The sequence below is a fragment of the Prionailurus viverrinus genome, chromosome X, assembly GCF_022837055.1.
Source record: "Prionailurus viverrinus isolate Anna chromosome X, UM_Priviv_1.0, whole genome shotgun sequence".
Classification (NCBI taxonomy): Eukaryota; Metazoa; Chordata; class Mammalia; order Carnivora; family Felidae; genus Prionailurus; species Prionailurus viverrinus.
Window position 1 is genome coordinate 16,941,109 of NC_062579.1, and position 72,089 is coordinate 17,013,197.

General features: G+C 38.8%; 2 protein-coding genes across 3 annotated transcripts; one reads left to right on the plus strand and one right to left on the minus strand.

Moving 5' to 3' along the window:
• Positions 1-853: 853 nt before the first annotated feature.
• On the minus strand, positions 854-37,174 carry KLHL15 (kelch like family member 15). 2 transcript variants are annotated; one of them, XM_047843846.1, is made up of 4 exons: positions 37,133-37,174; positions 36,331-36,530; positions 22,910-23,621; positions 854-5,963 (listed from the first exon to the last, which is right to left on the minus strand). In XM_047843846.1, exons 3-4 carry the CDS (start codon positions 23,612-23,614, stop codon positions 4,854-4,856), a joined length of 1,815 nt encoding a protein of 604 aa, XP_047699802.1. In that variant the 5' UTR covers positions 23,615-23,621; positions 36,331-36,530; positions 37,133-37,174; the 3' UTR covers positions 854-4,853. The 2 variants fall into 2 exon arrangements, with proteins under 2 accessions (XP_047699802.1, XP_047699803.1); XM_047843847.1 differs by lacking the exon at positions 37,133-37,174 and having other exon boundaries at positions 854-4,560; positions 4,872-5,963; positions 36,331-36,819.
• Positions 37,175-49,816: 12,642 nt separating this feature from the next.
• EIF2S3 (eukaryotic translation initiation factor 2 subunit gamma) lies at positions 49,817-67,923 on the plus strand. Its single transcript, XM_047844184.1, has 12 exons — positions 49,817-49,963; positions 50,496-50,559; positions 52,441-52,568; positions 52,656-52,777; positions 54,174-54,268; positions 55,566-55,724; positions 57,155-57,289; positions 58,317-58,411; positions 58,970-59,114; positions 60,536-60,705; positions 61,107-61,279; positions 67,502-67,923. The coding sequence occupies exons 1-12, from the start codon at positions 49,895-49,897 to the stop codon at positions 67,563-67,565; spliced, it is 1,419 nt and encodes a 472-aa protein (XP_047700140.1). The 5' UTR covers positions 49,817-49,894; the 3' UTR covers positions 67,566-67,923.
• Positions 67,924-72,089: the final 4,166 nt, after the last annotated feature.

Genomic DNA, 72,089 nt, shown 5'->3' on the forward strand with positions numbered 1-72,089 from the left:
CCTACTTGTGCACAAAAAGTACCACGCTTGATATGAGGGTACAAAGAGGAATACAAGAAGGTCCTTTCATCCAAGGGAACTATGATGTAGTCGTGGAGAAAGAATTATACCCACCTATTATACAAAATGAAATCAAGAGCTACAAATATGCTGAGTGTTGAAGAGGCAATTAATTCAATGGAAGAGAGAACACAGGTTTCAGGAAGGGAGGAGAGCATTGGAGTTGGGGTGGAAAGTGGATTTTGCAAGCAGGGAAGGGGAAAGGAGGCAGGTAATCAGAAGCTGGAAACTAACAAAGATCACAACAGAATGAAGTGGGCGAAGCAACAGAAAGAGGCTGGGAAGGTGGCTTGAGGCCAGGGCCCAGGGAATCCTTTCTCAGGCGTCCATTTTAAAGAAGGCACAGAGGAGGAGCCTATGGATATCCAAGCGCTTGTGACGCAGCAGCTTCATTTCTGCCTCGCCACTAAGTTCAGAAATAAATGCTAAAGGAAACCTAAAAATCACCACACTAAGGCTTATGGCTTGTAAATGCTCTTTCTCAATTCCGTATTTCCATTCTGCAAAACTCTGTGTTAGTGGAACTTTAATTACTTGGCTTCGTTATAAAATTTCCATTGCATGTAAGTGTAAATAATTTCACTCTAATGCACTCATTTGAATCTGTGACTGAAAGCAGTGGGAGAAATCACGTTTTTATGGTACTTCCTTGGCATGCTGAAGGGAAACAAAATGTATGCTGTTAATCAGGTCGTGAGTGACTTGGAAAGTGATGGGTTGCATAAAGATAGCAAATAATAAGAAATAAATAGATTTTAAAGATTAAAAATATTTTATTTAAACTTTTCTTCATAAACACTTTTAACATTTTTTTTCAATTTAAAAACAGAATGGATAGCATAAACATGTTTGAATAGATTATATTCACGGCTTGGGAAAAATTACCTGACAAAAATGTAAAGGCTTTCAAAACAGGTATAAAAGGCAAACCTTAAATTATTCTAAGATTTTTAAATCGGCCTTAGGATTATTTGACTACTGGCCCAAAATGTACCTAAAGGTCAAAATATTTTTCTATAGACAAAGTATGCCCAAGAGGTACAGGGCATATACAAGTTAGGTAGAAAATAACCTCTCCGACTATCTCACTGGAACATTCCTTCAGAAAGCAAACACCTAACCCTTACTGATATACTGATTAATAAGGTTTTTAATGTAGCTGTTCCCAAAGATGTAAAAAAAGAAAATCCCAGGTTATGAAGGGGGAACAAACCACGCTGAGGGCATTCTCTCAGCGTCGCCCGTGTACCAGTGAAGTCACACGGGTGTATGTACTGCAAGGGTAGGACTGCATGAGCTTACCTATTCTGGTCTGTGTCTATTGAATATTTGACTTTATAAACTCTCGATAAACTAATTTCTCAGGACTTTCATTTTGAAGATAAATCTCTTTTAGAAGATATTTATTCCCAAACCAACTCTAATCTGATTGAATAAACGTATGATCCCTAAAAATGTTGAGTACAAAAAAAAAAATCAAAAACGTATAGTAGGCAAACAAGAAAAATGGCACTGGCAGTTTTACTGCCATATAGCCCTCAGTTACAGCTAATTTACACTATTATCTATGTTGTGTTTTACTTCAGTCTAAAACTTTAAATTATGTATTCTCAAAAGAGCTAGTCTTTTCTGAGAGATAGCTTATAAACTGAAATATCAATTTATATTATAAACTGAAATGTTATGACCTACAACCACATATACATATATAAAAATAGTCCCACTGAACGTTTGACATGTTTAGGTTATGCAGCTCAAATAATTTGTTATAAAATATTTTAAAGCTTAGTTTCATGTAATTAAGACAAAACTCTCCATTTTTACCACTTCTCCCCACACAAATGTGTGTGTCCTTTACTATGACTCGAGCAGGCTTCCCAGAATGAGGTGTCCAAAGGTGCTGCTTTAGAAAAGATAAGTGAAGGGCTCAGTCAATATTTCACAAATTAGAGTAACACGCACACACAGAGCAGAGCAATGAGGACACAGAGAATGTTGTCTCAAGAAAAGCTAGTAATTCTATTAATTACGCTTTGCTTTTATAAAAACCAGTAGTACTTCTTCCAATACAAAACCTTCAATGTGAGAATCTTGAATTTTGTGAAATGGCTGTAGTGCAAGGATTTTCTTTAAGCAGATTAAAGTCAAAACTGAAATTCACGGTCAAAGATAGGGAACAGAACAAACATTTCTAATTAAGATGCAATTACTGAAGATCAGCTATTTTTGTCAAGTCTGGCGTTTAAAATGTAAAGTGAAAATTAACACACAAAGATCACAACAGTTACACTGTAGTTTCCAATTTCTTACTGAATTTTTAAAAACCACTACCTTGAGCACATACAATGTATCTAAACAAAAAATGGTTCCAAATGAAGCACACAAAAAATAAACGTGAAAAAAATTCTATGGAAAAATTTTCCATAGTTTAGTATAACAAAAATAAATCTCTTTCAGCAATGAAACCGTAATTTTAAAAGGGAATGTAGGTTAATCGTGGATTTAAAATAACCTATATTAGCACTACATATAAACGGATGAATTTTCTCATACATTCAGAACCCAAGCAATACCAACTATTCTTAAAGCTCAAAACTGACTACAGCTAACATCAGGTCAGACATGACTCACATGTGAAGCTGAACCCACAGTTAGTTCAAGTTAAGATTTCACAAATTTTCCAAAACATGAACTGTGATCTTGGTCTTGTGTCTTTAGAATGATAGACCAAGAATAGTCAACAGTTTGCCCAGATCTTACACTAACTAGGACTATGAAGTTATACCTAAGCAATTAACAAGAACCACCACTGGTGTGTAAAAGTGTAAAAGCCTGATAGGGGTACCCTGTCTCGGTCTTTTCCAGCAAAAGACAACAATGAGGAAAATAATGAAGACATTATCATTATTTTCTTTAAAGCAAGAAAGCACACAAAGCACTAAACCAACTAATATATTAGAAAAAGAATTAAATGGCTACTCTAATTCCTAGTTTTCAAAAATAAAATGATTAAAAAATGATTTTTAAAAGGTAGAAAAAGACTTTTACCCATATTACCATGGGAAACAAAATCATGACTTCACTCTTCCATTTTGTGTTCAGTGGTGGCAGCAGCAAAAAAAAAAAAAAAAAAAACAAAAAAAACAAAAAAACAAAAACGAAAACAAAAAATAAAAAACAAAAAACAAAACCAAAAAAGTGAAACTAGAAAATTTATACAACAGCCATAGAAGAAGGCATTGCAATATTGCACCAATATCCTAAGCTCTGGCAAGTTTTGCCAGTGTAGATCTAGTCTGTATCAGATATAGACTCTACTCAAGAGAAAATGGCATCAATTTGAATGATCCACTCCCTGGTTATTCTTGCTTAATTTTGTCAACTACATGTTTTTCCTTCGAGTTGAAAGACTTGAAAGGTGCACAGCTAATCCTACAACACTTTTATAAATGCTTTTAAACAGTTAACTTTGATGCATTCTGAATTTTGAGGTTACTATCCTTCATGCTAGTAGCTTTCAGTAAATAAAACAAAGGCTGAGGGCTTACATCCCCAGTGCCACTAAATATTTTGTACTAAATAAACAAGTAGATATAACCAGTAAGACTGTAATTCTATTTCTTACCTCTAAGTCAAAAATGAACTCAAATTTTCCACGAGATGCTACTTTCCATTCAACAACAGATGCAGCAGCCTTCTTGAATGTAAAGAACGGGAGTTGCACTTACTTTTAGGGGGCCTTTATTTAGGAGTCTGGTATTACCTAAATTCTCTTTAAAAGTGCTTGCACGCTGCAGGGCCAGGACTGCATATACCACTCCGATTCTCACTAAAAACAGGGTAACGTTAAACAGACTGCAAAGAAAAACATTTTCAAAAAGAAGACATACGTTGATAAGGAACACTAAACGTTTACTTTTGAAAATAAAATACAAAATGTTAGTTTTCAGAAATCCATACATGTTTCAGGAATACAAGGAGCTCAAATATTACTGAATCAGTATGGACTGAAGATAGGCTACTTTGATACCAAATGAGGACTCCAGTTATTTTAACTTTCTAAAAATGTTAGTACATGAAAAGACGTTACATCTAAAATTCAACAAGTATGGCAAACCGTGTGTGCAAGTGCACTAGCTTAAAAATATAGAATCCTAACCACGCATAAAAGGAGATGTGCCTTGTACGTTCCTAAGATGTACGCAAGTATGGGTATGCTTTCGCTAACACAATGCAGAGAAGAGAAGGCAGCTTAGAAATAGTGTTTTGAATATAAAAAAGTTAACTTTGTAGAAAATTTATATTTTTGCATTTTCAGCAAAAAGCCATGCAAAAAGGTCAAGAGTTTTAACGTAAATAATAAAACCAAAAGGTCGAACAGACTGAAATACACTGAAATAAATGTTCCAAAAGATTTCAGATTGAGATAGGAACCGAAATTACATCCAGTGACACTTATCAGGTCTTCTCTTAGAAGAGGCATGACTCCTACGCTGACATCTGAAAGAAATGTTTAAAGCATAAAATCAACTTCCCAGATAAGTGGATCACTCTATTAAACTGCTTCTGGAAGTAGTTTCAAGAGCTAGCGCTTCGAATTAACTTATTGCATGAGTTTGAGGCCACTAAAAAGAAAAAAAAAAGGATGCTAGCACAGAATGAATAATTTTTTACGATATTAGACCAATGGCTTTGATAGTAAAACTGGTGAGGTTTTTCTTTATGTTTTTTAATTAACTACTCTGTCACAAACAAATTTTTTGTTTGGCTTATTTAAAGGGAGAAAGATGTCATTAGTTGCAACGTCTGACCTCGTCCAGTATATATTCCGGAAAATGCAGGTTGCATACTTGTAAACCATCTAGCTTGCAGGGCATCCGCGGGTACTCGTCTTCCTTCCACTTGTTTTCTTCTGGATCAAAAGTGAGAATGGAATCGCTGTAATGACCATTGTAGCAAAGGCCTCCGAGAACCATTATCTGTTTGTCCAGCACAGTCACACCATGACCACTTCTGCCAATTGGCATGGATGCCAAAATGGTCCACTGATCAGTCTCTGGGTTGTACACTTCTGTGGAAGGGCATCCCTGAGACTCAAAAGAGGCTCTCAAGATCACACAGACGCCACCGAAGACATAAAGCTTGCCGTTGTAAGAAATCATCTTGTGAAAGCATCTTGCGTAATTCATTTTGCTCTTATTCTCCCAACAGTTGGTAACCACTTGAGTTCTCCTGGTCCGCTGTTCTATGGTCCCTTCTTTACTGGGGTCAAACACACACACCTGTTTGGAGGTGGAAGACGAGGTGATTCCACCGGTGATGAACAACTTGTTATTGAGCACTGTCCCTTCATGTCCGTATTTGTTAACTGGATAAGGATCCACAAATTCCCATTTATCATTGGTGATGTCATACCTCTCAGTTGAATAGAAAGTCTCATCTCTGGTTCTGCCTGCCACAGCGTAAATAAACTTTCCAATGACACCAACTGCAAACTCTGAACGTGGCACAGACATGTCTGCCATCCGGAGCCAAGAGTTTTGCCTGGGGTCATACCTGAACACTTTGGAAGAAGCATGGAATTCGCCATCCGGGCCCAGTTCTTCCCCGCCCAACAAGAACACAAAGTTATTGACGATAGCAAGGCAATCCGGGCGCAGAGGAACTTGTGGGCCCTCCAGTTCCCACCAGACTCTTGGTTTCTTTAAGAGAAGAATTTTACTGTTAACCATGCTATGTCCAATCATGCCTCGGAATACTGTAGTTTGGGGTTTGGCAGAACGGATGCGGCTTGACTTCATGTCCAACAAAGGCTGCTGGTGAACGTTCTGAAAGTAATTCAGTGCTTGGTCAACTTCATAGCGCAGCTGTCGGGAGTATCTATAAAATTCGGATGTCTTAACCTAAGAATACAAGTAAAAGAATTTAACCAAAAGAAAGAACATCAATGGCAAACAAGATATCAAAGCCAACTAAGATGATTAGTGTATGATTTGAGGCTTACTTTGCTAAAACTGTTTCTCCTGTTAAGATCACATACTATTTTTTAAGCAAAGTTTTATCATATTTGTTTTCATAATAATCTATGCACATCCCCAAGCCTTTTAATGTAAATATTTATTTTCCAGGCACAAGGCTACATTCCTCTAACAAAATGTACTAATCATTCATCTACTGTATGTCAGGCCCTGGGATACAAGTGGTGGCTATGAGGACAAACAGAGGTTTCACAGTAGAGGAAATCATGGCCATGGTTTTCTTAACCACAAGGAACACTGTAAGAACAGCCATGACTGAAAAACTTGGGCAATCAAGTTAGTGAGTTAGTAAAAATTTAAATATATACAAAATTCTCAAGTTTTTGATATAAAGAATTGGTTTGATATCATCAACTCCTACAATCATAACCCAGTTGACAAGGAAAGGTCAAGTTTTTTTCCTTTTTTAAAAAAAAAACATTTATTTATTTCTGAGAAAGAGAGGGCAAGGGGCAGAGAGACAGACAGACAGAGGATCCAAAGAGGGCTCTGCACTGACAGCAGAGAGCCCAATGCAGGGCTTGAGCTCACAAACATGAGATCATGACCTGAGCCAAAGTGAGATGCTCAACCAACTGAGTCACCTGGTGCCCCAACTGTTTTTTTCTTTTTATTGGAGCTGGAACTACCTCATTGTGATGATTATCAAGATCTTATGAAGCACTTTTAAGTACTGTGCTAAGTTCTATAGGGACATAAAAATGTTAAGATGGGGTCTCTTTCCTCAAAGAACTTAGAATCTGTGTCTGGGGAAATGAAAATAGATAACAGTTGCCAATAAGTAAATAAACGAGGCAGTTGACAGTTGGGAATGAGGGTGTAATATGGGAGTTCTGCGGAACTTAGGACATGGAACATACACCAAACTGGCCCAAAACACTCACGGGTTACCTCATGGAAGAGGTAGGAAGCTGGAATCCGTGAAGAAAAAGCTTGTATCCTAGTGACAAGAATGAGACAAGAGTCTTCAACTTCAAGGGGAAAATCAGCTATTGTAGACAGAAGATGGGCAGAAGAGCATGACTGATGTGAAGTAGAGACAGGGAGCAAAGGCGATGAATCGAACTGATCTGAGGATTTAGACTTGAGGCGCTCGTGAGAGCAGGATCACTAAGGGACTCTGGAGAGGCATTCCACTTCACTGGTGATCAATCTACACTGGTGGGAGGATGCTGAGGCGGAGATGTCTAGGAGTGTACAGGGAACCCAGCGTGGCTGTGTGGGAGGGAGCCAGAACTACACATAAATGTTTAGGAGCTTTCTTTCCTTCTCCTTTTTCCTTCCTCCTCCCTAGTTTTCTCATTCACGCCCCACCTTGGTCCAAAAAGTTTAAAACAGAAAGCACCGCAAATGTGTTTTTAAGTATTTTGTTAACTGCATTTCAATAGGATTGGCTTCCTTTGTGATCCCAAGCAGTTAATTTTATGGATTTAAAATCATTATTCTGAGAAGGGGTCCTTCGGTGGATTTAACCAGGCCAGCAGAGAATTCCTGGTCTTACTACATAAAAGAGAACAAACGGACGTCATTACTTCACTGGGGGCCTTATGTGCAACATCTCAAGCTAAATTATTCCTCCTGCGAGAGACTAATAATCATCCCTGTTTTCCTGATGAAAAAACTGAGGCTTAGAATCTTAAGTGACTTGCCCAAATTGTTTACATGACTAAAACCAGGAGAGCTGGGATCTGAACCTTGAACCAGGACAGTCTTGCTCCGAAGATCAATTTCCAGTAGGTTACAGCACAGCTTCCTTTAGTCTTTAGAAAACTCTTTAAATGACAAACTCAATTCTTAGAACACTTAACATATTTAATGAATTAGCCTAATGACCCTTCTCAAAGAAAAGATAATATAATGGTTCTTAAAGAATCAATCATATGGATCACAAATGACTGGGCATCCAACCCAATTCTTCCTAGCAAAATATTAAGTGTGGAAGAAATCACAGCAAATAATGAATAATTGTAAACAAGTAATTTCAATAAAGAGAGTAATATGATAAAAGTATGAGATGAACTCGCATTCTCTACTACTTTCACTTCACATATAGAAGAATAAAAAAAATGAAACGAGCCTCAATCTCTTATGAGAAACAATGGAAACCTGTAAAGCCATTTTCACGGAGTATTTATCAATGTGCAATGATGTTCACAATATATTCAGTTTTTAAAAAGCAATAGTAAACTGGTATCCCAATTAAAGAAGATTTTGTGTACGTTTGCTGTGTTAATAGTGATTGTCTCTAAAACTTCACAAACATCTTTGCATTCTTTGTTTTTAATGTATCATATTTATAAACAAGAAGAATCTTGCCATTAAAAAAAATGGGTCTCCTAAAACCATCAAAAATATATTTGCTTAGTAAAAATACGTATCTTTTCATTTTCCATTCATTTCTACTATGAATTGCCTAATAGTGTACCTCGCCCATTTTTCTCATCTTTTTCATATGTGCAAGACTAAAAGGCAATACCCTGGAAATCAACAAGAAACATAAACCTCAAATTAAGTATTTAAGTGCCTACTGTGCACAGCCAGTGGCCTGAGAGCTACACAGGTTTTGAAGTAACAGAATCCGGTCTAGCACTGTAATTAAGCACCACGTCAAGCAGCCTGGTATGACAACTAAGAATCCAATTTAGAAAATATCCGACTCACATTCAACAAGCTGTGGGATCTTGGGCAAGTAACTCAACATCCTTATAGCCGTTTCCTCATCTGTATCATTGAGATAACAATAGCATCTATGCCTCATAACCCTAAGGTAGGAGATAAGCATGATAATCCAAGTGAAAAAGACTTACTACGGTGCCTGTCATGTGGCAGTGTACAACAAATAATAGCAGTTATTAGCTATTATTACTCACCAGTGGACATCTGTGGAAGTGTCCGTCAGCTTAAGTCAATGCATCTGATGGTGTGTTTTTGGTCTGTGTAAAAATTCAGTCTTTTAGAAACGAGAGGAGTAATGAGTCAAACTTATCTGGTCCTAATCCTCCCCAGTAAAACCTGACTGGTAAGATGCAAAGAGAAGGAAGCTTTCCCAAGAGCAGCCATGTCACTTGGAGATGGAAAAAGGAAGGGGAACACTGCACATATTGGACAGGCAGATTTCAAGTGTTTTAAAGGAAAATTAGGACCAATTCCAAGATCGGAAACTGTGTAAAGAAGCTCAAGAAGGCTTGGAGGCTCTCAAAAGCATAATGCTGACTGCATAATTGCAAAACACACTGATGAGGGGAAGAAAAGGGGAAAGTATCTAAAAAATCTGATGTGCTGCACAGAGAGCTTTCTGGAATTCAGATGTTAAAAAACCACTTACAACAGATGGCCAAAAAAAAAAAACCCAAAAAAAAAAAAAAACAGGCACATAAAACAAGTATTACAAAGGGTGAGATGGAGCTGTAAGAATACTGTGAACAGTATTCTGTTCAGGATGAACTGTGACTTAGCAAAGTGCCAGGTATTGAATTAAGTGGCATCTTGGAGGTTAAAGTAAAAAGAAGTAGACGCAAAAGTGAAGCCCCTCCCGGATGGGGTGGTTAATGTAATATTAGCAAAGACAAATAGTCTTCTATTTTATTTCCATTCTCGGCTAACAATGTTTTATTCTGTCCAATCTGAAGATCAAACACAATGACGAAGAAACTTAAATCCAAGATGGCTAAAAAAAAAAAAAAAAGAAAAACTAGATAAGATATTGTCACTAAGTTCAAGTCATTTCATCTCAAGATCACATTCTGGGATCCTGAGAGGCTTCACATATAAGGTTGCTTAACTGCTTTCCATAATCTGTGCGGAATCATGAAGAATGGAAAACGACTAGAAGCCAGACTTCCAAACTAGACTAGTTAGCCAGAGGCTGATCCTGAATTGTTAAAAAGTACCACTTGCAAATAAGAAAGTGCTACACACTGGGAGGCAGCAGACTCACCAAATAATGCCAAAACTTGACATTTCCAGTTTAATGTCCGAGGATGTAACAGAACCGGTAGACAATGAGAGAACCTATGGCTTTGGCAAAGTAATCAGTAAGTCTAATCATAAAGAGAAGTACCAGGGATCCATGAATCACTTGCAATTGTAGCAATAATTGTGTTAATGCATTCCAGGGGTAAGGCTAGATGGTGGGAAGTCCACAGCTTTTATCAAATGCTCCAACGATCCAGGAACTCTAAATGTAAAGCTGTAACTGACTATCCTCAGTACAATGTGATAGAGCAGAGTCATATCATGGACCTAATTAAATTAGACAATCCCACCCTCTCCATCAGATGAAACCACAGCTCAGAGCGTTTAGTTCCATCGCTACAATTTAGACAATACAAAGTGGACCACAGTCTGAAGACAGCGAAGGGATCTAAACCATAGGAAGAATGGTAAAAGTGATCAGCAATGTTTACGTTCAAGAGAAGACTCAGGAGAAAGATGGCAACCATTTTCAGGACCAGTAAGTGGAAGTTTGGAGGAAGATTTTAGGCCAACAAAGAGAAAAGCTTTGTAATTAGACCTACCAAGATAATGGATGTCCATCACATTAGTAAAAGAGCACAGAAACCAGGAACTCAAATATCAATGACATCAGTTGGATAAACTGTGGTATGCAGACTTTACCATATGCAGTCATGAAGAGAATGAAGTTAATCCACATGCACTAACACAGATGTTCAAAGTGTCAAATGATAACTGAAGAATATATACAATATTCTCAAAAAATAAAAGTGGCCTGCTTTGAACAGCTGGTAGCGTATTCAGAGGAAAACATGTATACACATACAACATATGGTTACCAGTGAACTTTTGGGGGACTTGCCCCTTTTCAGGATCTATACAGGTCTGTATTTGGCTTTTTCACAAGGACTACAGTAAAAAGGGTATGGGTACATATTTGCCCCAAGTCAGGACTGTTTACCTCCGGAGTCAGTGAGCAATCCTGTCACTTCAGGTAGTCCATGTGTGACTGCCTGTCAGGAGTGCTGGAGAGGGTTCTGGTGTCACATGAGGACTAGGCACAATGGCCTGTGACAGCCCTCCACCTTCCAACCCCAGTCTCTTGCAAATCCCATCAACCTGAACCAGCTTAAGTGCTTCTTAAAGTCATTTTCCTGTCTGTTTCCTACCCAGTGTTTCGGTCCCTTTGTCCCCTTCTCCATTCATTCTATTGTGTTCCTTTGAAACCAGGGTTCCAAAGAGTTTAAACAGTTACTTCAACTCTATGTTAAAAGTCCTTATCATAGCCACATACCTTTATCCAGCTTGTTCTAACCGTAAGCCCCCAACAATGGAAGTTGTGCCTCTGAGATAGTTGGTTATACCATAAAATGTCTTCTAACCTAAGAAATTTAGCTCCTACTCTCTGCCACAGCTAGAAGTTCTAGATCTACCTTGCTCTTTTCCCAGAACTACAATTTTCCTCTACAACTACACAATATCAATAAACATAATTAGTTTCTTCTTTCATTATAGAAATGGGGAATTAATGCCTCTCTGATAATCCTGGACAAAGTAATTACAGATATACTCTGCTTTAAAACAAAAAGCATAGGGCTAAAACCTTCTATGTGAATGGAATCATTTAAATACATTAATGAAGAAAGCTATCAAAAAAGAAACATGTGGCTCATCTTTTCATAGAGAAAGCATTTCTCCCATCATTCGCTCACATAACAGTTTATCTCTAGATCAGTTACTTCCAAAAGAAAGATATGGGAAAAAAATGACATTTCTTTCATGTTCTGAAGAACTACTTTCCTTACCCTTTCACAGGATTAAAAAAGCGGTCTTGTTTTAACACTTAGAAAGAATATATTCATTATTGCTTTTCTTGATACTTAAAAATTTTATTATGAAAAACATTTTGTCTTATGCTGCATAAAAAATAAAAGTATGATACCTCCTAAAAACAGTGATCTGAAAATTTAAATTGGCCATTTCCTCTGATCTTTAGTTTCATGTAACTGTGTACACACATGCATGTACAGGAGAAAATGTGAGGTACTATTAATTCTGAATGAGGCTCCTGGAAATGTGTGTTAAGTGGAACACACAGGAGCTAGCCATTACCACTGGGCAAATATTCCAGGTTTCTCCCGTTGCTGTCAAAACGTTACATAATCCACTCATTCAATTTTTTAATTTTGAAGGTAATTCGTATAGATCATTCTTAATTTTAAGAATTAAAGTAAAACTGGGGCACCTGGGTGGCTCAGTTGGTTAAACGTCCGACTTCAGCTCAGGTCACGATCTCATGGTTTGGGAGTTCGAGCCCCACGTTGGGCTCTGTCCTGACAGCTCAGAGCCTGGAGCCTGCTTCAGATTCTGTGTCTCCCTCTCTCTACCCCTCCCCAGCTTGCACTCTGTCTCTCTCAAAAATAAATAAACACTAAAAAAATTTTTTTTAAGGAATTAAAGTGAAACTGGCAATATAACTAAAACAAGCATTTCTACAGAGCTTATTACTACATAACTTCACGTGATTAAAAATCTGCAATTTAAAAAAATCTACTAAAACTGGCTAGTCTGGGGTGCCTGAGTGGCTCAGCTGGTAGAGCATGTGACTCTTGATCTTGGGGTTTTAAGTCTGAGCACTACACTGGGTGTAGAGGTCACTTTAAAAAAAACTGGCTACAATCTAAAATTATTTTAGGACTTTAGCCAATTTAAGATATTAACAGCTATTTAATCTTTCAAAATGTTTTTAAATGCCCAATATACTTCTACTAAACCAAAACCAAACAAAAAAAACCACACACACACAAAAACCCCCACAAAAAACAAAAAAAACCCGTCTTTTATTAGCTTATCCATCAGTGGGGGCTGGAGGTGCCACTGGGGACTGAAAAAATCCCTGAACTAAAGATCCTAGGTCTTGGGCTTGATGCCGTCCCTAAGTCACTGTGTGACTATGGACAAGCCTCTAGTTTAGACATTTTCTCCTTACGATAGGAGTCAGTTGCATGAAGACACCTCTGGCCCTTCCTACATCCAAAAATGATACCCTAATTTTCAGAATGATGAGTATAAGGGATCATGTGGAAGGAAGACAGAGTCCTAGCTATCAGTTTTATCATCCCTTCTCTATGATCCAATCTGCTCAAAAGAAATATCCAGAAATAAAGCAGTTACTAAAACGAATTATACCTTTGGGAACCACAGCTACATCTAGTATTATTTTTGATATTCAGCAAAATGTGGAGCAGTCTTTATGTGCCATATTACAAAAGCATCCACCTTGGTATGAGAAGTCTATTTATAAATTCATGCTCAGAACTGAAGCTCATACTTATTTATGTTAAAATTACAAAAAGCTAGGTGCAAGATACCTTTAATTAATCCCTTTGTCCTGAAAAACTGAGTTAATGACCAAGGATAAAGCTATAAGAAACAAAAACCAGTTCCTGCTAAGTACAAATCCTCTCAGTAATACTGTAATTGCAGTCAAACACGAAACAGTAAAGACAAATTTTAGTAAGGATTTACCTATCCTCTCTTCTTCAAGCAGGCAACAATCTAAATTATCGAATAGAACTTCAAAAGCCAAGTGACCAGCATAAATGGGGGTGAGGGAGAAGACCCTCCTCAAGACAATAATCTAATAAGAGATTCAGCACAATTTGGTTAGTCCTCTATCCCTTCAACTTTCCTAGGATGAAAAATATGTAACTCAAAAAATAAATATGCTCAGAAAGTCTAATTTGCTTCCAATTCCAGTGCAGTAGTCATTGAACATCACTAGAAATTAAATAAGCGTGCACAAGCCTAAAAGGTAAAAATTTATGTAATTTCTAGAAAGCCTTAGGACCATCTTATTATCTGGTTATACTAATATTTAGATAGTACAACTGTATTCTACAATTCACAACTTAGGAGGACTTTTTCCTACTTATGAAATATTCTCAACTGTGTAAATGTTTTAATTTTATTGAAAAATATGCTAAAAGAGAAGGAAAGCCAAATAAAAGGTTTAATCCTACAATTAACTTCTGAATGAGCAAGGCTTACCTATGACTCATGTAACATTTTGAGTAAATATTAGAGAATTAAAAACTTTAAAGCCCACAATCTTAGTATTTGCTCTTGTTCCTTTCCTGCTTCTAACCTTGTCTCCATTTTCTTTTTTTTTTTTAAAACATTTTTTTTTTTAATTTTTTTTTTCAACGTTTATTTATTTTGGGGACAGAGAGAGACAGAGCATGAACGGGCAAGCGGCAGAGAGAGAGGGAGACACAGAATCGGAAACAGGCTCCAGGCTCTGAGCCATCAACCCAGAGCCTGACGCGGGGCTCGAACTCACGGACCGCGAGATCGTGACCTGGCTGAAGTCGGACGCCCAACCGACTGCGCCACCCAGGCGCCCCTCCATTTTCTGACTTCTCTGATCTTTTTTGATTTCGGCTTCTCATTTGGTTTCTCTCCCTCCTTGTTCCCTCGTTCATTAAAACATTTTTCTCCTTTTATAAGAAAACAGCTGTCTCTACTCCATGTCCTCCTTCCCTTTCACTCCACAGTTAATTTCCAATTCTAGACTTTTGTTTTCATCTCCCATTTATTTTACTTAAAAGGAAAATCAGCAAGTAAGACTAAATTTGTGAACTACCATTTTCAGTAGGTTCTGGCCTGCTTAATACACCCTCTACGGACAGTCTCTCTCCCACGGGATCTAACAGCAGTCAACACCCTGGATTACTGTACCCTCCACGAACCTGTAAACCTGGGATGAATCCAAGTCAAAGATAGAAAACAAGAGCACTCTACTTCTATATATAAAAGGCAGAAGAGTTGAGAGAAGAAAAACACCTTGGGTGATTTTGAAAGAACTGTGCATGTGTTAATTACAATCATCCAAGTCCACAGGGCTGGGGGAGGAGGGGCTGGTAAAAGAGATGGATGTAAAAAAGACATTAAGTGAATGGTGAAAGTCCGCTTAACCTATTGACCTAATTTCCAACAGAAAACCTGGTCATCTCCGTGCTTTCACTCCAAGGGGCAAGTGAGTTGATTGTTAAGCAATTTCAAGTTTATAGCTGTATAAGGACTATTTAATGTATCAAGGGGGTTTTAAACTTTTTCAAAAACAACTCAAACCCATTAAGAACTGTAACCAAATTTCACATTTGAAATCTAGGTTACTGTCTTTGTAAAAAATATTTGTACTGTCAAATACAGCACTGCTTGTGTTTCTCATGTACTTCCGTGAGGGTCAGAAGGAAATTTCTGTTCTTTCCTCTAGATTTGTCTGGCTATAGCTGAAGTCATTAGAAATAACTAAACTTTTTTTGAGTTTTCCGCTAAACTGTAATTAACACTACAGTTAATGGTCTTGTTGCTAGACAGAAATTTTGGATTGCTCAAGTGCTAGATCAGTCAAAACGTGTCACAGCTCCTAAGTAAAGGAATTCTAAAGGGTATACAGCACCTGCACTTTAAACAGATGCGTCCTTATCCATACAACGTCATTACAAGTGGTCTGTACCTCAATTAACCAAAATATCACACCATCCAAACAGGACATTAAGAGCAAGTGATTTCCTCATGTGTCATATAGTCCACTGTTAATGCTATCTAAATCAACTATGCTAATAGCGCAAATATTTGGAACACTTTGTGAAGACCAATTCTGAGAGCTACTAGTATTCTTAAGTGTCCAAGGTATACTTGGACGCTTAATTTGTGATCCTTGAATTCTATCCGTTTCAAGGTGAGTACAAGATCACTTATCCCCATTTTAAGATGTAGCTTTTAAAGCCACAAATTCTGTACTTTAAGTAAAAGATATTTTTTTAAAAAAGTATTGGAAAGCTCTTCTGAAGCATTTTTTATTCTGATCCTAGGATTACTTTTCACTAGTAATGAAGTTGTCTTTTTTCAGCAGACTATCAAAATTACCTCAAAGTTTTATTCTTATAACAAGCTTTCATAAAATGCAGATATGATTTGTTAAATCGAAATATATTCTCAGTAAAAGAGCTTTTTTCTCATTAAAACATAAACTTTGCTCTTTAAAAGTTACATACATCCAAATTTGGGGGGAAGATGATGAATTACATTTAATAGATCAGGAAAAAAGCACAGTAGGGAGTCTGAATATCATGAGCTAGTTTATAAAAACATTTGGAATAAAGCAGAATACATGTAAATAGTCTGCTTCCGTAGTAAACAGCCAATGAAAAATCAACTGTAAAAGCCTAATTATAAGCCAAACAAATTTGCTTTGTAAATCTTTATAGGATTTAAAATATTTTCTTTCCTTGTGAAAAATTGGAAGATTTTATGATTGATACAATTTCTAAGGGGATCATTGGTAAGCTCTTACCATATACATATTTATCATACTGACCCTGGGTTCAAAATGTTAAAATATCACTGTACTGAAGAATCAACCAACATATGGGTATTTTAATGAATAATTTAACAATTTTGCTGAAAAGATCTTTCCCATACAAAAAAGTCAAGTATAATATGCACTTTGCTAAATATAGATTTGCCTCATACAATGTTTTCAGTAAGGCAGTAATTGTTTTTTAAAAACCAAAGGACCAAAGAAAGCAAAGTGTAAACTATTTAAATCTTCACATCACTGAAATTCCAAATGACAAATGCTAAGTCTTATCTCTGTTAAAGATGCAAAGACCCTCAGAGCTAGTAAAAAAAACATGCCGCAGACATTTGTAGGAGTAAAAACTGAAACTGAAGTCTAGTTTTAAAATTGAGAATCCACTACAGATAAAAGGGATCATAAGAACTCTTCAACAACTATGTTAAAAGGACAAGATTCTGATATTTTCAGCTTTCTTATACACTGCCATCCCCAGAATTGTGCTTTCACATCTGAAGGTTTTCCCACACCCTGTACTTTTTTCAGTGCCATTACACTTCTCAGGCTGTTATTTTGTTGATGCAAACACGTTGGAATTTTCATGACTCTAGACAGCAACTTCTAAATGACCCCAGCTGGGCCACAGAGACAAGTGCATGCTTCTGCACCTCAGGGGCCTCTCCCTCCCTGCTCCAGCAGCTGTAATAGGAAGCCCTTGGAGTGGGAAGCAAGCAGACCTGGGTTTCACTCAGTCATTCATCATGGGATAAGATTCCTAACCTTTCTGAGCCTGTTTTCTTATCTATAAAATGGAGATAACCTATAGATTCTACCCACGCGGAGAGCGCTTAGCGCACGCGCGACCTGACACACATAAGGTGTTCAAATAAGGAGAATCACTGCTTCTAAGGAATTCCAGGACGAAATTTGGAAGTCTTGATCTCTTTGGTGATGCTCCCACAGAGTACACAGTACAAAAGTTTTCAGCTGGGGAGAAAATCCAGTAGAGGACTAAGGGGAAAGATATTGTAGAAGAATAAACCTAAAGATTTCAGCATAGCTACGGAGCATGATTCAGGTCCCTGGAATGAAGGAGGGCTATTCCTTGGGGAGAGGCAGAACATCCCCTTTCCACACTAGGAAGCCTCTGCTCAGATCTGTTTGTTACTTCCAAAGGAAGACATAAAATCTCCACAGGTTCCTTTCACCAAGCTTTGCTCACTAGCTTTTAATTTTCGTGAGGCCAGGGTAAGGATCCTGACAAAAAGATGCTATACTCAAGTTGTCTTCATCAGCCACTCTACAGAATAGTTCGGTAGGTAAGTTCATTTAATACTAAACTGTACAGAACATTTCTAATGGTTGAGAAACCAGGAGAAGGGTTTAATATGTGAGAAAAGCTGCTTATTGTATGCAGATTCAGGGTTTCTAATGAACAACTCACTCCCTGGACTTCTAGAGCAGCGCTGTGCAACAGAAAGAGCCACAAATGTGAGCCAATGATTAATTTTACATTTTCTGTACATTTAAAAAAGTAAAAAACATTGGGGCACCTGGGTGGCTCAGTCAGTTAAGCATCTGACTTTGGTTCAGGTCAGGATCTCACAGCTTGTGGGTTCAAGCCCCGCATCAGGCTGTGTACTGACAGCTCAGAGCCTGGAACCTGCTTCAGATTCTGTGTCTCCATCTCTCTCTGCCCCTTCCCTGCTCTCTCTCTCAAAAATAAACAAACAAAAAAAAAGTAAAAAACATTTAATAATGTATTTTATTTAGCCCAATATATCCAAAATATCATTTCAAATTGTAATCAATATAAAAATTAGTAACGGGTCATTTACATCCTATGTCATCTTAATTTTTGAAATCTCCATTCAGATTTGCCACATTTCAAGTATTCAATAGCCGCAAGCAGTGGCCATATTGAACAGCGCAGTTCTAGAGTCATAGATATACACTAAAATTTTTATCAGTAAGAGTAATCTTTTGACACTTCAGCTAGTTTTAATCCCAGTAAATTGAATGGAAAGGTTTTAAATTTTTTTAAAAGGGAGATTTTATAGCAACACTACTGACAAAAGCCAAAGTATGGAAAGAGTCCAAATGTCCATCGACGAATGAATGGATAAAGATGTGGTATACATATACAATGGAATATAACTCAGTGATCAAAAAGAATGAAATCTTGCCATTTGCAACGATATGGATGGAACTAGAGTGTATTATGCTAAGCGAATTAAGTCAGAGACAGATGATTTCACTCATGTGGAATTTAAGGTACAAAACAGATGAACGTAAGGGAAGCAAAAATAAGATCAAAACAGAGAGGGAGAAAAACCCTAAGAGACTCTTAAATACAAAGAACAATTTTGCTGGCAGGGTGTTGGGTAGGGGGAATGGGCTAAATGGGTGATGGGCATTAAGGAGGACACATGATGGAATCAGCACTGGGTGTTATGTGTAAGTGATCAATCACTAAATTCTATTCCCGAAATCGTTATTACACTATGTTAACTTAGATTTAAATTTTTTTAAAAGGAGGGAAATTTCATCAATCTAAAAGAAATCTAATGGAATAGTGTGAATAAAATTTGTGACTATTTTAGTCAGAGGATTGGGCTACCTGACCTCCTAATATATATATAAAAAAAAAAAAGAAAGGTAAATTCTAAGTTTGATCAGAGTTACTAAGTAGTTTTTTCCAAGACTTCTTCAGCATTACAACAAGATTTTCCTGCAACCGTTACTGAAAAATCACAACACTGAAAAGGAGATGTGTTAACAGGGACACATAAAGAAAAGAGGAAATATAAGTTAACACTAACACAAAGAAATAAGATGATAAATCCACAATGTGGGATACACTAAGGCAATCAGTGATCTGATCTTTCTTTTTAAAAAGTAGGGGACTGGGGCGCCTGGGTGGCTCAGTCAGTGAAGCATCCAACTTCGGCTCGGGTCATGATCTCAGTTTGTCAGTTCAAGCCCCGCATCAGGCTCTGTGCTGACAGCTCAGAGTCTGGAGCCTGCTTCGGATTCTGTGTCTCCTCTCTCTGCCCTTCCCCCACTTGTGCTCTGTCTCTCTCTCTCTCTCTCAAAAATAAATAAATGTAAAAAAAAAAAGTGGGGGACTGTTTTAGGTTAAGATTAGACATACATGAAAACCAAAAGCAATGCATAAATAATGACTGGATTCTAGGGCATTTTGAGAAAAGGGAAGATTTGAATATGGACTAGCTATTAGATGATATTAAGGTCTTATTGTTAATTTACCTAGATGGAATGGCAATGAACTTGGGTAGGATAAAGTCCTTATTCGTACAAGAGGCATGTAAGTTTTTAGGGATAAGGCATTATGATGTTTGCAACTTATTTTTGAAGGTTCAGCAAAGAAAAAACCTAGACAAATATGGTAAAATGTTAACAGTTCTTGAATCTAGATGACAGCTAGACATCCATTATACTATTCTTCCAACTTTTTCTGTGTTTGAACATCCTCATCATAAGGAGAAATTCTAGATGAAAAGAGAGACATAACAATCAAATATGCTGTATGAACCTTGATTAAATCCTTAAAAAGTAGCTAAAAAAGACATTTGGGGGAGAAGTGAGAAAACCAGAAAACGAAGTGGATATTACATGACATTAAGGAATGATTGTTAACTTCAATAATGGTATGTATTATGATTATGTAGGAGAATTTCCTTACTCTTGGGAGATCAGCTGCTTGCTCCAGTAGTTAGGGATGAAGTGTCATAGTATCTACAACTTTCTTTGAAATGGTTTCACATACCTAAAGCCAATGTGGCAAGATGATAAAAATATTGACCTACAGGATGTTTATGGGTGATCATTTCACTATTCTTTCGGCCCTTTTTATTTTTTAGAGAAAGAGAGAGAGGGAGCTAGTGGAGGAGAGAGGCAGAGGGAGAGACACAGACAGACAGGCAGAGACAGAGGGAGACAAAGGGAGGAGTGGGGGGATTTTAAGCAGGCTCCACACTCAGTTCAGGGCTGGATCCCATAACCCTGGGATCATGACTTGAGCCAAAATCAAGAATCAGACGCTCAAATGACAAAGTCACCCAGGTGCCCCTCAGACTTTTTTTTTATGTTTAGAAAGTCTCATAATAAGTGTTTAAAAATTTAAAGCTAAAAATAAGAAGTGCGTATCAATATTCCACTTTTCTAAATTTCGGCAAATAGGATAAAACCACAAATCAAAACTGCCTACGCTTTTCCCCATGTAGATTCTCATACTAAAAAAGGACCAGCGCAGATGTAACACGTCTTTATTTCTGTGCCCTTTCTGGCACCATGCATATATAATGGATATTAAAATGGCTTTGTGTGAGACCTGCAGCATACTATGGAAAAATAGATGGGCCCTATTTTCAAGGGAGCTCAAAATAGTATGGTATAAAATAGTTCAAATTCTTATTTCCCAACCCAATTTTCCATTTTAGTTTGGTTTATAAAGTTTTATTTCTAGAGATAAGCTCTCAAAAATTTGCCTAACTTAAAAAAAAAAATTGCCTAACTTAGTGGTTCTCAAAATCTAGATAGCCATACAGGCCTACTGAAACAAATATAACACTGTATGTTAACTCTACTGGAATTAAAATAAAATAGAAAGCCACAGATTCCTTTGATAAACATTAACTCTCATATCGCAAAGGTAAGAATCACGGACACCTACCTTCTAATTATCTCACCAATATTGTTAAAATAAAAGTGAAAGACTTACACTATATAACAAAGAACTGTAAGATTTCTTTGTGGCCAGGGCTTTATGAAGTTTTCCTAAGAAATTAACTCAAGTAGGAAGCCCTAACATTTTTATTCTGATGAGATGCTGCATACCTGGCCAATGGTTAATAACCACCTCTTATACTACATAAGCAAACAACATCCATCAGAAGGTACAAGTAATGTTTCATATAGTTTACAAAACTACCTGACGGTATTAACTTTCATTTCAGCCAATCACTATTGACCATCTTGAGCTGGTGATTAGAATATAAAAAGGCTCTGCTCTAGCACTTAAAAATCACTTACTGCTAAAAATTATCCATCATATTGCACCACGAGAGGAAAATTTTATTTTCTTGTTCACCAGTACTTCCATCTGGACTAAAGTTGGGAGGGTTTTTGTTTCTTTTAGTAGTGGGAAAGCATTTGCATTTAATGTATAAAGACAAAACAGGATTCCCCCAGGGAAAGAGAGCAATAAAAACAATAGTAAGGAAAAAAAAATCGAATCAGACACAAATGATTTATATAGTTGATGTTGGGACTGGTTATTACCCAACAAAAAGTGATTAAGAAATGTATTCTTAGCTTCAATTATTTCTGTTAGATCAGTACATTTTGAGAATAAAGATAAAATCCCATAAAATTGAATTCTCTATTAAAAGTGTAAGTTAATGACATTTCACAACATTTCGGGGTGGGGGGGGGAAACATGCCAGGCTGCTGAGTGTTATTTGAAGGCGCAAATTTGTTTATTTTTCAAATGGTGCAAACAACCCTCCTTTGCAAATATTATGTTTTTATTGTCAGGCCTGGTAACTAAATCTGAGTAACTATTTAACATGAAGGGTGTCGACCAAAGCTTTAAGTGCGCTTTCTAGAAAGAAGATGCAAGAGGGTAAACAGACCCCCAGAGGTAACCATGTGATTAGAAACCAATTAAGTTCAGCAATTACTGAAACCGCTTTCTCTCCTTTCCGCAAGAAAGGATCACAAGTGAGACTCTGACATAAAAATGAAATATGCTTACATGCAAAAAGGGCAAGGCTGTTTTGAAGAAAGACTATTTTTAAGAGAGAACTGTTACATGGTAAAATGTGCACAGGGATGTTTGATCAATGTAGATAGATGACTGATGGCCTATTTAGTTAGAAATGCCAAAACAATGGTTTTAGACATAAACATGTTTTCATAGTTAAATTTAGTTAGTATTCACAGTGAAATGGGAAAAACAGAACTACTGAAGAGCAGGGAAGAAAATCAACTAGGTATGGGTAGGGAAGAATCACCACTAGGGCCTACTGGTTTTCAAGAGCTATTTTATGTTTACCCACTACGTTTTAGAGGAATACCAAAGTGCATTAATGCGCGTCATTCAGAACTACAAAACTCCTCTCAACTCTAATTTCAGCATGTATCACTTAAATTAATTTTTAAAAACAGAGCTAGCCTGATGCAGTTCAGATGTAATTACTTTGTGAAAAGAAAGAAGAGCTAAAGCAAACCTGAAATATTTTGCATTACGTAATTATGCTTCAACTTAAAACAAACTACTCTACTACCTACCTGGTTCATCTTTCACCCACAATATGTGTTTTTAAAAACCTAAATGCACAAGCTACAACAAATCAGACTTCTTACACATAAACTATTCTTATAAACTATTCATTCTCTTTTTAGCTCCTGACCAAGCCTGGGAATGTCACCTATATGAGTCCTATCTATTGCTTTCAAATGCACTAACCTTCTCAAAAACACTGGATGGGGTCATCAAACAAAACCTGATGTTCTGTATGATGGTATCGGTATGTCTCCAGCGTCTTCTATCATGCCGCAGCCAAGACTGCACAGCCTCGTACAGCTCTATCTCTGGGAACCTGCTCAGATGATCATTATCCAAATAAGACATGAGCTTCTCAAAGCTAAGATAAGACAGGAAGTCAGGCCTGGACATGAGTGGCACAAAGTTGTCTAGCAGAAAGGCGTCCAACTTCTCCCTGACTCCCTCGATGTTAACACCAAAATCATCTAAGAGTCTCATAATTTCTGCACAATTTTCTAAGCAGATTTTGGCTAACAGAAAAGAGCAGCAGAACTTCACCACTTCTATAAGTTGAACATACATGGCAGCCTGAAGGATCTCATGAACAGTATTCATACTCAGTTCTATAGTTCCATAGTACATAAATTGAAGCACGTGGCTGAAACCAGTAGCAGTTAAACCTTTTAAATGAATTTTGTCCTGATCTCGCTCCCTCATGTCTGCAGTAAACATAATTCTGAAGTAATCACTCTGGGTGGCCAAGAGTGCTTTATGGGCCTGGAACTGATGATCTTCAATAACCAGAGTGACATCAAGAAGCAATCCCTCCTCATACAGTGCTCTGAACCCAGCAGAGACACTGGTGTCATGGATGGAGGAACAGAATCCTTCCACGTCCCCTGCCATGAATCACCTGGAAGAAAGGTAATCAAAGAAAACTGTGTTAATCATTTCCATGCATTCTGAAGACATTATTAACTTAAGAGCTTAAACAATTTTTCATAATCATCTCAATTCCACTGCCTAAATCATAAATGTACAAGCCCTTTGGGAGAAGACAACCTAAAGGTTTGCAGGATAATGTTTTGGCTTCCCTACCTGGGGAAAAATATATCTAAATGATCACATATCTATCAAACAATGGTAAATTGTTAACTTACAAACAATATATGCCTATCCCACTGATTTTACACCGTTCACCAAATATATTTCAATATGTTCCCAGATTTTCAACACAAAAAAGAATTTCTCAGCCAAACGCTAAATTATGAGAAAAAACAACAAGAAAGAAACCAAACCAAAAAGTACCACAGTTGACCTTGAACACTCTTAGAAACTTACCCAAAGGAAATAATGAGAGAAATACGCCAAATTGTACACACACAAGATTTTCTTTCTAGCCTTACTTACAATAAAAAAAAACTGGAAAGTATTCAAAAGCCCAACAAGAGATTATTAAATAAATATGGTGCATGCAGTTCTATAATGGATAGCTTTAACAACTAAAAATGATGGCAGCAATATACCTACTCTGACAAAGGATATTTATTAGGTACTGTTATGTGAAAAAACAAAAAAGCGCACAACTACAGTTTACTTGGTGCATTTTTCAAAATTAAATACACACATGTATGTTTAGATGAGAAAAAATCTGGAGGAATATATACCAAAACGATGTCCCTGGGTAATGGGATTTCAAGAAATGTTGAAGTTTACCTTTTCTTTTTTACTTACCTCATTAACCTTATCCTAAAAAAACAATGATCACACATTGCTTATATATTTAAATATAAATATATAATTTTTAAAGGGAATTAAACCACATTTTTGCATATCCGAGAAATGAAGCCGAGACAGTGGACTGATAATTACATCTCCGAAGCAGAATCAACTAATTCAGTCTATTAGACTGTTTATGAAGCAAAGCAATTTTCTCCTTTTCACACAAGCACCCTCCCTCATACCCTGCCCGCCAGCCATCTATCCTCTCCTCTCCACCTCACACAGCTTGGGGCCTCCTCCGTTCCCGAATTCCCTCCCTACCCTTTCCACTGTGCCCTGTGGAATCTTGCTTCAGTGAAAACAAACTCCCCCACAGCCTCCTGCTGGTCACAAAGTTTCTGCCCCCCCCCCCCCCCCCCCCGCAGTCTGATTTAAATATGAAAACATACTCCTCTATAGCTTATAAACCTACTTTCTAAGGCTCCTTTTTAGCTTTCTACTGTCCTTTTTCTAAAACACGGCCTTTTGCTCAGATAAAAATTCATCTTCTATTGCTTCTTGTCACTTGTCACATACACACATCCAGATCGATCACTCTCTCATGCACGTTTGCCAACAACTTTGGCACCTGGCTAAGACTCATGTTCTCCACCTCTTCAATGTTCACATAAGACCACTCATCCAAAACCTGAAGAGTCAAATTTCCCTGACCACCTCAACTGCTTCGGCCTCCCTCTTTACTCCATTTTAAAATCTTATTCCTGTACCTGCTAGATGTCAACACAATCCATAGCTGGTCCCCATCTAAAATCTTAACTGTCAACTCTTCACTCTGCTTAATCTTCGCCTCCCTTTTCACTTGGTCTATCGTTTCCAAACTTTACCTGTATCCTTCTCCAGCTTAGATCTTCTGGTGTTGGACACAATCTCCCAAGTTCTTTCCTTTCCAATCTCCCCACTCTATTACCAAAACCTCCTCCTTTACTTGCTAAAAGAGTACTTCTGTGTGCCAGGCATTATGTTAGGCATGGGGGAATGTGCCTTTCAGGAATCCCCTCTGCACCCTGGATTCGGAAGAAGCCTCTGATACTGAGAGTGAAAGGCATCTTCTGTGGACATGCTAACAGCTCTACTTATCCAATCTTGTGAGCAGACTATCACCGTATTTTTGTTTCATCAATGTTATCTGTGACACCCCATATTTAACTTCTTGATGTATTAACCCATTGATTCAGTAGTTACCTCCGTCTGAAGTCATCTTAAAAAAAAAAAAAAAACACCTTTGTTAATCAGCAAGACAAAAGTCTGAAAGAATAATATGCCAAAATGTTATCTCGGGATGGCAGAGTATCAAGAAGTTCTAATTTTTTCCCTTTTGCTGACCTGTGTTTTCTAATCTATCTGCAGCAAAAGTATATGATTGTTTTGAAAATTCATTTTTAAAAATATTAAGAAAAACTAATTGCCAAGTCCAATGGTTATAGACTAGTCCCTATTTTGCAGAATCCTTCCGCAACATGACTTACTCCCTTGGCTCAGTTTCATGAAATTACTTCCCTGATTCTCTTCCTATTCCTGGGCTGTTTATTTCTCAATCTCCTCCCTGGCCTCATTTTTCTTGAGCTGTTCCTTAAACACTGGTGTTCCCCAGAATTCTGTTCTCGGACCTTTTCTCTTTTCATCTTAACACCGTATCTCCTTCAAAGATCTCATCTAAACCCATGGTTTCTTCTAACACCTACCTTTACCAAAACCTTGACTATCTCTGTCCAAATAGTGAATGGATGCTAAACATTTCTTCTTGTGTCCCACTGGGATCTCAAAAACATCATGTCTAAAAGTAATCATAATATGACCTTCTCCCAACCAGTTCTTTCTTCCATATATTCCTCATCTTACCAAGAGGCAGTCTAGGTGACTCTCTCACTCAATTTGTCCCTAACTTACCTGCAAGTCTTACTGATTAAATTATATATATACAATCACTTACCTAAGACAGCAAAGTATGCACACAGTGAAATTACTATCAAGTTTTTTATTAGTATTCCATTGTTCCAAAAGCTATATTTTCACTTTGAAGGCAGAACACAAGAGGTTTGTCTATCATGTGGAAAACAGATATAAAATAATTTAGATGCTACAAGTAATTCTTCACAAAACAACTTTACTAACACATTCAAGATTAAAGTAAGATATGAGGGGTTTTTTCCTGAATTATTTTTAAATGTAAAATTAATGAGCTTAGAATCTTCCAAGTGATATGAGGCATACATACACAAATGCGCACTGGGAACAAAAGGAACATCACACGGCGTGGTATCTGAATAATCAAACATTATGCTTAATAGTGGACTACCCACATCACACTAATGACCAGTTTTCAAAATAAGTGGAACTTAAAAATATAATAAATTAGATGAGATGAAATGTCTGATATTTCATTATCTTTCTCAGGATCATTATGGACACCAATTATCACTGTGACTTGTCAAGATACTGGTCACATTTAATGGAGATTTAGTAATAGAAGACTCGACCTCAGGGTTTGTATACGTGAGAGTAGACTGCTTTGTGTTTTATTCATCTATTATTTTGACAATGCCTAGAATACCATATATTTCACTTCCTGTCAAAGTAACACTCTCTATTCAACAGTTATCACTATCTGATAAGGTCTCCAACAACTATTATTCACCTTTCTGGAAAAGGTTTCATCTGAAGGAAATTTTTAAAAGGAGATACTATGCTGCAGTAAACATAGAGGGGCATATATCTTTTTGAATTCATGTTTTCGTCTTTGAGTAAATACCAAGAAGTGGAATAACTGGGTCATATGGTAATTCTATTTTTAATTATTTGAGGAACCTCCATACTGCTTTCCACAGTGACTGTACTAATCTGTAGTAACCAAGATATGGAAGCAACCCAAGTGTCCACTGATCGATAAGCGGATAAAGAACACGTGTATGTGTATGTACATACATACACATACTATAGAAAATTACTCAGCCATTAAAAAAAGAATGAGATCTTGCCATCTGCAACAACATGGGACGGGCCTAGAGGGTATACTGCTAAGTGAAATAAGTCAAAGACAAATACCGTATGATTTCACGCATATGTAGAACTTAAAAAACAAATGAACAAGGAAAAAAAGACAAAAAACAGACTCTTAATACAGAGAACAAACTGGTGATTGCCAGAAGGGGAGGTGGCAGGGGGAATGGGTGAAAATAAAGAGAATTAAGAGTACACTTCTCCTGATGAGCACTGAGAAATGCATAAAATTGTTGAATCATTATACTGTACACATGAAACATAAGACTGTTAATTATACTTGAATTTTAAAAAGTACAATTGAAAAAGTTTTTTAACATTTATTATTGAGAGACAGAGACAGAGTGTGAGCGGGGGGCGGGGGGGGGGCAGAAGGAGACACAGAATCTGAAGCAGGTTCCAGGCTCCAAGCTATCAGCACAGAGCCTGACGCAGGGCTCGAACTCACAAACCCCGGGATCATGACCTGAGCTGAAGTTGGATGCTTAACCGACTGAGCCACCCAGGCGCCCCTAAAAAGTACAGTTTTTTAAAATAAAAATAAAAGGAGAAACTATGATTTCTCAAAAAAAAAAAAAAGCAATCTAGGTTCCAGATACTTACTATGGTAGAAACATCATAGGGCAAAGAAGAAAAAAAAAAAAGGAGAATGATTGGTAAACTGTGAGTCAAAAGACCCTAAAAAATGTAAGGACAGCACCCATACTCCTCTGGGATCCAGCACACCAAGGGGGACTCCAAGCAGGCAGGCTTCACTCTGTGATCCTGTCCAGTCACATACGGTCAGACTGGGGTGGGAAATATGAATCAAGAGGAACACTCTCTTGTCAAGAATTTAGAAAAAGGAAAAAGAGAGAGACGTGCACTGACTGTGTATGACTGGAACTGGAACATGTCAAAGAGCAGCTGTAGGCACCAACTTCTGCCTGCCATGTGGGCCGAATATCAGAGAAAGCCAGTGAACTGAGAAAGAAGGATAAAGCCAAGACAAGAGGACAGGGAGTGCTCCCTAACACCTTCATTTTTCTAGTTTCTAGGCTCAGCTCTATTCCTGCCCTTGGGTTCTAAGAGAAATCCTTCCATGCTTGGAACAAATTCCTATTTTACTACTATAGGTGTGTTTTCCCTTCACATAACCATGGTACCTAACTAATATGGTTTTAGAACAGAAACTGCTATACTTTAAGTTACTCAAACCTTCTTGGTCTTATCTCTGCATCTGTAAAATTGAGAACATTCACCATGATGACCTCAAAATTTTTAGTCAGAAAATTTCTCATTTATTCTCCTACTTTTTATAAGACTTTACAGAGGTATAATGCACTTACGTAGGTGTGCAGGCTAAATAACCTGTAGCTATTTTTCAAGCCTTAGCAATGCATTTGTGAAGTTTACTTGATCTAAATTGATTTCTAAAACTAATTTGTGATAGCTGGGACTTATCAGTAACTTCTTTTCTACATGAAAAAGTTTGGTGCATCTATCAATAAGACTAATAACTAATAGCTTTAGAGCAACAGCAGTATTTTATATTTTTATAAGGAGAAAACAATAAAATACTCTGTGATTAACTGACCAACATTTAATCTCTAAATGGAAATAGTTGAGTTAAAAGCACAGGTGCGGAGTCATATGCCTGTTTTGAATCCTGGTTCTAACTTCTTCCTAGCTTTGAGACCTTGGGGCAAGATATTGAGCCTCTCTGTGCTCTAATGTCCTCACTTGTAAAAAGCAGGCACCAGTATCAACAGAACCTTCCTCACAGGTTGCTGTGAGGACTGCATGAGTTAATACACGTACAGACTTAGTTAATACATGTAAAGACAGTATATGGCCCTGAAGTACACCATAATGTTAGGGCTCATTATTAGGCCCCTTCAGTTGGTGCTAGTGGAACCAAGAGAGTCAAACGGCCACTTTAAAAGTCCAGTTGCCTCAGGGAGCCTAGGTGGCTCACTCAGTAGAGCATGCGACTGGATCTCTGGGTTGTGAGTTCAAGTCCCACAGAGCACGTAGAGATCACAAACAAACAAACAAACAAACAAGTCCAGCTGTCTCTAGAGAACCCTTCTCCCTAGCAACAGCATTTCCTTAGAACCCCAACCTGTCTTATCAGTGAAGTCTCTTAGGAGCCAGGCCAACTCTAACTTGATAAAGAAACTAAGGTCTATGGGTGAAATTTTTCAAGGTCATACAACTAGTTAGAAATAGGGTTAAAACTAGAATTTAATTTACAAAAAAAATGTGTTTTGTTAGAGCAAAACTTTTGAAATTAGAGTGCTTTCTAGTACTCACCACCTGCAGGACCTGGCGAAATGTAGTTAACTTCCTGACCTCAGTTTCCATTCATACATTAGGAATTATCATCACCACCACCTTATTATTGAATTGGGGTAGTGATTAAATAAAGTCACTTCAATGCCTAGCCCAGAGCAAGGCATCCATCAGAGGTCAATCAATGATGGCTTCCACTGTTCAGCTGTTGCCTAATGCTCCTTTACCATCCAAAAAACAAACAAACAAACAAACAAAAAAAACCCATAGGAACTTGGTACCTCTCAAAATCACCTCTACAGACCCCACATCTCCCTAAAGTTTATTAAAATGAAAATTCCTAAGAGATCAGGAGATCTCTTACTGGTAGTCAAAACACTGGACTTCATTTTACAATGGCATTATTTTCTACTTTTTCTCAACACACAAGTATAATTTTCTAGCTTTTATGGGCTTTTCAAGTTTTTCTGCCCTAACCAGGGTAGCTACTCTCTATATCTGTGCTGTTCAATATATAAGCCACTAGCCATGGGGCTATAGAGCACTTGAAATGTAGCTCATCCAAATTGAGATGTGCTCTCAGTATAAAATGAATGCCAGATTTTTGAAGATTTAGTACAAGAAAACCCTGTAAATTATCTCTTTACACAATTTTTTGTACTAATCACGTTGAAATAATACTTTAGATATAATGGGTTAAATAAAATACACTAAAAGTAACCTCACCTGTTTTTTACTTTTATTTTTTTTTTTAATTTTTTTTTTTTCAACGTTTATTTTATTTTTGGGACAGAGAGAGACAGAGCATGAACGGGGGAGGGGCAGAGAGAGAGGGAGACACAGAATCGGAAACAGGCTCCAGGCTCTGAGCCATCAGCCCAGAGCCTGACGCGGGGCTTGAACTCACGGACCGCGAGATCGTGACCTGGCTGAAGTCGGACGCTTAACCGACTGCGCCACCCAGGCGCCCCTGTTTTTTACTTTTAAAAAAAACTGTGGCTGTAAAAAATTTTAAATTACATGTGTCTTGTGTTATATTCTATTGGGCAGCACAGAGCTACAACATCCATGTTTAAGGCATCAAACAACCAAACTTACAAAGGAACATGTGAAACAAAACCAACTTGTTCACAATCCATACCCTGGAAGCTACAAAGAAAAGAAAAAAAAGTGAGGCTTAAGATAAAAACACAAAACACCCATGTAAGCAAATAAAAAAAATAATACCTACAAAGAGAAAATTATAAGGATACAAAAAAAACCACACAAAATCTTATGCATAAGAATTTGCTTTAAAATTATAGCAATTCATGGAATAAATAGTTTTAAGAATGAATCTCTGTAAAACTAAACTCAAATAAGGACTATAAATCAATGAGGTCTGGCGAAAAAAATTCATTAAGGGGCTTTGAGAAGAGGTATTTACTGACTTACAAGATGTTCCATGCACAGAAACTCTGTATCCTCACTTTTCAAAACAGATCATCAGATTAAAGGAAATCATGGTTTATAAACTCACATGTGTATATATATGTGTATATATATATATATATATATATATATATATTCTACACTTGGCCTTCAGAATTTCAAATGGCAGGTTTTTTTTTTTTTCAAAAGGGGAACCAACTTAAAACTAAATGACAAGACATAATTACTTCACTAGGAAAAAAATACTGAAGAGTTTGTCTTGTTTCATAAACTTGGCACTGATTAAAGAGAAACCTTCGTATTTTCTACACCTAAGAATGATTAGTATAGTGATTTTCAAAGTACAGTCCAGGGATAAATGAGGTCCTAGTCCCCTAAAAGAAATCCACCAAGTCAAAACTATTTTCAGAGTCATAATTTTAAAAGTTGTTTGTCTTTTCCAGAACTTTCATTCTCTGTTTTCCAGAGGCTACACGTGTGATATGGTAACAGACTGAATGCAGAAGCCGATAGGAAGCCCACTGTCTTTCATTAAGTCAGACATTAATCAGATCTGCAAAATGATGCCACTCTTCTCACCAAGTTTAGTATGGTTTTGGAAGACAGTTAATTTTCATTAAAAAAATGTTATTCAGATTAACCTGTAATGGGTTTTTTAAATAAACTGTATGTACAAAGATTTTTTTAAATTTCCCTGTTTTAATTTCTATTTTGGTAAATATAAATAGATACAACCCACATTAACAGAAGCTCTTAAGGGTCCTCCAAATATTTAAGAGAATAATGAGGTCCTGAGACCAAAAGGTTTGAGTGCTCCTGACGGTATAAGAGATCGATGACAACACACACATGCACAAAACATATTCTTCCTACCTCTGCCCTGGAAGACTATTACTGCTATTTATATCACAGAAATTTTTAACAGTTCAAACTCTCTAGTGACCAGTAAAGAAAGAAGTCTGATGGGGGTAAAATTGGACAGGAAATTAAACGCAAAGAAATTAAATGCTTCCTTCTCAGTTAGAAGGCTGCCATTCCAATCTCAAGGCAAAATTTTAGGCAATTAAATAGAAGGTATTTCAAAATCAACCTCCATGTTTATGCCTTAAGCAATAATTTACTGCTTTCACGTTCCTCCCAAAGCTCCTTGAAAATTCATACAAAATCTTAAGTCATTCGGAACAAAAGCTAGATTCTCAAAGCTTGATACACTTGTTTTCAACGAAAAATTTAAATTATTTCATACTACCTTCTTCCTCAAACTGGTGGCTTACCAAAGCTGATGCCTAATGCAGAAAATCCCATACTCGCACACTGAAAAGAAAATGCAAGGCTTACTACAGACAAAAATAGAATCATGGAGTTTCTCACAATTTCTGTTAACTTATAAAAAAGAAATTTTAAGTTCAGCAATCTCAAAGTGGTTAACTTCTCAATCTAAAAGGCAAGAAAAATGTAAAAACATCCTATATTAGCAGTCATTTTATTCTTGGATACACTATTCAAATTGAGAGACAACTCGGTTTAATATGGGAGGCAAGGCAACATAACTTTAATTTACTTAATACTGGAAATTCTTTCTTATCTATCTAAATGTTCTTACAACTCAGTACCAAACTGCAAATGACCATTTAACTGAGCTTTTAGGAAGGCTCTGGGTCCTCCAGCCAGGTTGGCACCTATTATCCAAATTACTTCACTTTTCAGGTATGTTTAGCATTTAATCATTCTATACCACCAGAAAACTTATAAGAAAAAAAAAAAACCACTCCTGCTTCAATGCTATTTTTTCATCAGAAGATTTTCATTTAATGCTCTGCCTATTTCTCACTACAAGCAGTAGTAGTCCAAGAGTGATGTCATGGAAAACAGCTTCCCTAGCCTTTAGAGATTGGATCCAGTGAGAATTCTAGGAAAAGCCTCTACTGGGGAATAAAACTCCAAATCTTCTAAGTTATATCCTAACAAGAAAACATCAATATTATAGTGTTAACATTTTAGTTCTCTACAAGAATTATACAAACAAACTAAATCTTTTGGAAGGGATCTTGATGTCCTGATACAGATTTCCTGCAAATCTTTAAATGATGTAGAATCATTAACTAAATTCAATGATTTTATCAGAGACAAAGAATAAATTTTCTATCTGTTCTTATTTGCTTCAATGATTCAGCCAGATGAGCTTTAAAGGCCTTATATTAAAAACAGAGTATCTGAGGAAATACCCCCCCTTTTCTAATTTCTTCCAAAGTTAAAATTTCTAATTCTGAAAAGGCCTTCCACTTTTCTACCAGCGGCAATACAACACATACCCACAGCAAAAATGAACCACAAGAGCCCCTCCAATGATTCTTAAAATAGCAATAATAGTATTATCTCCTATTATTCTCCCCCTTGTACCCCTTGCCCCAGATACACTGGCCTCCTTTGCTATTTCCTGAAAACCAGCCATACACCCATCCTAAGACTTCTACACTTGCTGTTCCCTCTACCTGGATCACTATATCTCCAGATATATAGGGCTCCCTTCAGGCCTTTATTCCAGTGTCATCTCAGCGAGGCCTTCCCCAAACCCCATCTTTAAAATTAAAGACAAACAAACAAAAAAACAAAACCCACTGCCAGAAATCCTCACTTTACTTTTCTGCTTAATTTTTCTCTATAGTATATTAAAATTGCGATAGAGCCTCTCTTCCTTGTTTAGTTTACTGTTTGGGTTGTTTTTCTTTTTTCTGGTTTTGCTTTGACTGTTGTATCCCTCACAACCTAGAAATAACAGCGCTTGGCACATAATAAGTGCTTAATAAATATCTGTTGGATGAACAGATAAATTTATCCGTTCATTTACCACATAACAATCCATGTTCTGTAACCACCCCTGATTTAAAAATGAGAAAAATCAAAGCTCACAGAGGTTAAGAAACCTGCCCGAGGCCCTGATCCTTAAGCGGTGGAGTTGGGGTCCGTCCCACTTCAGAGCCTCTATGTTTAATCAGTATCCTACAAGGCTTCACCATTGACTCTTAATTTCTTTTCAATAAAAAACCCCACACAAACTACTGCATGCCAGTTCAGAGAAAATATACGCTAATAAATTAATCCAACCTCTCAAACTAAATATTAATTCTCCTTACAGTTAACGTTATTTACTCTTAAAATATTTACAAAGTGAAGGGCAAGCTGACAGCAGACCAGCTAATTTTTGGGACGCAAGTGAAATGAAAATTCGGGCCCCCTTATCCAAAAGCTGGAAAAAAGTGTCGTTAAAGGTACTAAAATAAAAAGTTTTCTCCTTTCTTCTGAGGTATCTCTCGACTTATTGGTGTTTTTTTATTTGCTGTTTAACGCGTTCTAAGTAAAGAAAAATTAAAAATTTAAATTAGCATGAGTTTCATCATTCACCTTTATATTGTACAATGCCAGTTTTATGTGCAGATTATTACACCAACTTCGGGGCCCTTCTGAACACCCATGAAGGCCAAGCCAGCCCTGGTTCCAAGATTTTTGCCCCAGATAACCCAAATCAAGGCAGAGAGAAGGTCAAACCTTGAAATTCCCAATAAAGCAATGATTTACCAAAATTTTTTCTTTAGGACAAACGAGAAGTCCGATGTATAAAAGCCTAGCACATTACAAGAGGCTCTACCACCTAATTTAATCCTACCCACTTATATTACTCAATCTTTTTACAAAACACAAAAGCATACTCTAAAAAACAACCGGGATTAGATTATAAAATAAAAAGTCTCAGAAAACCATTTGTTGGCTAAAAATAACAATATACTAAGAAAAATGCTTCTCTTTCACTTTTTGTGGACCATTTTTAAGCCAAAACATACTACATGGTACATTTTTGATGTACCCAGTAAGAATTATTCCATACTGATCTGTTTTTACACATATGTATTATAAAATCTGACAAATAAGTCCAAACCACAAATATTTACTATTCTATTATTTCTCCCAAGTTAAATCAGCAATAGAGCACAAATTAACACCCTTTACCACTGAAAAACTGGTTTTAAGCACCTACTAAGTGTTGTGATGACTTAAAAAGAAAATTAAATTACACAAATACTAGTACATTGCCAAAAAGTTGAAAAATTCTACACATTTCTAGATCTGTTAAGAATTACAGAAATCTGAATGCATTTGTGAGCTCTTCAAAAATAATTTTCAAATTAGTAGAGATATCCAGGCATCCTGTTCCCTAGATATGAAAAACAGCATTAAAATTAAAGAATATACCTTAAAAGCATTTTCTAAGTTACAATTTAATCAGATCAACAAAAATAAATGTAAATTCGGAAAACACAGAAGACTAAACACAAAGTGTTAAATAAATATTCCGAGTAAGAAAACGGGCATAAGCGGCCTAGAAAAATGAAAAGCAAAGCACTACAGTAACGTTAAATTTGAATTAAAGAATACCGTTATTTAAATAAGCAGTTAGCATTTCGTAGGAAGAAGGCCAAGCAACGTGACTATTATATATCTGGTCGATTCACAGCACTGCTTTGCTATTCCGTACTTATTGCTTACTCTTATAATACAGAAAAAAAAAAAAAAAAAGAGGCAGCAACAGTTAGCCACTACAACGTTAACCACTCTGGCAAGGGTTACTTAAAAAATTGCTTTGCATTTTTACAACACTTTACAGCTATAGGTTATTTTCATATATATGACCTCATATAGTCCTCACTACCCTGTGATGTGGCTATTACCGACTAGATTTCATAGATAAGAAACCGAGGATCGGTAAGCGATTTTCTCAGCGTCACCCAGTCGAACCCAGACCTTCTGATTCCACGTTTTATGCCTCGCATTTCGCATACTTCTATTCCAGGCATAAACAGAATTTTTAAAGGGAAGGAACGGGTTAGGGAGAAAATAATCATGGTACCTGCAGCTGTGTGCTGCAAAAAATGGCTGAATTATGCTTCTTCCTTCTCCCCCCCTCCCTGAAAAAAATTAGATTTCAAACAATTTAAGTAAACTCAAAGACAAATTAGTTCCCGGCGTCTACCAAATGTTTGACTCGGGTCTGTGCAGAAAAGGCTACCAAATCGGTGCCGAGCGCGGGGACGCGGACGAAGCCCGGGCTCCTGCAGGCCGGAGGGCCAGGGGCGGCTACGCACCTCGGGGGTCTGTCCAGCCTCTAGTGGACGGCAGTCTGCATCAGGAAGAAGCGGGCCGGCGGGCCAGGCGGTGGGCGGTCGGGCCCCGGGATGGCACTCGGCAGGCTCCTCGAACCTCTACAAGGGGCCGCTCCCGGGCCGGGCCGGGGCGCTCCGGCGGGGGGCGAGTCTGCGCGCCTGCGGCCCCCTCGGAACCAGTCCTGGGAAAGAAGACAGCGCTGAGTCGCGAGTCGAGACAGTCGGGCTCGGCACAAGGCGCAAGGCGGCGCGGCGTCGGGGCCGGGCCCGGCCTTGCCAACGCCAGGGGCCTCGCGGCGCCCGGCGGGGCTCGGCTGGAGGGCCGACGCGGGGCCACGGGCGGGGAAAGGGGCTGGGGGGCTGCGGGCAGCGGCAGAAGCACGGGTGGCAGCGGCAGAAGCACGGGTGGCAGCGGCGTCGACGACGGCGACTCCGGGCTTCTGCCCCGAAGCCCGCCGAGCCTCAGGATCACCCACGCCGGGGGTGGAGGAAGGCGGGAAAGGGGCGGGCAAGGGGCGGAGCGTGCGGGGCCACGAGCCAGGGGCCGCTCCGGGCCGCGCGCCCCCTGCGGGCCGCGGGAGCCGCCCGGGGCCGGCCCAGGGAGGCGGGGCCCGCCGGCAGGGGGCTCCATGCGCCGTCGTCGCAACGCGGAAGCCTGCCACGCGGGTAGGGAGGTCGAAGGGTGGGAAGGCAACAGTTGGAAAGCAGGCCTCGGAGGCGCCCTCGTCCCCCATCGGCGCCTCGAGGGGGCCCGCGCGCGGGCCACGGCCCGGAGGGTGTTTACCTTCCCCCTGGTCGAGCGCCAATGCCGCCATCTTTCAGCCAGCGCGCGTCACTTCCGGCGCCGGGGGAGCGGGAGCGGGTGTGGGAGCGGGGTGGGGGCAGGGCTGTCCCACGCCCGCGGGGCCCCACGTTCAAGCCGGCCACGCCGGCGGGCCCCACCGAGAGAATAAGGAGGCCGGGCGCTGCACTGCGGCCTCGGCTCGACGCGGTTTCCCTCGTGGCGTCGCCGTCGGGGCTGGGAACGCCGGGTGGTGCTTATCCCCTCGCAGCGGTCTCGCTTAGTCTGCATGAGCGGTGGTCTCAAGCTACTGCGGGTGCGCCCACCCTCGACAAAGTTGAGGGTTGGGGCGCCCGAAAAATGTCTTTTTGCATCTTGAATACCACGGTGGGGGTGGGGGCGTCTGCGACGACGTGGAGGAAGCCTTGCCCTACCTACCTGTTTTATAAAATTGACTACTTCTGCGCCAAATGACATCATTTTTGTAAAGCAACTTGCAGGGGATTATTGCGTCATAGTTCCACTTGGCTTATTGCACAGCAATTACTCTTTCGGGAATGCATTTCCCAGAGGTGGGAAAATTCATAGAAAACGGCATGTCTGCCCCACAGAAATGTCGGATCTAAAAACGCTGTTCTATTTGCGTCAAAATAAGATGGCAAGAACGAACATTCAGAGAGCAGTGATTTTTGGGGTGGTTGTTCTTTTTAAATAAATCAGCTGTAGAATTTGAGCTAATGTTTTTTAAATATATCGCCTTACTTGATTTAAGAATGTAGAACCATACTAAAGCCTGTTTTGTAAATTTATGATTGTGAAACCTCTTTGTGAGAAAAATGTAAATGACAGAAATACACAGCTGGAGGCCAGTGGTTCTACAACTAACCTTAAATTAAGTCATCCAGTGCCCATTTCTAGTCTAAAACTGAGGATCTCCTACCCTAACCCCCCTCCACCCCCCGCCGCCATTTTCTCTCTACACCAATATCCCCATGAATTTACAGTGAGGTGTGTGGCTAAAAGCGATCATTATCTCTTTCTAGCAAACTTGAACATGTCATGTTTCCCAAGAGGCCAAGATAGCACACGGTGTACTTTTTTGCTGAAGTAGACTAGTTCGTGGGAAAAAATAGAGAATCACCTGAATCCTAAGGAAATAGGGAAATAAGCTTACTTTTTCTGATTTAAACTATAAAACAAGCTTTAAAAAACTGTAAGCCATAAAATGTACTTTAAAATGACATACATTCAACTTTGAACATTTGCGTTTTCATAGATTATTCTTGAACGTTTAAAATGGGTGAATTTTGATTCTTGTGTATTAGCCAACAAACATACATTTTGAGGTATACATAGTGTAGCACTGACCTGTACAGAGAGAGACTTACGTTCTTGATTCAAGCAGGAATTGAAATGTGTCTGTGTTGTGTGTAGCTGGTATATATACCTACAGTGAGTAATGTCATGAACCACTGTGATCATTACACCCCTTATGGCATGACGTGGCCTCATATATGACATTCCGTTACATCCAAAACGTCTTTTTAAAAAATACTGTTTCTGTGTGCTGTGTCTTTTCACCAATCTTTATATTTACTATGTAGAGTCCATTCCTCAAAAAAAAAAAAAAAAGTTATATGTGATCTATGATACCTCCCTCACTTTCATTTAAGAAAAAAAAGGGTATAGATGGGTCTAGTGCTGTAAGGAGCATTCTGCTTCTCTGACACCAAGCAAAGTAAAACCACATCATTTATACTAACTCCTCTAGGTAATTCCTGTATTCAATTACTTTTCCCACCAATTACTGGAAAGTAATGGGAGCTCCCAAATACCTTGAGGGCATCTTTTCACACTGGTAGAGTCCCACTGGGGAAAGGGAGGCTGTCTTTTCCTAGCCCTCTAACATAAGTATTACAGGATACTCCTCAAATCTGCTACCTTCCAGTCTGAAATGTCCCGAGGCATGTTAGAGGCTTCGGTCTAAGAATGGTGGTAGAGTTGGAAGGAAGTTCCAAGGAAGGGGGTTGTGAGGATTTAGGATACTCTATAACCTTTCCTTGCCCGCTTTTTTTGGTTTGTTTGTTTTGTTTTTGTTTTTGGCTTTTCAGAAGCCTAGCGTCTGTGATAAGGTAGTCACTTTTCATGTAACTAGCTCCCACTTTAATCTCTGGGAATCAAAGAGTTGTATTTTCAGTGAACTCTAATAAAGTTACATATGCATTCCCTTTCCTCTTGAAAACTGTTTGAGCAGGCGCTTTATAGCTGTTGATGGTTTTTAAGGCATCTTGTTGGGGTCCAGTCCATCTCAGTCCCTCAGGATGCACCAGCATCCTCCCAAATCAGTACCAACTTCCGCTGGTACACACCAAGACCTGTACACTGACACATTCCAACAGGTTGGTAGCTGTTGTCCTAAATATTTTTTTTCTGGTCCCTATTGCAGACAGAACCTTCAAAATGCAATCTGAGCAGTGCCTGGGTGATTCGGTCGGAAAAGCACGCTACTCTTGATCTTGGGGTTGTGGGTTCGAGCCTCATATTGGGTATAGAGATTACTACAATAATAATATTTTTCTAAAGTTTATTTCTTTTGAGAAAGAGAGCGTGCACATGCAAGCCAGGGAGGGGCAGAGAGAGAGAACCCCAAGCCCAACTCCAGGCTCGATCTCACCATCTGAGAGATCGCAACCTGAGCCAAAATCAAGAGTCAGACGCTTAACTGACTGAGCCACCCAGGTGCTCCTAAGCTTTTTTTTTTTTTTAATGCAATCTGAGAGTCCCCAAATTTTCCAGCCTTTCAACTTTGTTTTTACAACCCAGTAGAATAACTTGAGACTTTATGTTGCATGAGTGACAGGAAATCCGTGTCTTCGTGAATGTTGGAGGCTTCCTTGCTAATGCCTACATACCTTGGTTGTTGCTGGTCACCTGTTGCTTGGAATGGCTCCTCATAGGTTCTGTCCTATTATCTATCTCTAGCTTTCTGGTCTGTCATCACATCTCCACGTTTCTCCAGCTCTTTCTGTGTACTTCCTGCCTCACAAACTTGACTCTCCCTCCAATTCTCTAGCAAAGCAAAAACCTAAAGCCATCACAAGGAAACTTCAGTCGCTTTAAATAGGACATGACTTCTAGAGATCCCTAAACAGGGATGTCTTCTCTCGCCATCTGTAAGTCAGAATTGTAATCATTAGGTGAGAACCCTCTCCTAAGCATATCAAAGGGTTTGTCCTGGGGCGCCTGGGTAGCTCAGTTGGTCCGACTTCAGCTAAGGTCATGAACTCACGGCATGTGGTTTCGAGCCCCATGTCTGGCTCTGTGCTGACAGCTCGGAGCCAGGAGCCTGCTTCGTATTCTGTGTCTCCCTCTCTCTCTGCCCCTCCCCTGCTCATGCTCTCTCTGTCAAAAATAAATAAACATTAAAAAAAAAAAAAAGAGGAGTCCCTGGATGGCTCATTTGGCTAAGTGTCTGACTTCAGTTCAGGTCATGATCTCACAGTCCGTGGGTTCGAGCCCCACATTGGGTTTTGTGCTGACAGCTCAGAGCCTGAAGCCTGCTTTGGGTTCCGTGTCTCCCTCTCTCTCTGCCCCTCTCCTGCTCGTGCTCTGTCTCTCAAAAATAAATAAGCATTTGAAAAAAGTGTAAATTGATTATAATCGACTTTAAAAAAAGAAAAAAAAAGGGCTTGTCCCATCTCCTCTCTTCCCCAATCTCATGAGTCCTTAAATCCACGCCTTGGGCTCAGCTAGGAGAGTATCAGGTCCCTAAACGTCCAAAAGGAATGTGGGCACACACACAAAAAACCCCTCAAAAGGGCACTTCCCCCATGAGACAGTGTATCTGAAATATAGTAAAACCGGGGTGCCTGGGTGGTCCAATTGATTAAGCGTCTGACTTCAGCCTAGGTCATGATCTTGCGTTCCCGAGTTCCAGCCCCGCATCGGGCTCTGTGCTGACAGCTCAGATCCTGGAGCCTGCTTCAGATTCTGTGTCTCCCTCTCTCTCTCTGCCCCTCCTTTGCTCATACTCTGTATCTCTCTCTCAAAAATAAACATTAAAAAATTTTAGAAAAAAAAGAAATACAGTAAAACCTTGGTTTGTGAGCATAATCCTTCTGGGAAACATGCTTATAATCCAAAGCACTTGTGTATCAAAGTGAATTTCAAGAACCATTGGCTCAGTTGTGATTATGTGACGTTTGGCATCACGTACTACTCATATTGCAAGACATCACTCCTTGTAAGTAACTTGTTTTGCGAGTGTTCCACAGGATGAGCAAACATTTCTCTTTTTTAATAGCTTTTATTTATTTAAAAAATTTTTAATATGTATTTATTTTTGAGAGAGAGAGAGAAAGACAGAGCGTGAGTGGGGGAGGGGCAGAGAGCGATGGAGACACAGAATCCGAAACAGGTTCCAGGCTCTGAGCTGTCAGCACAGAGCCCCACGCGGGGCTGGAACTCAGGAGCGGTGAGATCATGACCTGAGTTGAAGTCGGATGCTCAACCGACTGAGCCACCCAGGCGCTCCCACAAGCAAACATTTCTAATAAATTTTAACTTGATAAGCGAGCAATGTCTTGCAATACAAGTAGTACATGATGCCAAATGTCACAAGATCACAACTGAGCCAATGTTATCTCTCTCTCTCTCTCTCTCTCTCTCTCTCTCTCTCTCTCTCACTGCGGGATTGTGGATGATCATCTCCCATGCTCGGATGCAGTGTTTGGTGTTTGGCCACGGTGTCTGGCAGAAATCAGTAATTTTTCAGAACGTTGGAAGGTGCCCACAACTGGCACTAGGTGTTTTCTGTCACTTCAAAGCACTGATGGACAGTCCTTTGCTTTTCCAGACAAGAGTAAGCCTAAGAATGCTTTGCTTCATTCTAGGTCAGGCTTCCTGCAGAGAGGGACCCTTTCCTCTGCTGCCTTATCACCAGTTGCATTAAATACAGTCTATGACAAGTTAATTCACATTGTACTGTACTCAACATCTGTTAGTGACAGTGAAAGTCATCCTACACAATAACCCTCCTCTCTCTTGTTGCCCTCACACCAGCCACGAAAGTTTTCAAAGATAAGTGCAGGTTAATTTGTTTTTCTTTATATTTTGTGTTTTCTTGGGGCGCCTGGGTGACTCAGTTGGTTAAGCATCTGACTTCGACTCAGGTCATGATCTCACGGTTTGTGAGTTCAACCCCTGCGTCAGGCTCTGTGCTGATAGCTCAGAGCCTGGAGCCTGCTTCAGATTCTGTGTCTCCCTTGCTCTCTGCCCCTCCCCTGCTCGCAGTCTGTGTGTCTCTCTCTAAAAAATAAGTAAACATTAAAAAATTCTTTATTTTGCATTTTCTTTATTATTTTGTATTGTATTACAGGATTGTAATCATTTTAAATGAATATTTTTGGGTTGTGGAATGAATCATCTGAATTTCCATTATTTGTTAGGAGGAAATTTGCTTTGATATACAAGTGCTTTGGATTATAAGCATGTTTCCGGAACGGGTTATGGTTGCAAACTAAGGTTTTACTGTATTTATGTTTTGTTATTTCACCAATGTGGGGGAGTTACCTCAATGAAAATGAATTGATAACCTGGCTTATGTCTGTATGGCCAAGAGGACTCAACAATATGATTCTGGAACCAAATGCTTCTTCATATTTCACTTCCATCCTTAAAGCCCTAGCAAGCAATTCTCTGCTGGCAGTTGTGAGAATAACTGTTTTGTGCTTGTGGCCAGCTAACAAGTGTTTAAAAACATTCAGGTTTGGTCTCAGAGTCCCCAGTACATGGTGACAGGTTTAGACAACATGGGGTGCTATGTGAGTCAGCACAAAGGTAGGGGGGTGTAATTCGGGCTTGAGAAAGTCTAACAAGTCTCAGAGGCAGTAATTTCTTTCTTTAAAAAATTTTTTTAAATGTTTATTTTTTAGAGAGAGAGAGACAGACAGAGTGTGACTGGGGGAGGGGCAGAGAGAGAGGGAGACACAGAATCCGAAGCAGGCTCCAGGCTCCGAGCTGTCAGCACAGAACCTGACATGAGGCTCGAACCCACGAACCATGAGATCATGACCTGAGCTGAAGTCAGACGCTTAACCGACTGAGCCACCCAGGTGCCCCGAGGCAGTAATTTCTAAATTCAGGGCAAAGGGAAGAATAGAGGGGAAAGGGAAGAGAGTAAAGGATCCCCCACAGCGCAGGGCGTTCCAGGCCTAGAAGAGACAGCAAGGCAGCTTTATTTAGAGAACCGCTGATAATTCTGTAGGATGACAGCATAGTACACAAGAAGGGGAGAGGGAAAAGAAGAACCACCAAGGCTGCTGCGTATAGACCGAGGCAGTAAAGGCTTCTCCCCTCCTGTGTGGCCTCTCACGCCATGCTTTTTCCACTGTACCATGCTGTCATACTGATGAACATATTAAATGATCTTGCATTTTTACTCCTACTTAATTCCGTAAATTATTTGCTATAGTAATCTAATAGTAATCTAATTTATCCTAATCTACTCTGCTAATTTACTTATTCATGCCATCGGTATGTATGAACACCTACTGTGTGTCACGTTCTGTTCTAAGCATTGGGGAATCTGTCAGAGACCAAAACATATAAAAAGCCTTGCCATCTCAAAGATTACATAAATCAGATAGTAAACAAAATAAATAAGCAAATTTTGTGGCCTATTAGAATGTGATGAGCGCTATGGGAAATAACAGAGCAGGGTAAAAGATAAGTAAGAGTGTTCCAGTTTTAACTGGGATAATCAACGCAGGAGGTTGCTTTTGAGCTTTGACTTGAAGGAGGTGAAGGACCAGACTGTGTAAAGCTTTTTAGACCATTGTAAGGCCTTGGCCTTTGAGAAATTGGGAACCATTGGCAGCTCTTGAGAAGAGGAGCACTACCACTAACACTAAGGCTGCTCGTGTAAATGATAGAATTCAGGCCTAAATGTAACGGACAACATGGTAACTATAGTTAACACTACTGTATGGGATATTTGAAAGTTGCTAAGAGATTAAAATCCTAAAAGTTCTCATCACAAGGAAAAACGTTTTTTTCCTCTTCTATCTGTACGAGATGATGGATGTTAACTTATTGTAATCGTTTCACAATATATTTAAGTCAAGTCATTACGCTGTATGCCTGAAACTTCTACAGTGCTGTGTGTCAGTAACATTGGAAGAAAAGAAAACCACTGGAAATATAATATGCACGCACAAATAAATAAAAAGTTAGGCTATTAAACAATTAAAGTGGATGAACATGTAAGCAGGGACCTGGGGTAAGGAGACTCATCTAACAATGAAATAGAAGCTAAAGGAGACACTGTGGGAAGTGGCAAGACTCAGCAAATATTCTGAAGGTAGAGCCAACTGGATTTCCTGGATGTAGCGATAAAGGAAAGAGAGGAGATGAGGAAGTCGCCTAGGTTTCCATCCCGAGTGACTGGAAGGATGGAATTGGCATTTCCTGACATGGGGAAGACCTCAAGAGGAGCAGGTTTGAAATGAGTGGGCGTGAAAAGAGAAGGGGGCACACCAAGGGCTGGGAGCCGTCCAGAGAACAGGGAGCAGGTGTAGGAGACCGGAGTATGGTATGCTACAAGCTGGAGAGACTAGTAGAAGTTGCTCAATGTTCACCATCAATAAAAGGTGCAGTGAACATTGCCATTTTGTTTTCTTTTAATTTTTTTAATGTTTATTTTTGAGAGAGACCGTGAGTGTGGGAGGGGCAGAGAGAGAGAGAGAGAGAGAGAGAGAGAGAGAGAGACAGGGGATCTGAAGCGGGCTCTGTGCTGACAGCAGAGAGTCCCATGTGATGTGGGACTCGAACTCATGACCTGTGATATCATGACCTGAGCTGAAGTCAGACGCCTAACCAACTGAACCACGCAGGTGGCCCGAATGTTGCTGTTTTAACTGAATATATTTACCTTGAAATACAGTGTAGACAATGTCCCCTTGAAAATGAAAATGTCAGGGGTGCCTGGATGGTTCAGTCCGTTAAACTTCAGACTCTTGGTTTTGGCTCAGGTCAGGACCTCAGGGTTCAAGAGGTCAAGCCCAGAGTCGGGTTCTGCACTGACAGCGCGGAGCCAGCTTGGGATGCTCTCTCCCTCTCTCTCTCTGCCCCTCCCCTGCTCGTTCGCTCTCTCTCTCTAAATAAACTTTAAAAATTTTTTAAATGAAAATGTCAAAAAGAACAAGTGTTTAAAAAGTTCATCATTTTTGTGCTCCTTCTGAAATAATGAAAAATAACCCTATGCTTCGGAAGCCTCAACATTGCAAGCCACATTTTCATGAAGTGTTTATGGGATTACCAAGGGGCTGAAAGAAGTAGAACTAGGACTGGGCCCTGGGGCATACCAATAGTAGGGAGTCATCCAGGAAAAGATGGAGAACTGTCAAGGAGCCTGAGGAGTAGCAAGCGAGATAAGGGTAAAAGAGTGTGGTATGGCAAGCCAGATAGAAAAGTATTTATTGTAAGTTGTTTTAATTCCACTATCTATAAAAGATTAAATGAATGTCATCATTTTAATGAAATTTATCTACTTGGGAACACAATGTAGACAATGCCTCCTTGTAAATGAAAATGCTAGAAAGAACAAATTCCCTCCAAAGTTAATCATTTTTATGTTCTTTATGAGCCAATGAAAAGCAATACTATAGAAGCCTCAAGGTACAAGCCACATATTCATAAGCACAGCATTTCAGTAGATGTGCGCACACACACATACACACACACACATCCTAAGTGTGAGCGCCAGAGTTGAGGTGAGCGGGAGCCATGAAGAGCTGCTACATGGTGTTTGCGCAATGAAAGAAGTGAAAAAAACCCGCCTTCAGTAATTACTGTTGCCAGAAGCACAGCTTTAGGGTTTGAGTGTGGTTAAGGATAGAGACGGGATTGAAGCCAGGCTCTGAGGTTATTTATTGGTTCTAAAACGAAGTTCTTAAAAAAAGAAAAAAAAACAGTAATCGCACAGCTCTCTCCGGACAAACTGTCTTTGTCGATACAGGGCAGAGAGGGACTTTAGGTAAGTCAGTTCGGGCCGCCACAGTGCAGGGCGGTGGGAGCTGAAGGAGAAGCTGGGAAAGCATTACGTGAGCAACAGGGCTCAGGCCGAAGCACGGCTGAGCTTCATGCTTCCCAGGGACTTGAGAAGAGAGCAGCACTGTTTGGGTGAGGGGCATTAATTTAATGCTAAGTATAGGTGAGGCAGGATAGCCCTGTGATATTGAAGTCTCAATATCGTCAAGATGGTGAGTCTCCCTAAATTGGTCTACATATTCAAAGCAATCCATATCGAAAACCCAGCAGGCTCTTTGTTTTTCTTTTTTCTTTTTCTCTTCTTCTTCTTCTTCTTGGCAGAAATTGACAGGCTGTTTCTGAAATTTATATGGAAGTGCAAAAGCTCTAGAAGGGCCAAAAGAGTTTTGAAAAATAACATAGTTAGAAGTCTTAATACTTTCCAATTTCAAAATGTACTATGAAACTACAGAAATCAAGACAGTGTGGTACTGGCTTAAGTTTGGACATGTAGATCAATGGAAAGGTGTTGAGAGTCCAAAAATATGGTCAATTGGTGGCCAATTGATTTTCTACAAAGATGCTAAGGCAATTCAATAGGGAAGGGAAATAGTGCTGGGACAATTGCATATCCACGTGTAAAAAGATGGAGTTAAAGCCTTCCCTCACACTATACACAAAAGTTAATTCAAAATATATCATAAGCTAAATATAAGAGCTAAAACTGTTAACCTTTAAGAAGAAAACCTAGGAGTAAATCTTTGTGAACTTGAGTTAGGTAAAGTGTTCTTAAATAATGATACCCACTGAATGATTCATGGAAGAAGAAACAAATTGGACTTAAAGTTAAAAACTTTTGCTCTGCAGAGATACCATTAAGAAAATGAAAAGACAAGCAACAGACTGGAAGAAAATGTTTGCAAATCATGTATCTGAGACAGACTTGTATCCAGAATATATAAAGAACTCTCGCAATTCAATAATAAAATAAGCAACCCAACTTAAGAATGGACGGGAATAGCTATTTTACCAAAGAAGAAATATGAATGGCTAATAAGTACATGAAAAGATGCTCAGCCTCATTAGTTATTAGAGAAATACAAATGAAAACCGCATCTACTAGAATGTCTAAAAACAAGAGACAGTATCAAGTATTGTTGAGGATGTGGAGAAACTGGAGCTCTCACACACTGCTGATAAGAACATAAAATGGTGCAGCTATCTTAGAAGAAAGTTTGGCTGCTCCACAAAATGTTGAACATAGATTTACTGTAGGACTCAGCAATTGCACAACTAGATCTTTGCCAAGAGAAATGAAAACATATTTTCATAAAAACGTGTACAGAAACGTTCATATGAGCATTATTCCCAACAAAAACTTGTACACATATGTTCATGGTATTATTCAAAATAGCCCAAAATGCAAACAACCCAAATATCCATCACCTGGTGAAGGGATTGACAAAATGTGCTATGTCCATACCATGGCATTTACTCAGGAATAAAAAGGAATGAACAACGTGGAAGAACCTCGAAACCACTATGCTCAGCGAACAAGCCAGATGCGAAAGACTGCATATTGTATGATTTCATTTATATGAAATGTCCAGAAGTTGTCTGTAGAGACAAAGCCCATTAGTGGCTGCCGGCAGCCAGAGATGGAAATGGGGATTGACTGTAAATAGATACGAGGGATTTCTTTGGGGTGGCGGAAAATTCAAAAATCTGGGTTGTGGTTGCACAGCTCTGTAAATTTACTAAAAACCATTGAATTGTATACTTCAGATGAGTGAATTTCATAGTATGCAAATTTTATCTCAAAGCTGATTCTTTTATTTTTGAGAGAGAGAGAGACAGAGACAGAGAGAGTCGAACGGGGGTGGGGCAGAGGGCGGGAGACACAGAATCTGAAGGAGACTCCATGCTCCGAGCTGTCAGCATAGAGTCCAACGTGGGGCTCGAACCCACAAACCATGAGATCACGACATGAGCTGAAGTTGGATGCTCAACGGACTAAGCCACCCAGGCACCCCTCAAAGGTGATTTTTTAAAAAGAGTATACTCGTAATTGCCTATGAATTCCAGCTCTGTTAGTTATAAACTGTGGGATTGTGGGCCCGTTATCTAATCTTTTGTGGACTCAGTTTGCTCACTTGTAAAGTGGGAATAATACCATCTACGTCGTCAGATTGTTGTGAAGGTTAAATAAAGTTAATACTTGTTGAGTCATTGCCAATATTTAACTGTACTGTAATTTTTTATGATTATTTTTTGTGACATTTCTACTTCCAGTGCAAGTTTCTGACAATGAAGCATATTATATTTATTATCAATGAATTTTATTTTTCATTCACATACCATAAGATTCACCCCTTTTAAGCCATACAATTCACTGGTTTTTAGTATATTCACAAAATTGTGCAACCATCACCCCTAGTTCAACGTTTTTTATTGAAGTATAGTTGGCATATAATAATGAGTTTAGGTGTACAACATAGTGATTCAATATTTCTACATTTTTATCACCTCAATGGGTTTTCTTAATTGGCTGATGTAACTATTCAGAATGTAAGAGAAATTCTAAATTTATAAACTTACAAATGTGTGAATTCCTAAATGTAGGAACTAAATTCCTCCATTCAAACATAATACATTGTAGTCTCTACCATCACTTAACCAATGAATACATTTATTGAAATAGAACTTCCCATTTTAGGTAAACTGTTGTACCTAAAACGTATGTGATAGAATGCATATATTCCTTTTCATCGTAAGTATTCAATGAACACAGGTAATCTAGATTCTTATTCACCTCTCCTTAAATTTTTTGCTGGCTAAACATGAACACCTGTTCATGACGGAAAACTTGTAAAGTGTAGACATGAATGGAGGTAAACAATTACTCGACTTTTTGATACACCATAAAAAAAAAAAAAAGGAAACTCCCAAAAGTCTTTAAATTTCAAAACACCGATTTAGTGGTAATCTTTCCATTAAGCAAGTGGGTTTTCCTGTATGAGCTTAAAAAAATAACCTCTTTGGGCGCCCTTACAATGCTGTGCAGTTTACAGCCACCACGGACCGCCTCCCAGGCCCTAGAAACCTGTGAGAACAAGTTAGGGACTTTGCTCTTGCCATCCCTGTGCCATAACCATTTCACCAAACCTCCGCGCGAGGGCGCCCTCCCCCCCACCCACCAGGTGACGCGTGGGGCCGTAAATGTGGCCAGCGTGGCCGTCACAGGAGAGCCGCACCCCCAGCCGATCTCTCCTTATTAAATTATGGAAATCGGTAAAGAAGGACAGCCCCACTGTCTGTCCCCACACCCCAAAGAACATTCCCAGGCTCCGGGAAACTCTTCCGGCCCTCCCCCCCTGGAACCGGAAATGGCTTCTCCCTCGCCAGCGCGCGCGGCGGTTACATCACCCGCCTAGCAAGGGAGGCGGGGGTGTCTTATTATGGGGCTGCCCTCAGCGTTGCCTGCACAAATATGTATCAGGTCTGCGACGAATAGATTCCGAAATTTTGCCTCCTGGTTTATAGTCAGTCGGCCGGCAGGCACTGTGTAAACCCAAGCGGAGAGAAGTCCAAGCAGCGAGGCCCCGGCGGCACTGGCCAGCCTCCTTTTCCAGGCGTGGGCTCTAGTCGGCCTTCCCGCCTCCGCTTCCCCGCCCCTTACAAGGGGACCTGCGCTTGGTCAGGCAGCCACTGGTGCGACTTCCTTCCTCTCGGAGCAAGATGGCGGGGGGCGAGGCTGGCGTGACTCTGGGGCAGCCGCATCTTTCTCGCCAGGATCTCGCCACTTTGGTAAGGTTTCGTGCTGCAGGGATACGGAGGGAGCTCAGAAGTGAGTGACAGAGCCTCCCGGGAGGCGTTGAGATCAGGCAGTGCCGGGATGTCGGGAGCATGCATTAGGAGGGAGCCTTGGAGTCCGGCGCCCTAAGCTGAGCTCGCGCCGCCGGCTGTACCCCGGCAAGTCTGCGAGCTGTGCATGGGGGTGTAAGATTGTGGGATTTCGAGCCCCCCGAAGGATTCGGCTGGAAAGTGATGGTGTTAAATGTCACTAAGGCTTTTGTTTCTGAAGGTCTGGGGAGGGAGTATCTACATAGTCCTTAGCCCTAATACTGTCAAGTTTGGGGGGCCTCGGGCCTTCACATCTCCCAGAGTTGAGTTGTCTTCTCTAACGATGAAGGACTCTTAGGGCATCCCAGCCATCAGGACAGAAGATTGCTTTTTCAGGAAAAGCGCTTTGGAAGCTCTGTGGAGCAAATGTAAAATCAAAGGAAAGTTGTGATTGGTCTTATGTACAGCGACTTAAAATAAAAATGTTTGGTTGTAGGATGTTAGCAAGTTGACGCCACTTTCACACGAAGTTATCAGCAGACAAGCCACGATTAATATAGGTAAGATAAGAGTAACTTGGTGGGGTGCTTGGGTGGCTCTGTGGTTAAGCATCCGACTCTTGACTTCGGCTCAGGTCATGATCTAGCAGTTTGTGGGTTCCAGCCCCGCATCAGGCTCTGTGCTGACAGTGCAGAGCCTGCCTGGGATTCTCTCCCCTCCTCTTCCTCCTCCTCCTCCTCCTCCTCCTTCTTATTCTCTCTCGCTCTCGCTCTCTCTGCCCCTCCCCCACTCGCAGGTGCTCTCTTTCTCAGAATAAATAAACAAAGCCTTAGTCTCTTCTGACCTGACTTGTTTGATCTCGACAAGTAATTTTTTAACCTCTTCCTTTGTGTGATTACCTGAATTATATGAGGATACAGACTTTCAAGAAATAGACTTTGAGCCCTTATGAGCAAAGCACCTGTCAGATTTTGTGGGAAGCACATATTGTTCCTGCCTAGTTTACAGACTAGGTGAGAAGATACATATAAAAAGTTTAGTAGCATAAGGCAATATGTAGTCGTATGTATCAGAGGAATTGAAAATGTGGTGGTATTTGCCACACAGGGTTATTGCAAGGGCAGAATTTTTAAAAATTTTATTTGGTGTATAAGCTGTTATTAAGTAGTTTCTCTCCCTGCCCATTGCCATCTAGAACTTTAGAGGAGAAGGTATGTTGACTGTCAAGTTAGAGTATCTGACAGCCTGTACAAACAGCACAATTAAATCTAGTTGAAAGTAAAGCTCTACCATCAGGTTATTAAAAAATTATAAGATATATGTTACCCTTGCTAGCATTACCATAATTAAACCTGGGTGGTTTGCTTGTTTTCATGGATTCTTTTTGGTTGTTTCAGGTTGTTTCATACCTGTTTACTTCACTCTGGATATACTGGAAAGTTTCTTAGTATATAGAATTTTATGTTCTCGTTGAGTGTTTATTTTTGTATTTAACCTAATTTTTTTTAAGTGTTAATTTTATTTATTTATTTTTAAAATTTATATCCAAATTAGTTAGCATGTAGTGAAACAATGATTTCAGGAGTAGATTCCTTAGTGCCCCTTACCCATATCCTATCCCCCCTCCCACAATCCCTCCCATAACCCTCAGTTTGTTCTCCATATTTATGAGTCTCTTCTGTTTTGTCCCCCTCCCTGTTTTTATATTATTTTTGTTTCCCTTCCCTTATGTTCATCTGTTTTGTCTCTTAAAGTCCTCATATGAGTGAAGTCATATGATTTTTGTCTTTCTCTGACTAATTTCACTTAGCGTAATACCCTCCAGTTCTATCCACGTAGTTGCAAATGGCAAAATTTCATTCTTTTTGATTGCCGACTAATACTCCATTGTGTATATATAGCACATCTTTATCCATTCATCCATCGATGGACATTTGGGATCTTTCCGTACTTTGGCTATTATTGATAGTGCTGCTATAAACACGGGGGTGCAAGTGTCCCTTTGAAACAGCACACCTGTATCCCGTGGATAAATGCCTAGTAGTGCAATTGCTGGGTCATAGGGTAGTGCTATTTTTAGTTTTTTGAGGAACTTTCATACTGTTTTCCACAGTGGCTGCACCAGCTTGCATTCCCAGAGTGTTTATTTCAGATGAAGGCAGTCTTTCATGTGATTAGAAACATAAGATGAATAGCTTTTACTATACTGACTGTAGTTTTTGAACAAGATTGTCTTTACATGGAAGGTTCATTTCAGACCTGTATCAGCATAAGGTTTGGGTAGAAAAGAATATGAAGGAGGAAAAACTGAAGTCACAGTTGGTTTTACATTGATATTTATAGGGAGTTACAGCTTTGGGTTTTCTCCTCTGATGCTATTTTGAAAAAGTATTTGGTATAATTGAATGCATATGAATTAATTTCTTGTACTTTGTCTGTAGGTACAATTGGTCATGTAGCTCATGGGAAATCCACAGTTGTAAAAGCTATTTCTGGAGTTCACACTGTCAGGTTCAAAAATGAACTAGAAAGAAATATTACGATCAAGCTTGGATATGCTAATGCTAAGGTGAGCTATGTATACTGTGGAACTAGAAATAACTTTGTTGAATGTGTACGTAACAAATTTGAATCTTTTTTTTGTTGGAACTTTTAGATTTATAAACTTGATGACCCAAGTTGTCCTCGGCCAGAATGTTATAGATCCTGTGGCAGTAGTACGCCCGATGAGTTTCCTACAGACATTCCAGGGACCAAAGGGAACTTCAAATTAGTCAGGTGAGCTCTTTCATGCTAAAAACACTTTATATGTCATATTCTGTTGTCTTCTGATTATCCTTTTTGAAGTATTTAACTGAGATATTAAATAATGAAACTGCTGAATGTTTTTGTTTTTATATTTTTTATTGTTTCTGTTGTCTATAATGACAGTAATTTGAAAAGTCAACTATTTCAACCTCCATTTAGATACTTGAGTGCAAATTCTTCAAAGAAAAGGTATCACGCAAGCAGGTGGAAACACAGCTGTTTGGATTTAGGGGATGCTTTTTGCCAGGCTTCCTAAATTTCTTTTAAACAATGTTGTGTCTGTTTTTTAGATAGTGGATGAACAAAGCAATATTTAATTACCTCTCTTAAATACATGGTCTTGTTACCCATCTGTTTTCTGAATATGATTCATATCCTAGTTTTTTATCAGAGGATACAGACTTTTGCCTAGTGGTGTTAATGTGGGATTGGGAATGGCCCACACGGAAATTTTAGATTGGGGCAAAGCTGGAACTAAGGAGAGATGAGAGTGAGGCTCTTGCTTTGGGCCCCAAATATAAGGGGAATATCCCCCCAAACACCTCAGTAATCAGGGTAAATAGTATTTTGGGACAGTGCTTTTTGAAATGAATGCAAAGAAATCTTAATAAATAGAATGTTGTTTGTTTAAATTAGACAATTACAGATTTTTTTCTCTTCATTATCACTGTTTTTGGCTCATTGTGGCATTATTAGTTAATTTTGATACTTTGCTCATCATGGATTTTTTTGCATTAATTTTGTTTTAACAATCTTAAATTTAAATATTATTTATTTTGATTAGTGAGTTTTTTTGGCACCGTCTTAAACTTTGCACCTGAGGCAGATTCCTCCCTTGGCCTTACCCTAGTTCTGGTCCTTGATCAGAGATCACGTTTTTTTATAAATGGCCAAATTGTAAATATTTACAGCTTTGCAGACCATAGGTTCTCTGTGAAGAGGCTGCTCATCTCTGCTCTTGTGTTATGAAAGCAAATACAAATAATATGTGCTTGAGTGGGTATGGGGCAGGTTTGGCCTAAGGGCCTTAGTCGGCTAACCTCTGAGATCATGTCATCGTGAGCATACACTTTTTGGAAATAGTGATTCTGAATGAGTAGTATAGTTTTATTAAAATAGTACTGCTGTCTCTACTTCACATTGGCAGTTCCAGCTTTTCAAGGTGCTAGAGGAATTTTTAGCAAGTTATTCTTTCAGATGGCAGTGCCTGTTCTGTTAACACTGTTTTAGCTTTCAAATCAATGACATTTCCAGCATATACTCTGTGCCATACTCTATACCCTATTCCTTTTGATTGGATTTGGGAATTTCTGTCTGCGGAAATACGGATTGATCTTAGGACTTATTGTTACTTCTTAATTATTAGACACGTGTCCTTTGTTGATTGCCCCGGCCATGATATTTTGATGGCGACTATGCTGAACGGTGCAGCAGTGATGGATGCAGCCCTTCTGCTGATAGGTAAATACATCAAAGCTGCCTTGGACAGATCAGTGTGGAACGAATCCAGGGTGGGATATTGAAATGAGAACCAAGGCCATTAAGGGCCATTTCCATTACCTAAGGGTGACACCTGACAGGAGGTAACATGTCAGCTAGGATGCCATCCCTGCCTACCAGCTGTCACACGATAGTAAACAAGATCTGGGGCTGACAGGTGAATCCTTACAGTAGTATATATTTTGAAAAAGTCGATAGTGCATTTTTCCTGTCTAGATCACATGAAATGATTTCTTATTTTAGTTTTAAATTTAGTTATAAATGTGCTTTTTTTTTTTTTTTTTTTTTGGTCTGTGTGTCGTCCACTGCAATATTGACACATAGTGGTTTTATTTAGATGCAGATCTCCTAATAAGTGCTAAAGTGTAGACCTCATTGGGGTTTTCAAAGCTAGGGTTTCTTATGTGAGCTCTTAAGAGATTTCATTGATATGGAACATAATTTTTAAAAGCATGCCATGTATATACAGTACAGGACACCTGAACATCACTGCTTAGGGAAAATGATCAGTGGAGTGCACAACAAAACGTGCTCATTTCTATGTGATACACTGTTGGTTATCTTCATGTTTAGTGTTCTTCCCTCCCTTTGTTAGAGAGTACCCTTTGATGGTAGTTGAAATTCACAGAATGTAATAAGCGTCTTCCCTTCTGAATTACTCTCTGCCCCTCAGGAGCTGGACTGGGCCAAAACATCTCTAAGACTGAATAGAGCCAGAGGGCTATGACTTACCCTTGAACAAAAGCTAAGGGCAGACCCTAAATGCCAAACTTGTTGATTTCAAGCTTCTTGCTTAGGATCAGGGATGAGAGCCAAATGATTTGGAGGCTGTAATGAATGCAAGCACAGAGAGTGAAGCAAGGGCAAAAGGTGGACGCCTGGCAATAATAGTCAGGACTTTTGCCTTGAGTAAGGATAAGACCTGGACAAATTTTCTTTATTAGATGCCAGGCAAAAATTGTTTTGGTAGTAAAATAGACATAAAATTTACCATTTTAGCTGTTTAAACAGTACAACTCAGTGACATTAAGTACATTCACAGTGTTAGACGAGCATCACCATCTTCTAGTTCCAGAATATTTTCATTGCCCCAAAAGGAAAACCACATGCCCGTTAAGCAGTCACTGTGTACCGTATCCCTCCCTCTAGGGGTTGCCCTCCTGGCAACCATTTATCTGCTTTCTGTTCCTGTGGATTTGCCTGGTCTTAATATTTCCAGATGATTCTCATGGCATCTTTCTGATTCTTTGTCATCTAGCTGGTAATGAGTCTTGTCCTCAACCTCAGACATCTGAACACCTGGCTGCCATAGAAATCATGAAACTGAAGCATATTTTGATTCTACAAAATAAAATTGATTTAGTAAAAGAAAGTCAGGCTAAAGAGCAGTATGAACAGATCCTTGCATTTGTACAAGGTAAGAAGCCGTGATACTTAATAAATCTGTGAATTGTTTAGACACGTATATAGTCCAGATACAGATGTTAAATTACCTTTTACTATAATAGACTATCTGAAATAGAATACATTTATGGATTTTAAGCCTTCTTTCTCTCCCTAGTATTTGTTAGCCACCTAACACAACTAGTGAAATCTTTGTTTCTGAATTTAAGAAACTTGGTTTTAATGTTTATTTTTGAGAGAGAGCAAGCGAGTGAGCACGGGAGAGAGGCAGAGAGAAAAGGAGAGGATCTGAAGCAGACTCTGTGCTGACAGTAGAGAGCCTCATGTGGGGCTCGAACTTATGAACCATGAGATCATGACCTGAGCCGAAGTTGGATGCTTAGCTGACTGCATCACCCAGGCGCCCCTGAAAATTTTTTTTATTGAAGTATAGTTGACCTCCTATTACATTAGTTTCAAGTGTACAACATAGTGATTCAACAGTTTCTACAATTTTATACATATGCAATGCTCCACGTAGTAAGTGGAGTCACCAACTGTCATCGCGCACAGTTCTTACATTATTACTGACTATATTCCCCATGCTGTACATTTCATCCCAGTGATTTTTTATTTTACAATTGGAAGGATAAACCAAAGTATATTTCTGCTGACTGAAAGTTAGAGCTGAAGTTTGTATCCTGGAAACTATCAGATTTAAAAAAAATAATAACTCACTTTAAAGAACAAAAGCATTTTTTTTTATACTTAGGTCTTATACTATTTATTCTTACCAGGTAGTTACTTTGATCATTGGAACTGACAATGATTTATTTAGTCTTTACAGTGTCTATTTCTCTAACAGCATGGTGTTTTTCATTTCACAGCAGACATGATGCATGTTGTTGACAATTCTCTCTTAGCCTTGTTGGTGGAAAGGTTGAGTTCCTGTGAACTCAGTTCTGGTGTTATGAAAAAGAATAAGTCCTTTTGATTAAAATCTAATTATGTTTGGTCCATTTCTTTGCCCAGCCTGTTTGACATATAATTAATAAGGAGGAAATATTTTATGAGCCAGTAGTCTTTGATTAGCACCGAGTCTGTAATTTTACTTTGACATTTATTGGGAGGTTAATTACATATTATTAGAAATCTTTCAACTAGTAAAGTGCTCTTTCCCAGGAGTGTTAGTATTTTATTCCTTTAGACAGTGTTATCACTTTTAGTATATTAAATATATATGTTAACATATTTTAGCAGTTTTTTTCTGTAAAGGAACTAGTGTTCATTTTCAGGAATAGAACAAACAATACTGCCACCTTTCTAAACAGAATTATCACTTTTATCCTATTGCTGGCATTTGTGGGGGGATGTTTAGGCATTTGTTTGAGCCATCTTAAGTGTTTCGTGTAACATAGATGAAGTTCTGTTAAACTAAAGAATCTTAATCTGAATTTCCTATAGGTACAGTAGCAGAAGGAGCTCCTATTATTCCAATTTCCGCTCAGCTGAAATACAATATTGAAGTTGTCTGTGAGTACATAGTGAAGAAAATTCCAGTACCCCCAAGAGACTTTACTTCAGAACCCCGACTCATTGGTAAGTGACAGTATTTGTCTTTATATTCATTTTAGAGAGACAGAGCATGAGCAGCGGAAGAGGGCAAGGCAGAGAGGGAGACACAGAATCGGAAGCAGGCTCCAGGCTCTGAGCTGTCAGCACAGATCCCCACATGAAGCTCGAACCCATGAACCGTGAGATCATGAACTGAGCCGAAGTCGGACACTTTAACTGACTCAGCCACCCAGGCACCCCTGTCTTTAACTCTTAATTTGATCTTTTTCACATTAGTGATTTTCCTCTAAGGGTGTTTATTAATACTTTCTCTTTCTACAGATAATAAATTACCATCCTTATAAAAAAATTTTTTTAAGTTTATTTTGAGAGAGAGTATGAGCGTGAGTGGGGAGGAGCAGAGAGGGGGAGAGAGAATCCCAAGCAGGCTCTGCGTTGTCAGCACAGAGCCCAACATGGAACTAGATTCCATGAGCCGTGGGATCCCAGAACCTGAGCCAGAATCAAGAGTTGGACGCTTAACTGACGGAGCTGCCCAGGAGCTCCTCAAATATTGTTTTTTTTAATAACTGCGTGATATTCCATAGTATGGATGTACCATAATATGCCCCCTATCAATTAACTTTTAACTTATTTCCCCTTTTTTCATCATAAGTAAGGCTGCAATAAATGTAGGAGTAATAATAATAAATTTTGCATAAAGTCACCCCTGTGTGTATAAGAATTATGTGGCTGCTGTTTTATTTTTAAATTTTTTTTCTTTAAGATTTATTTATTTTTGAGAGAGACAGAGTGCGAATGGGGGAGGGTCAGAGAAAGGGAGACAGAATCCAAAGCAGGCTCCAGGCTCTGAGCTGTCAGCACAGAGCCTGAGGCGGGGCTTGAACACACATATGGTGAGATCCTGACCTAAGCTAAAGTCGGTGGCTTAACTGACTGAGCCACCCAGGCATCCCTGTGGCTGCTATTTTAGAAGTTAACTTAGAAAAGAACATTTCCTTTAAAGTTAAAACGAGCAGAATTGGCTTTAATTTGTTTTGTTTTCTTTTAGTTATTAGGTCCTTTGATGTCAACAAACCTGGCTGTGAAGTTGATGACCTTAAGGGTGGTGTAGCTGGTGGTAGTATTCTAAAAGGAGTATTAAAGGTGAACTGGATTTTTATTGTCTTTGTTTTGTTTGTTTTTCCCTTGTCTTTTTTTTTAATGTTTATTTATTTTGAGAGAGAGATACTGAGATCTCGAGTAGGGGAAGGGCAGAGAGAGAGGGAGAGAGAATCCCAAGCAGGCTCCATGCTGTCATCGCAGAGCCTGATGTGGGCTCAATCTCATGAATCATGAGATCATGACTTGAGCCAAAGTCCAGAGTCAGATGCTTAACTGATTGAGCTGTCCAGGAGCCCCTGTTTTTCTCTTGTTTTAATCATAAGGTGGATAGTATGGATACTCCAAACAGAAAGTACTATTTTCTGAGTATGGAGAGAGGTGTGTGTGGTATGTAGGTAGCAACAGTTGGATGAATGGTTCTGGTTTTGAAACTCTATGTCTGTTTTTTGTTTTGTTTTGTTTTGTTTTTTAATAGCAGTCTTTGACATAGAAAAAGAATTGCCTTTTCAGTTACGGGGTCTTCCTGTTAGGACTTTTGATATGTAAGTGGTAATTGTGTCATCCCAGAGTGATTCTAATTACAAACTTAAATGTTTACAGGTGGGCCAAGAGATAGAAGTCAGACCTGGTATTGTTTCCAAAGATAGCGAAGGAAAACTCATGTGTAAACCAATCTTTTCGAAAATCGTGTCACTTTTTGCGGAGCATAATGATCTTCAGTATGCTGCTCCAGGAGGTCTTATTGGTAAGGATTTCTTTTCTTAACCTTACATTTTTAATTTGTGGTATTTTTCGTGGGAAAAGGAGTACCCAAAATGGTGTATTGTAGATTTTTAATTGGGTATTTTAAATGATTGGGTTGGGGGAATGTTTGTGTGGTTAAGCTGTTGATTTTAGTTCATAAGATGGTTTCATGTGTTGATAAAAATTATTTTAAGCATAAAGAAGAATACATTTTGGTTTAGTATATAAAGGAATGCCTTTTAGCAATAAAGTAAGTTTTATGACCCAGTGTTAAAATACCTAAGTATATTTTTTTGTCTACACAGTTATGGCGGTAGAGAGTAGTTGTTTTTGTGTGTGTTTTGCAAATGGAAAGTTACCCACAAATGTCACTTGAATCATGTCAGATCATATTTACTATGAGGTGAGACTAAAAAAATAACTCTGATTATATAGGAATTACCGAGATGATTTATGGATTTCCTGGTCCCTTACAACTTATTGTTATTACCAGATACCCAGAAAAAGATAAGATTTAGTAAGAATTAGACTTATTATACCTTTGGATTAAAGAAGAAATTGTTGGATAAAGAAGGAGTTTGTCTTTTGGTTCTCTGGTCTTTAGGTATATAGTTCATTTTTTTATTCTATCTTGTAATTAAGAGTTTATTGTATATAATTTTTTTTTTTTCAACGTTTATTTTTATTTTTGGGACAGAGAGAGACAGAGCATGAACGGGGGAGGGGGCAGAGAGAGGGAGACACAGAATCGGAAACAGGCTCCAGGCTCTGAGCCATCAGCCCAGAGCCCGACGCGGGGCTCGAACTCACGGACCGCGAGATCGTGACCTGGCTGAAGTCGGACGCTTAACCGACTGCGCCACCCAGGCGCCCCTATTGTATATAATTTAATGATAATGCTCATGTAGCCACCACCCAGCTTGAACAGTTGTCAATACTTTATCTTGATTCATCTTTATATCTTCTTCCTTCTCCTCATACACAGCTAAAGTATTTTGAAGTGGATCCTAGGAATCAGATAATGAAGTCATGAAGTTTTGTTTTTTTTTTTTTTTCTTTTGATTAGCCTTCCAGGGGAGAATTGGCAGGCAAATATTCTATAAATTACTCATTATGAATTTTGTATCTTCTTACTCTTTATTAAGTGTAGCCACACTCACTTTTGAGTTAGGCTATCATCTCTATCCTTTGTTTAGAATTTAAATCAAATGACTTCCCAAAGGCCCAACGAATCCGTAGGTTTATGATTCTTTCTTCAGATAAGACATATTTTGTCATACCTATGTAGCTATTACATGAGTGTGGAAGTGTAAATGTGTGTTAAAACGTACAGGTGTTTGCTTTACTTGTTTGATTAAGTTTTGGGTAGACAGCTTAATGGGAAATAAAAAGTTGGACTTTATGTATCTTGTTTTATATCAGGAGTAGGAACAAAAATTGACCCCACTTTGTGCCGAGCTGACAGAATGGTGGGACAGGTACTTGGTGCAGTTGGAGCTTTACCAGAGATCTTCACAGAATTGGAAATCTCCTATTTCCTACTTAGACGGCTTCTAGGTGTACGCACTGAAGGAGACAAGAAAGCAGCAAAGGTAAGTGCTCTCTGTAATTCCTGTTTCAGAAAAGTGGCAGTGATGTTAAGACCAGTTTTGAGGTTCACTCTTTGACAGTTAACATGGGATTAAGAAAAAGAAAATGTGAGTAAATTTGATTTTCTACTTTCAGAAAGTCATTTATTGAGAACTTAGATATGGTCATCAGTTTAAAGTAAAAAAGCCAAAAAAAACCCAAGCAAAAATGTATGTCCCATATGTCAATGACATGAAACTGTTACTATCCGTATGATTTTGATTTTTAAAGTCTTAGGTTAAGTCAGCAGAGATGGACAGTTGCTGACATCTCTTGTTGGCAAGGATGTAGGAGAATAAGCATTCCTTTTTGGAAAGCATTTTCTTGATTTTAGGGTTTATTTTTCCCCGATTTACTTCCCTAGGTGCAAAAGCTGTCTAAGAATGAAGTGCTCATGGTGAACATAGGATCCCTGTCGACAGGAGGAAGAGTTAGTGCAGTTAAGGCCGATTTGGGCAAAATCGTTCTGACTAATCCTGTGTGCACAGAAGTAGGAGAAAAAATTGCTCTTAGCCGAAGAGTTGAGAAACACTGGCGGTAAGTTTATTAGCCTCTGTCACTAATAAAAAAGTCAGTTCCCTTAAGTTCTTGGTGGTGTATGTGCACACTTTACCTTGAACATAACAGTTATTGAGGCCGTAGCTCAGCTCTTCTTTTGGATGGCTTTGAAATCTTTATCTCTAGCCCTGATCTGTGATACACACAACCTATGAAAGAAACCGGTGAATTTAGATTCAGTGTTTCTCTTATCTTTGGCTTTTTAAAACATTTTATTTGGAGATAATTTCAAACTTAACAAGAAAATTGCAAGAATTGCACATAACCTCCTGTATTCCCTTTTCCCAGACACACCGTTTATTTTTACATATGCGTGTAAGTACTCTTCTATATGTATATACTTTTTGCTCAACTGTTTGACGAGCAGGTTGTATGTATCATACCTCTTGATCTCTTAACAGTTGGTGTATATTTCCTAAAAACATGGACATTCTCTTATATAATTGCTTCAAGAAGTTAGCATTGATAAATTACTGAAATCTACAGTCACTAATCCAGTTATACGACTTTTCCCAATAATGTCCTCTAGTCCCTTCATTCTAGGCTCATGCATTGTATTAGTTATCATGTCTCTTTGATCTCTAATTTGAAACTTTCTCAGCTTTTCTTTGTCTTACTTGACATAGACTATTTTGAAGAATATAAGCTGGTTTTTAAACTCTTCCTCACTTTATCTGAAACTTCTTAAGATGAGATTCAGGTTATGTACTCTTGGCTGGAATACTTTATATAGTTGGTGATGCCTCCTCAGGGAATCATAGCCAGAGGCACATGAGATCTGATTGCTCCTCCTTGTTAAGGTTAATTTTGATTATGCAAGTAAGGTTTTGTTCCAATTTTCTATATAGTTACTCTTTTTTTTTTTAACTTTTTAAAAAATAATTTTTTTATTTTTGACAGAGTGCGAGTGGGGGAGGGGCAGAGAGAGAGAGAGAGGAAGACACAGAATCTGAAGCAGGCTCCAGGTTCCAAGCTGTTAGCACAGAGCCCAACATGGGGCTCGAACCCACGAACCCTGAGATTATGACCTGAGCCAAAGTCAGACATTCATCCAACCTAGCTACCTAGGCGCCCCCTATAGTTACTCTTTTTACCTATGCACCTCATTTTGTGGGAAGACTAGTTGAGACTATGTGATTAGTCTTCTCTTCATCCACTGATGATTCTTGTCTGAATTGAACTTGATTATGTTATTAAAATGATGACATCCCTCCTCCAAACCTGCCACTTCTCATTTATTATTCTTCCCTATTATTTACTTAAGTAGTTATAATTTAGATTCGTGGAGTCCTATTTTATTCAGTAGGTTATGATTCATTACTGTCCTTATTTATTTTGATACCCAAATTGTTCAGGATTCATCCAGTAGAGACTCTTGAGGCTGGCTCCTGTGTCCTTTTGATACGTCCCCACCTTTTTTTTTTTTTTTTTTTTTTTTTTTAATAGTTCCTTACTTTCTGGCACAAAATGTTCCAAACTCCTCTCATACCTCCCATGCTCCAGTTTTAGAATTGGCCGTTTTTCCAAGCCTGGTTTCTTTTAGTGGGAAATGGTATTTAGAAATGAAGATGTAGGTGCCAGGTGTGTTCATTGTTCCTAGGGTGCTATTCCTTCTAGGTCTTTTGAGTGGATAGAGCTAGGAAACACAACACATCTTAGACTTCTCTTTGCTTTTAGTTACCTGGTTAGTTACTGCAACTACCCTTCCTATTCTTTGTGACCTCATTATATCCCTATAGCCATTCTTTCACACCTAAAAGTTACTGCCAAAGATTCCTAATTTACCTCTTCCTTTGTTAGTTAAGAATTCGGTCAAAATTAATCTTCCTAAAACATCTTTATTATGACATGTTCAATAATTTTCAGTAGCTTCTCATTACTTTATGATATTCAGGACCTTTCTGGAAGCCTACTTCAATGCATTTTATGTTTCTTCCTTCTTTGTCTCATATAAACCCTCTAAATTACATTGTTCTGTGTCCTCATTGTTGTCATAATTATTCATATCTTTGGCTGCCTGTTTTTTCCTCAGTGCTTACTTCCCTTATTAAGGCTTTCCTGATACCGTGCCCCATGAAGGTTTCTCATCACTTGTTGTTCAGAAAATCGATCTGAATCATTATTCTCTAATTGAGACAGAGTTCAACTTTTGGTTGAATTTTAAGTAAATAATCCTGCTTTGTGGTGATTTATGTCATTTGATTTTATTCTTTGGTATGATTATACTATTTGCTATTATAGACATACTGATTTCCAGGGTATTTTAAAATAGGCTTAAATAGTAAACTTTGAAAAACTCACAGCATGGAGTGTATTAGTCTCAGAATGGTACAATTCCTAGATCAGAATAGATTTAAAATAAAAGGATTTTTTTGTGTCTGCCCACTAATCCTTTAACAGATTTCTGTCCAAATGAAACTTTAGATTTTGCTTAAAAATTAGCAAGACTCCACCAGAAAACTGTTACAACTAGTAACAAATGGGGGCGCCTAGGTGGCTCAGTCAGTTAAATGTCTGACTTCGGCTCAGTCATGATTTCATGGTTTGTGGGTTCGAACCCCACCTCAGGCTCTGTGCTGATGGCTCAGAGCCTGGAGCCTGCTTCAGATTCTGTGTCTCCCTCTCTCTCTGCCCCTCCCCTGCTTGCACTCTGTCTCTCTCTCTCAAAAATAAATAAACGTTGAAAAAAAAATTTAGGGGCACCTGGGTGTGTCAGTTGGTTAAGCATCCGACTTCTGCTCAGGTCATGATCTCACATCTCATATGTTCGAGCCCCACATCGGGCTCTGTGCTCACAGCTCAGAACTTGGAGCTTGCTTCACATTCTCTGTCCCCATCTCTCTGCCCTCCCCTGTTCACTCTGTGTCTCTGTCTCTCAAAAATAAATAAACATTAAAATCCTATTTACATTGCCCCAAAAAGAATAAAATACCTGGGAATAAATTTAACCAAGGAAGACCTATACTCTGAAAACTGTAAGACTTTGGTGAGAGAAAGTGAAGACAACACAAATAAATGGAAAGATATACCATGCTTATGAATTGGAAAAATTACTATTTACAGAAAAAAATTTAACGTTTATTTATTTTTTAATGTTTATTTTTGAGAGAGAGAGAGAGACAGCAGGGGAGGGGCAGAGAGAGAGGGAGACACAGAATCTGAAGCAGGCTCCAGGCTCTGAGCTGTCAGCACAGAACCCTATACGTGACTTGAACTCACAAACTGAGATCATGACCTGAGCCCAAGTCGGGCACTTAATCAACTGAGCTAACTGTGTGCCCCTGTGCTTATTTTTGAAGGAGAGAGAGACCATGTGTGACTGTGGGAGGGGCAGAGAGAGAGGGAGACAAAGAATCTGAAGCAGGCTCTAGGCTCTGAGCTGTCAGCACAGAGCCTGACACGGGGCTCAAACCCAGGAACCTTGAGATCATGACCTGAGCCCCAGTCGGACACTTAACCGACTGAGCAACCCAGGCTTCCCTTCCTTGGATTGGAAGAATTACTATTAAAATGTCGATACTGTCCAAAGCAATCTACAGATTCAGTGCAATTTCTATCAAAATACCATAGCATTGGGTTGCCTGGGTGGCTCAGTCGGTTAAGTGTCTGACTCTTGATTTTGACTCAGGTCATAATCTCACAGTTCATGGGATCAAGCTCCATCTGTGTAGGGCTGTTAGCACAGAGCCTCCTTTGGATTCTCTCTCTCTTCCTCCCTCCCCTTGCTTGTGTGCTCGCTCTCGCTTTCTCAAAATAAATTTAAAAAATACCTTATCATTTTTCATAGAACTAGAACACACAATCCGAAGATTTGTATGGACCCACAAAAAATTCCGAATAGCCAGAGTAGTCTTGAGAAAGAAGTATAAAGCTGGAGATATCACAATTCCTAGATTTCAAGCTATACTGCAAAGCTGTCGTAATCAAAACAGTATGGTACTGGCACAAAAATAGACACATAGACGAATGGAACAAGATAGCCAAGAAGTAAACCCTCACTTAAGTGGTAAATTAATCTATGACAGAGAAGGCAGGAATACACAGTGTGGAAAAAAGGGTCTCTTCAATAAATTGTGGTGGGATAACTGAACTACACACAAAAGAATGAAACTGGACCACTTTTTTACGGTTTAAATAATACAAAGATAAATTCAAAATGGATTAAAGACCCAAAACCACAAAACTTAAAACATACTAACCTTTGATATTAGCCTTAGCAACATATTTATGGTATGTCTCCTCAGGCAAGGGAAGCAGAAGCAAAAATAAACTATTGGGACTATACCAAAATAGAAAGCTTTTGCACAATAAAAGAAATCAACAAAATGAAAAGACAACCTACTGATTGGGAGAAGGTATTTGCAAATGATAGCTCCATTGAAGGGTTAATATTCAAAATATATGAAGAACTTGTACAACTCAACACTGAAAAACCCCAAACAATTCAAGTAAAAAATGGGCATCTGAATAGACATTTTTCCAAAGGCATACCGATTATCAACAAACACCTGAAGAATGTTCAATATCACTCATCATCAAGGAGATGCAAATCAAAACCACAATGAGATATCACCTTACATTACTCAGAATGGCTAGTATGAAAAAGACAAGTGTTTGGCAAGGATGTGGAGGAAAGGGAACCTTCATGCATGTTTGTGGGAATGTAAGTTGGTGGCAGATACCATGGAAAACATTATGGAAGTTCATCAAAAATTTAAAAATACCAGTAGTTCCACTACTGGGTATTTACCCCCCCAAAAATGAAAACACTGATTTGAAAAGGTACACCCCTATGTTCATTGCAGTGTTATTTACAGTAGCCAAGTGTCTATCCATAGATGATTGGATAAAGTAGATGTGGTATATGTACACAACAGAATATTACTCAGCCCAAAAAATATTTAAATCTTGTCATTTGTGGCAAAATGGATGGAGCTAGAGGCTATTACACTAAGTTAAATAAGAGAAAGACAAATATTATTACTTTTAAATGTTACTCATTTTTTGAGAGGCAAAGTTGGGAAAGGGCAGAGAGGGAGACACAGAATCCAAAGCAGGCTCCAGCACAGAGCCTGATGTGGGGCTCAAACCCACGAACCGCGAGATCATGACCTGAGCCTCAGTCAGACGCTTGACCGACTGAGCCACCCCGGTGCCCTGAGAAAGACAAATACTGTATGCTTTCACTTGTATGTGGAATCTAAAAAAACAAAACAAGCAGGCTCATGAATACAGGGACAGATTGATTTCTGGTGGTGGAGTGAGGTGGGTAGGGGGATGGGTGCAATAGGTGAAGGGGATTAAGGCTTCCAGTTATAAAATAAGTAAGTTCTGGAGATGAAAAGTAACAATTGAAGGAGCATGGTCAATAATAGAATGTTGTGTGGCACCAGATGGGGAGTACACTTAATGGTAAGCATTGAGTAATACAGAGAATTGTCCAATCGCTATATTGTATACCTGAAACCGATACAATATTGTATACCAACTATACTTCAATAATAAAAGTATTTAAAAATCAAATTTAATTTAGCAAGTGTGTTAATATTTTTAAATGAGAACATCTGAATGATTTACATTCTTTAGAATTGTGGTTTTACCCCATGAGATGGGTATTGTTCTAGAAGCTATTGCTGAGGTAGCAATCCAGCCTACTCATTGATTAGAGAAAACACCAAAAGGGAGCAGAGGTTCCTCTGCTACTGAGAGTAATCTGCTACAGACTATATATTCTGCTTCCTCTCTAAGTTTTCTTTGCCAGCCAAGGTCATGCTAAATCCTTTGTGATCTGTTGAGTGCTGTGAATGGTAAAAAAGCATTTTTCAATGAGGAAAGGATAGAGAATGAGATATTTTAGAAAATCAGGCTGTGGTAGATTGTGTATCAGCATGAATACTTTGGTGGACTAGACTGGTGGTTCTGGAGGGATTAGTGTATCCCTTTATTCTAGGGATAGAATAAAGACAAGCATATTTGTAGTAGCAACTTTTTGTTTGCTTTTTTTGGTCATTTATTATCGCTGGAGCCCATCTTTGTGAGCCTGAGAATCTACGAAGATAGTGTGAGCTTTCTTAATGGAGCGCAGGTTTTGGAAGCATTCATAGCAGATAGGCAAGTAAAACCACTTACGTCATATGATTGTGTGGTAATGATAATGAAAGAGGTGTAAAATTCATGATTTAAAAATTCTGTTTTTTGCAGTTTAATTGGCTGGGGCCAAATAAGAAGAGGAGTGACGATCAAGCCAACAGTAGATGATGACTGAAGAATTCCGGTTAAATAATACATTTGGATGGAATCAGAATATGTCTTTACAACCTAGGGGTATATTTTCATAGCAGTACTGGGAAATTAATTTCACAGCTCATTACCTTAGTGGCAGCTCTAAGGTTATTCTCATTTTTTGGTCATGAAAATTTAACCTCTACTGCTAAATTAGGATCTACAATAAATGTAAAAATTGGCATAATGTTGAATTGGATCTACATTTTAGCAGAAATTAATCATTCCCAAATAATGTCTAATTTATACGTGATCGCAGGTTTGAAATGAAATTGCTACAACCAGCCTTTGCTGTAGCACACATACCAAGAAACCTGTTTGAAATAAAGGTTTTCTTCTTATTTTGCATGATTCATCTTTGAATAGTTCCAGGCTTGAAGAACTGCTATACCAAGTAAAAACTTGAAGGCACAAATTCTTGGAAACCAGCTTTCCTTTGCCCCATATTTAATGTTGCTTTATGTTTGAAACTGTGAGTGAAAAGGAAATTAATAAAACATTACCCTTTAGATCATAGGAGCCCATTCTCCTGGACGCACCTTTCCATCCCCTTCCTCGTTTCCTTAACTGGAACACAGGAAACTAGAACCGCTTCTCCTCATCCTCTCCCTGATGCCCTGCAGTTGTTTCTGCATTGCTTATTACCTGAAACCCTCTAGCTTTCCCCCATTGCAAAATGCTGTTACACTGGATGATTCTAGATGAGTAACAGAGATCTTTCTAGGCCTTCTTTTGTTTTTTCTTAACTGATCAATCAGGCTGTAATGTAGAGTCTAGTATTAGTAACCATTGGACCTTTCAAGATGTCATTCTCCATGTTCTGGCACTTTCCCTGTGCTGTGCTTTTTTATTTTTATTTTTATTTTTATTTTTATTTTTAATTTTTTTGTCTCTAAGATTCTCCTAGAGCAGTAGCTCCCAACTCTGGCTGACATTAGATTTGCTGGAGAACCTTTAAAAAAAAAAGTTGGCCTGCAGAGATTCTGATTTAATTCACTAGGGGTAGAGCCCTGGCACTGATATTTTTAACTCCTCCCCCCACCCCAAGTTTAGAGTTGAGAAGTAGGTATATCAAATAACAGAATTGACTGAGTTTTGCCGATAATAGTCTCTAGTTTGCTTTTCTTAAATTTGTACTTAACACGGGACTTGATGCCACAGTCATAATATTAGGCCTTTTTAGGCATTGAAATTGCCTTGTAGAAATTGAGAAGCTATGACTATGAATTACAGGTTTTGAAGAAGGATATAATGTTACATACTTGATTGACTTGGAAGGGTTGTGTTGTAGCATGAAGGACACTTAAATAAAGCAAGGTTCTAATCCAGACATATGTTTTATATTTAGAATGTCCCTATGTGTTTTATAAGCCCCTTTCACCAGAAATTCTGAAATAGCATAAGACCCAAAGCTTCAATAGTTGACTAAATTTATCTTAATATCGTGTCACAATTGAAAGCACAGTTGGTCATCCGCATGAATTTTCAACAAATGTGCAAAGCACTGTGCTTAGTGTACAAAGATAGACAAATAAAAAACAGTGGGCCTGACCTGATTTTCTTAAAACTTGAAGTCAGTGCATAGATTCTTACCAAAAGCTATACCTGGTTGAGAATCTGCTTGTAACGCAGTGTTGCAGATGAAAGCACATAGTGTGTGTAAATCCTGTTGGCTCACCTGTCAAGCAGTTTTCAGAGTCTGACTAGTTCTCATCCACTCCACTGTTAACAACTTAGTTGAAGCCACCCTTAGCTTTCACCTACAATAGCCCTGTAACTCCTTCCTACTTCCACACTTGCCCCATTGCAGTCTGTTCTCAGCACAACCCTATTAACCTTTTTGTAAGAGAATGATGTATGATAAGTTGTAAAGCTAGTCTCACAGAAATGGGGGATTTGAGGGCAATCTCGCTGTGACATCACGTGATTTCCAGACTGACCTAGAAGGTTCTCATGATTTCACTCTTTGTAACCTCCAAAGATGATGATGTGTGTGTTTGGGCTTTGCAGAGGAAAAAGAATTTTCTTCTAACAAGAGTGCATATAACTGTACTCCTAAAACATCTGAAATCTCATTTCTAGAAAAATTTAATATTCTGAAGCTTTCAGTGAAATAGATGCTTTTCTAGAATTAACAAAATTTTTATAAGTTATTGAAAATGAAGCAGATACCCTTAAAATACTTATAATCAATTAACTTGAATTGTTAAAAAATTACCTCTGCAAAAGTTTCCACACACTCAATATATGTTTTGTCAAATTTCACAGAATAGGTAATTTTTGTTTAAGAATATGGGAAATGAAAAGACAAGAAAGGAGACCTCATAATTCAAAGTAATGTCCCTGCTGTCCAAACCTGGAGAGAATACTACCAAAAATAAAAACCACTAGAGTTTATTCTCACCCAAGTTATAAAATCCATACTAAAATATTAGTAAGTTAAGTCCAGCAATATATTAAAAGAATAATGCATTCTTGGGTACACTTGGATGTTAAAGAGATTGAAAGAGAAAAGCATACCTTGAAGATGTATTTAATACAATCCACAATAACTTTTTAAATGTAGGTAAGGTAGAGAAGGAAACTATTAACTTGATTACAGTGTACTTTTTAGTAGAGAACTATCAGAATCATGGTTTTGAATGATGAAATATTGGAGTACAGTAACATCCTCCATAATGCCATAAGTGGGGTAAAAAGTTTTGGTTGGATAAAAACACAGAGTTGTAAGGTTAATGAAATAACTAGGATGAAGTTCAGGGTGGGAAGCAGTTAACAGTGGCATGACACTGGAATTCACATTATTTTTTCTGTATATTCTTCTCATTAAGGTCTGGAACAAGTCAAGAATGCCAGCTAACACTTCAGTTCTACGACAGTGTTTTCTGAGGCTTAGCAAATGAGATACAGATATTGGGAATGGGAGCAACAGAACATTACTTACAAGGTATAAGATTGTTTAGAAATACAACCCAGAAATTGAAAAACAGGAACTGCGCAGAGAGTTCAGTGAGGTGAGAGAGTTAAAGATAAGCATGCAAAAATTACTAGTTTATTAAATAGTTTACTAATTAGCTTAAAGCCCTCCACCCCACATACATACAGACAAATCAGAAAATGCAATGGGTATAAACTATCCAGGTGTAAATTTAACAAGACTGCAAGATCTATGTGAGTGAAACATTTGCTGAAGGACAAAAAAGGAGATAGGAATAATGAGAAAATAGGCAATATTCTTGTACGCAAATACTCAATATTGTATAGATGGCTGCCATTTTTTGTTGTAAATTCAGGGCAATCTGAATAAAAATTTCAGTGAGACTTTAAAGAACTTGTCCAGCTGATAAAGATTTGGAAAAGTAAATTCGCAAGAATGGTAAATAAACTTTAGGAAAAGAATTATTATAGGAGAATTGACTTACCATGTTTTAGAACTTTATAAAGCCACAATATCAGAAATGTGATACTGGGGCACCTGGTGGCTCAGTCGGTTGAGCATCCAACTCTGGATTTTTTTTAAATTTTTTTTTTCAACGTTTATTTTTTTGGGACAGAGAGAGATAAAGCATGAATGGGGGAGGGGCAGAGAGAGAGGGAGACACAGAATCGGAAACAGGCTCCAGGCTCTGAGCCATCAGCCCAGAGCCCGACGTGGGGCTCAAACTCATGGACCGCGAGATCGTGACCTGGCTGAAGTCGGACACTTAACCGACTGCGCCACCCAGGCGCCCCCCAACTCTGGATTTTGACTCAGGTTATGATCTCGCGGTCATCAGATTGAGCCCTGCATCAGGATTAGGATTCTCTCTCTCCCTCTGTCCCACTCCCCCACTTGAGCTCTCTCTCTCCAAAAAATAAAATAAAATAAAAATAAGTGGTAGTGATGCAGAAATATACCATTGGAATAAACTTTACAGCCACATAAAATTTTAGTAATACATGCTATAGGTCACGTTTTATGTCAGGAAAAGGAAAGATATTTTTAGTCCAAATGGCTAGGCATTTGGAGATAAAAGGTCTTTTATTTAAAATCTTACCTAAGGTTTCATTTTTTTTTTTAATTTTTTTTTAATGTTTATTTATTTTTGAGACAGAGAGAGACAGAGCATGAATGGGGGAGGGGCAGAGAGAGAGGGAGACAGAATTGGAAGCAGGCTCCAGGCTCTGAGCCATCAGCCGAGAGCCTGACGCGGGGCTCGAACTCACGAACCGTGAGATTGTGACTTGAGCCGAAGTCGGACACTCAACCGACTGAGCCACCCAGGCGCCCCCTAAGGTTTCATTTTAATGAGACAAAATTAGGAATAAAGAAAAAAATTTATTTTAATAATTTGTATGAGGAATGCAAAACAAACCCAAAAACCATGAAGGAGAATTTGGCAGATCTGACATCTAAAAATTCAGCGCAGGGCCAAAGATAAGATGTAAAAGCTGATAGATTGAGAGAAAATATTTAAAACTTAAATGACCTGTGAAAGATTAATATATATCTAGAACAAATTGGTAA

Coding starts and splice junctions, on each gene's coding strand:
- KLHL15 (XM_047843846.1), bottom strand. CDS start 23,614: ATGGCAGGGGACGTGGAAGGATTCTGTTCCTCCATCCATGACACCAGT. Junction 5,964..22,909: donor CATCCAGTGTTTTTGAGAAG/GTTAGTGCATTT, acceptor TTGTATTCTTAG/GTTAAGACATCCGAATTTTA.
- EIF2S3 (XM_047844184.1), top strand. CDS start 49,895: ATGGCGGGGGGCGAGGCTGGCGTGACTCTGGGGCAGCCGCATCTTTCT. Junction 59,115..60,535: donor TGCTCCAGGAGGTCTTATTG/GTAAGGATTTCT, acceptor GTTTTATATCAG/GAGTAGGAACAAAAATTGAC. Junction 60,706..61,106: donor GAGACAAGAAAGCAGCAAAG/GTAAGTGCTCTC, acceptor TTACTTCCCTAG/GTGCAAAAGCTGTCTAAGAA.